Source organism: Meles meles, chromosome X (assembly GCF_922984935.1).
Source record: "Meles meles chromosome X, mMelMel3.1 paternal haplotype, whole genome shotgun sequence".
In the NCBI taxonomy this organism is placed as follows: domain Eukaryota; kingdom Metazoa; phylum Chordata; class Mammalia; order Carnivora; family Mustelidae; genus Meles; species Meles meles.
In genome coordinates, this window is record NC_060087.1 from 66,262,480 (window position 1) to 66,334,568 (window position 72,089).

General features: G+C 37.6%; 1 protein-coding gene across 1 annotated transcript; it reads left to right on the forward strand.

Annotated features, from left to right (window-relative positions):
- The first annotated feature begins 22,922 nt into the window (after positions 1 to 22,922).
- LOC123935491 (V-type proton ATPase subunit e 1-like) lies at positions 22,923 to 23,135 on the forward strand. The gene has a single exon (XM_045996344.1). The coding sequence runs from the start codon at positions 22,923 to 22,925 to the stop codon at positions 23,133 to 23,135; it is 213 nt and encodes a 70-aa protein (XP_045852300.1).
- The last annotated feature ends 48,954 nt before the right edge of the window (positions 23,136 to 72,089 follow it).

Consider the following 72,089-nt stretch of genomic DNA (forward strand, 5'->3'; position numbering starts at 1 on the left):
GCAGAGAGAGTGGAGGAAGCAGGCTCCCTGCAAAGCAGAGAGCCAGATGCGGGGCTCAATCCCAAGACCCTGAAATCATGACCTGGACCAAAGGCAGAGGCTTTAACCCACTGAGTCACCCGGGCACCCTGGACACTACATAATTCTTAAAGGGACTATCCACCAAGATGATGTAACAATTGTAAATAACTCTGCACCCAATATGGGAACAGCCAATTACATAATAAAAATATTAATCAAGATAAAGAGTCATATCAATATGAATACATTAATAGTAGGAGATCTTAACATACCTCTCTCAGTAATAGACAGATCATCGAAGCAGAAAATCAATAAAGAAACAAGAGCATTGAATGATACATTGGACCAGATGGACCTCATAGGTATATACAGAACATTCCATCCTAAAACAACAGAATACTCATTCTTCTCAAGTGCACATGGAAACTTCTCCAGAATAGACCACATATTGGGTCACAAAGTCAGGGCTCAACTGGTGCTAAAAGACTGAACTTATTCCCTGCATATTCTTAGATCACAATGCCTTGAAACTGGAGCTCAATCACAAGGAAAAGTTTGGAAGGAACTCAAACTCCTGGAAGCTAAAGACCACCTTGCTTAAGAATGCTTGGATAAACCAGGAGATCAAAGAAGAACTTAAACAATTCATGGAAACCAATGAGAATGAAGACACTTGGCCCCAAACCTATGGGATACAGCAAAGGTGGTCCTAAGGGGGAAATACATAGCCATCCAAGCCTCCCTCAAAAAAAAAAAATTGAAAAATGCAGAATATACCAGCTGTCTCTACACCTTAAAGAATTGGAGAATCAACAACAAATCAAACCAACTCCAAACACAAGAAAGGAAATCATCAAGTTTAGAGCAGAGATCAGTGAGATAGAAACTAGAGATACAGTAGAACGGATCAATGAAACTAGAAGCTGGTTTTTTTAAAGAATTAATAAGATCGATAAACCATTGGCCACACTAATCCAAAAGAAAAGAGAGAAAGTTTAAATTAATAAAATTATGAATGAAAATGGAGAGATCACAACTAACACCAAGGAAATAGAATCAATCATCAGAAGTTATTATCAACAGTTGTATGCCAATAAGTTAAGCAACCTAGATGAAATGGATGCATTCCTGGAAAACTGTAAACTCCCAAAATTGAACCAGGAAGAAATGGACAACCTGAATAGACTGATATTTAGTAACGAGATTGAAGCAGTAATCAAAAACCTCCCAAAAAACAAGAGCCCAGGACCTGACGGATTCCCTGGAGAGTTCTACCAAATTTTCAAAGAAGAAATAACACCAATTCTCCTGAAGCTGTTTCAAAAAATTGAAGCAAAAGGAAAACTTCCAGACTCTTTTTATGAAGCCAGCATTACCCTGATCCCCAAACCAGGCAAAGACCCTACCAAAAAGGAGAATTTCAGACCAATATCACTGATGAATATGGATGATAAGATTCTCAACAAGATCCTAGCAAACAGGATCCAGCAGCACATTAAAAGTATTATCCACCAGGACCAGGTGGGATTCATCCCTGGGTTACAAGGATGGTTCAACATTCGCAAATCAATCAATGTGATAGAACAAATCAATAAGAGAAGAGAGAAGAACCACATGGTCCTCTCAATTGATGCAGAAAAAGCATTTGATAAAATCCAGCATCCGTTCCTGATGAAAACGCTTCAAAGTATAGGGATAGTGAGAACATTCCCGAACTTCATAAAATCTATCTATGAAAGACCCACAGCAAATATCATCCTCAATGGGAAAAAGCTTGCTGCCTTCCTGTTGAGATCAGGAACACGACAAGGATGCCCACTCTCACCACACTTGTTCACCATAGTATTAGAAGTCCTAGCAGCAGCAATCAGAAAACAAAGAGAAATAAATGTATCCCAATTGGCAATGAAGAAGTCAAACTCTCTCTCTTCGCAGATGACATGATACTTTATGTTGAAAACCCAAAAAACTCCAGCCCCAAACTACTAGAACTCATACAGCAATTCAGTAATGTGGCAGTATACAAAGTCAATGTACAAAAATCAGTGGCTTTCTTATACACACACTAACAATGAAAATACAGAAAGGGAAATTAGAGAATCAATTCCATTTATGATAGCACCAAGAACCATAAGACACATGGGAATAAACCTAACCAAAGCGGTAAACGATCTGTACTTGAGGAACTACAGAACACTCATGAAAGTAATTGAAGAAGACACAAAAAGATGGAAGACCATTCCATGCTCTTGGATTAGAAGAATAAACATTCTTAAAATGTCTATACTGCCTAGAGCAATCTATACTTATAATGCCATTCCGATCAAAATCCCACTGGTATTTTTCAAACAGCTGGATCAAATAATCCTAAAATTTGTATGGAATCAGAAGAGACCCCGAATTGCTAAGGAAATGTTGAAAAAGAAAAACAAACTGGGGGCATCATGTTACCTGATTTCAAGCTTTACTACAAAGCTGTGATCACCAAGACAGCGTGGCACTGGCATAAAAACCAACACATAGACCAGTGGAACAGAGTAGAGAATCCAGATATGGACCCTCACATAGTCTTCAACAAAGCAGGAAAAAATATGCCATGGAAAAAAGAGAGTCTCTTCAGCAAATGGTGCTGGGAAATTTGGACAACTATATGTAGAAGAATGAAACTCGACCATTCTCTTACACCGTACACAAAGATAAACTCGAAATGGATAAAAGACCTCAATGTGAGACAGGAACCCACCATAATCCTAGAGGTGAACACAGGCAGTAACCTCTTCAAGATCAGCCACAGCAACTTCTTTCAAGATATGTCTCCAAAGGCAAAGGAAACAAAAGGGAAAATGAACTTTTGGGACTTCATCAAGATCAAAAGCTTCTGCACAGCAAAGGAAACAGTCAACAAAACAAAGAGGCAACCCATGGAATGGGAGAAAATATTTGCAAATGACAGTAAAGACAAAAGGCTGATATCCTGTATCTTTAAAGATCTCCTCAAACTCAACATATGCAAAAGAGATAATCATGTCAAAAAATGGGCAGAAGACATGAACAGACACTTCTCCAATTAAGACATTCAAATAGCTATCAGACACATGAAAAAAATGTTCATCATCACTAGCCTTCAGGGAAATTCAAATTAAAACCACATTGAGATACCACCTTACACCAGTTAGAAGGGCCAAAATTAGCAAGACAGGAAACAACGTGTGTTGGAGAGGATGTGGAGAAAGGGAACCCTTTTACAGTGTTGGTGGAAGTGCAAGTTGGTACAGCCACTTTGGAAAAGAGTGTGGAGATTCCTTATGAAAGTAAAAATAGAGCTTCTCTGTGACTCTGCAATTGCAATACTTGGCTTTTGCCCCAAGGTTAGAGATGTAGTGAAAAGAAGGGCCATCTGTACCCCAATGTTTATAGCAGCAATGGCCATGGTCGCCAAAGTGAGGAAAGAACCAAGATGCCCTTCAATGGACGAATGGATAAGGAAGATGTGCTCTATATACACTATGGAGTATTATGCCTCCACCAGAAAGGATGAATACCCAACTTTTGTATCAACATGGACAGGACTGGAAGAGATTATGCTGAGTGAAGTAAGTCAAGCCGAGAGAGTCAATTATATGGTTTCACTTATTTGTGGAGCATAACAAATAACATGGAAGACATGGGGAGATGGAGACGAGAAGGGAGTTGAGGGAAATTGGAAGGGGAGATGAACCATGAGAGACTATGGACTCTGAAGAACAATCTTAAGGTTTTTAAGTGGCCGGGGTTGGGAGGTTGGTGGAGCCATGTGGTGGGTATTATGGAGGGCACGTATTGCATGGAGCAGTGGGTGTGGTGCATAAACAATGAACTCTGTTATGGTGAAAAGAAATTAAAAAAATATTTTCTCTTCTTAAAAATATTTTCTTTGACATACTGGTTGTTCAGTATCACGTTGTTTAATCTCCACTCATTTGTGCAGTTGTCAGTTTTCTTCATGTAACTTTTTTATTTCATATAATTTTGGTCATACATGATGCTTGATATAATCTCAATATTCTTAACTTTAATAATACTAAAATAGGATCTATTCTGAAGAATGTTCCTTATGCACATGAAAAGAATGTCTATATACTTGCTTTTGAATGACATGTTCTCTATACTTTATTGAGTCCATCTGCTCCAATGTGATTTATGGTCAATGTTTCCCTATTGATTTTCTGTCTGTATGATACATCTATTGATGAAAGTGTAGCATTATGTTCCTTGTTATTATTGTATTGTGGTCTATTTCTCCCTTTACTTCGGTTAATATTTGATTTCTGTATAGATGTTTTTCTATGTTGATAGCATTATATTTACAAAGGTTATATATACTTGTTGTATCAACCCCTTTATCATTATGTAATGATTTTGCCTCATCCCTACCTTTTTCTTAAAGTCCATTTTGTTTAATATAAATATAGTTATCTAGCTTTCTTTTGGCTTCTATCTACATAGAATATCTTTTCTTCCATATTTTCTACTTGACTCTGTGTGAGTCCTTTCTTTTGAAGTGAGTCATTTCTAGATAGTATATAGTTGGTATATAGATCTTGATTTTAATCCATTCAGCACTCAGTATATTTTGGTCAGAGAATTTAGTCCATTTATGTTTATAGTAATTATTGCTATGCCTGTCTGTATTGTTTTTTTTTTTTTTTTCATTTTTTCTGGCTTATTTATAATTCCTTTGTTCCTTTCTTCTTCTCTTTCTCTTTCTTCTCATTTATGGTTTCTTTCTTTCTGATCTGATGATTTTCTGAAGTTGTATGCTCAAATTCATTTCTCTTTTTATGTTTCTATTTGTGTGTATTTACCATTAAGCTAACATCAAACAAGAGATAAATGTCAATCTAATTTAAGTTGATAATTTGAATTTGATTATATTACAAAGCTCTATATTTTTACTCTCCACTATAATTTATGTTTTTGATGTCACCATTTACATCTTATCTTTTGTATCCCTTAAGAAATTACTGCATATACTGTTATTTTTACTACTTTTTTCTTTAGTCTTCATCTAGATTTATAAATTATTATCTCATTACCTTTTTGACAGTATACTTTCTGAATTTTACTATATGTTTACCTTTCCCACTGAGATTTATACTTTTATTTCTTTTCCTGTTATTATAAGCTACTTTCACATAATGACTGGATGCCTTAATCTGTCATCTCTCTGCTGTGCCTCTATGCCGTGGGTAGCAGTTGGTTAAAGAACTTTATCTCTGTTACAGTCTTATGGAAACTGCAAACATAAACACAATGGCCCCTACAGCCAGGTGATCTAGGGGTGTCCTCTGGTTGTCAGCCACAATAATTGGGGTTCCTGACCATTATACTATCTAATCTCCAGAGGATACTAATGACCTGGAATAAGGAAGAAGAAGAGTGAAAATATGCTACTTGCTGGCCTCTGTCCTTTCAGAATATTTTAGTAGACCCATAGATGTGTGTTAAATTATATTCCTACCTCATAGAAAATGCTTTAAAATATGTTAATTAATGTATTTCTTAGAAATTTTGGAGCTGTTCAGTCAGCTGCCTCTGCATTGAACCCTGGGGTGGATGGATCTACAAGCATTGGCCCTTTAAAAATAATTTCTCAGCCTTTTGAGTCTTGTGGAAGCAAAACCCACTGACTTTCAAAGATAGATATATTTTTGTAGGCTCACCTCTCAGGTGTAGGACTTAAAATTTGGAGTGCCAGATGTGGAATTCAAGCTTTTTGTACCTCAGGGAGAAGCTTGAGAATTTGAGTTTACTACCAATTTTTGGTCACTGCTCTGTGGGTGGGGTTAATGATCAGATTGTGTCTCAACCTTTCCTACTTGTTTAGGTGTTTTTTTTCCTCATTCTCATTCACCAACTGTGTAGGAATCATTCAAGTAATTTCATTTTTTAAAGAGGAAGTTGTACTGTCTATAGTTGTAGATGGAGTATGTCTATGGAAAGAAATGAATTCAGGATTCTCCTACATCACCTTCTTGAACTGGAATCTCCAAATCAATTTTTCTAACCCATCAAAGAGCTGAGGTTACAAGTCAACAAATGAGCAAAGTGGGGGGGGGGGGTTGGGAATAGAGAGAAGGCCAAACCAAGAAACAGACTCTTAACTATAGAGAACAAACTGATAGTTACCAGATGCAAGATGAGTGGGGGGATGATTCCTTAATCATCCTTAATGGGGATTAAGGAGTGCGCTTGTGATGAACACCAGTGAGTATGGAATTGTTGAATCACTATACTGTACACAGTGAAACTAATATTATATTGTGTGTTAAGTAATGGGAATTTAAATAAAAATTTAAAAAAACTAAAAAAAAGTTAAAAAGGACCTGAATGCCAAATGATTTCAAGCCCCTTCAAGGAGAGATAAGAAACATGAATTTTTCCATCTTTGATAAAGTATAAAGAGGGGAAGAAAAGGTAAGTATCATAAAAGTGGGAAAGAACTGATCAGTTAAAATTTTAATTCCTAAAGGCCTCATATGAGTTTGTGTGTCAATTTAGAATAAATGGGAGCCCCCGATACAAAGCAAGCCTAAAATATCTCACAAACTTTTCCCTGGGGGTATGAATAAAATAATCATGTAAAAGTTTGGGGACTGGGAAAGAGGAGAGAAAGAGAAAGAGGTAAAGAAGGTGATTGGCAGTCACTAGTAATAAAAAATCACCTTTTTTTTTTTTGACCCTTCTATACAAAGTATAAACCTTAAGCTGCTTGAGGGGGTATAGACATTGACTTCTGAAAGAGTAACTGGAAATCTTTTTCCCACCCCCAGGAATTAAGCAAAGATCCACTGTGCTAGGGGGAAGGGTAGAATCAAAAGCCATCCTGAGCCTGGAGGTAAGACAGGAAAACATCTCAATCTCAGAATACTCTACCACTGCTATCATGTGAAGATTAAGAAAATTCTTTTCTACCAAATGCCTACTGTTGATACAAGGCATAATAGATGATCATGGGAAGATAAGCTGGGATTCTGAGAAATCATCACCCTGAAATTCAAGAACACAACCCCGCCCAAGACTTAGACTAGGTCAGGAGATTAAGTAACCCCTATTGAGTCCACCAAGAACAGAGTTCCAAATAACAAGCACCAAAAGTCTGCTACTTATAGAGGATCAAGACCATGGAGAGAGACTCCCTCCATAGCATAGGCATGCAGGTAGTAATGAAAGCTGGAGAGAACAGGAGCAACAAGAAAACCTTCTTGAGTCACAGATAGACACTAAGCACAAAGTTATGACAGCCCATTGTTGGAGTAATTTGAAACCTATGGTGCACTGAAGATAATGGCAGTAGTCACAAAACCCAAATACAGATTAACTACTGACTCGATTGTCTCAAACTCTAAATGCAATGACCTAAGAGAAGCGGGCCCATTTCTTTGTGCAAATCGTATTTACTTCAATCTCTACTATTCTTATATACCTTTTAACCAGAAGTCTATTAAAAACTATAATACAGAGGAAGAAGCAAAAACAGTTAAACAAACAAACCCATAATTAAGAGACAAATCCATAGAACAAGAATCAGAGATGATCCAGATGATGGGACTATAAGTTGAGCACTATAAAATAGATTTTAATTTAGTGATATGGTGGTATAAGAACTTCCAAAATTTTTCTCCTCCATAGAGCAATGAGATGAAAGATGAAATATGTCAGAATTAATATTTTTAGATTTATGGAAATTAATTTTTTCCAGAAACCTGAGTACTCTGTAAATAAAATAATAAAATATTTTTAGATTTATTTATTTGACAGAGAAAGAGAGATCACAAGTAGGCAGAGAGGCAGGCAGAGAGAGAGAGGGAAGCAGGCTCCCTGCTGAACAGAGAGCCCAATGCAGGGCTTGATCACAGGATCCTGAGATCATGACCTGAGCTGAAGGCAGAGCCTTAACCCATCGAGCCACACAGGTGCCCCAATAAATCTTTATAACAACAGAGAATTCTGTAGAATTTTAACTTAAACTACTCCCATCTTCTCTCCCAGTCTTCTCAGTAGCCTTGAAACACTACTACCTGTAGTTGGGGTGAAAACAAGCACCTTGGCAGCGACTTTAGGAAACAGATTAGGTTTGGATATCCTGTAGTCTCATTCCAAGTGAACCATTATTTGACTGGTGTTTCCCTGGAATTTCTACTTATATAGCTTGTCTTTATTTGGCCTGACTAGGAGTTTGCTTAACGCTAAGAGATTTTTCCATGGGGTCATTTGGTGAAAAACAAAAGATGGCCACAGTTTTTTTTTTTTTTTTTTAACCACAGCAAGAGAGAAGCAACTTGTTATGTACATATAATTCTCAATATGATTATCAGTAATTCTCAATACAAGTAACATCAGAAATCATGGAGATCCAGAAATATTGGGATAACATATTAAGAGCTGAAAAAAAATAGAAAAAAAACTATGAACTGAAACTTCTTTTATTTTAAAGATTTTATTTATTTGTGAATGAGCATGACTGGGGGAAGGAGAAGAAGGGGAGAGAGAGGGACAGTCAGACTCTGCACTGAGTGGCAGAGTCTGACATGGGGCTCGATTCCAAAAGTCAGACATATAACTGTCTCAGCCACCCAGGCATCCCTGAACTGAAAAATTCTATATCTGGCAAAACTATTCTTCAAAAATGAAGGAGAAATTGACGAGCATGACTGGGGGAAGGAGAAGAAGGGGAGAGAGAGGGACAGTCAGACTCTGCACTGAGTGGCAGAGTCTGACATGGGGCTCAATTCCAAAAGTCAGACATATAACTGTCTCAGCCACCCAGGCATCCCTGAACTGAAAAATTCTATATCTGGCAAAACTATTCTTCAAAAATGAAGGAGAAATTGACATTTCCAGGTTAACAAAAACTGAGAAATTTTGTCACTATTAGAACTGCTCTACAAAAAATGCTAAAGAAATGTGTCAGAAATGAAAGGACACCAAACAGTAACTCAAATTCACACACACAAACAAAAAATACTAGTAAAAGTACCTGCACAGGCAAATATAAGTCTGTTTAAATTTTTTCACTATTTTTCCTAAATGATTTAAAAATAATTGCATAAAATAAAAATTATTACCCAATGTTGATAGAACACAGTGTATAAAAATGTAATTTGTGACAATACTAACATTAAAGTTGGGGGAATAGAGAAACAAAATTTTTGTATACTATTGAAACCAAGTTTGTTGTTATTGATATAAACCAGATAGCTATAAATTTACATGTTAATTATAATTCTTAGGGAAAATATATTATAAATATAACAAGTATATAGTAGAGAAATAAAAAAGGATTCAAAATGGTAGCCTAGAAAATATCTATGAAACAAAAAAGAGAGCAGTAATGGATGACTAGTTCAACAAAAAATACATCAAACATATAAAAACATCAAATTGACAAATGAAAATTCGACATTATCACTAATTACATTAAAAGTAAATTTATTAGACCTCCAGGTAAAATGGTGGAAATAGGAAGATCCTAAGCATACAAATAGAGAATCACCCACAATAGTGTAAATCATCCAGAAAATGACCAGAGACAGGCAGAACAGACTCTCCACAGGTAATTTAGAGAAGAGGCCACATCAAAAACAGTAGGAAGGACAGAGATACAGTCAGGAACTAAAATGAGACTATCCATGGGATGGAGGGATACCACAAGTAAAGAATAAAGAGAGGAGCAGACTCCAACATAGGCACCATAGTCATGATGGGTCTGCAAGCACTGGGATGATAATTCCCTATAACATTTGACTTTGAAAATAAGAGAAACTTAACTTCATGAGATCTTTCAATCAATGAGGCTTAACACCTGGAACTTTAAATATCAGCAGGCTCAGCCCGGGAGAGCTGGAGAGCAATATCAAACTGTGCCCCCATCCTTAAAAGTAAGCGTAACAAAAATCCTTTGAGATACAGCATAAAAACAGCAGCTTGAAAATGCCTCAGGTATATGGGAAGGAGATTTATTTTCTGGTCTCAGAACATATGTCAGAGGGGATTCAATCCTTAGGAGAATTCTCTAAGAACAAAAGAGTTGGCAGGCACCATTTGTGCCCCCAACAGAGACGCCAGATACCTGCAGGGACAAGCACAAACACTTCCACTTATCTAGCTAACAGTGTGCCCCACTCCCACGTTCTCCTGCAGATCTATCCCCATGAAACCATCCTTTGAAAGAGTTCTCCAAAGCATTTCACAAACACTGTATTGTGCAAGCAAAGCCAACTGTGACCAACACTCCAAAGCAACTCCTGCCCTGGGGAGAAGAGGAGATAACCACACACATATGAGTTTGATATCAGCCCTAGCAGTGGGGTGGGGGCAGACATCTGGTCTGACTGCAAACCCTCCTTACGAGTGGAAGCCTTTCAGGGAAAACCACAGGGAAAGCACATTGCAAGACAGTGGTATGCAGTTCTGGAAAACACCTGGTCTGAGGCAACTCAAATCCAAAGCAGTCCCAGGCTGGCTCATTAACAACAAAGGGACCAAACCCTGCCCACCACAACAGGCAAAGGAAACCATTGAAGATGACTGAATATGCAGCTCAGCCATAACAGTATTGTGCATGCAAACCACATGGGAGACACCCCTCAAGTGCCAGGTTCTGTGAACAGAGAATATTGCACTGAAAGACAATACAGGACCTGTCCTTCATAAGGCCACTATTTTCAAGAGCAGGAGACATACTGATTTTTCCCAACACCTAGAAATGGATAACTCTTTAATCAGAGTTAAAGAAAATGAAGAGTCAGAAAGATAAGTTCCAGAATAAAGAACAAGACAAAATCACAACAGGAGAGCTAAATGAAATAAAGATAAATAATATGCCTGATAAAGAATTTAAAGTAATGTTGATAAAAATACTGTACTTAAGAAAAGAGTGAAGGATCTCAGTGAAACCTTCAACAGGAGATATAAATCATTAAAAAAGAATGAATCAAAGATGAAGAACTCAATAACTGACATTAAAAATACACTAGAGGGATTAAACAGTAGACTAGAGGAAACAGAAGAAATAATCAGCCACCTGGCAGATGGAGTAAGGGAAAGCAATCAAGTTGAAAAGAAGAAAGGAAAAATATAATAAAAAATGAAAATAGAGAACTCAACGACTCCATCAGGCATAAACATTTCACATTATAGGGATCCCAGAAGGAAAAGAAAGACAAAGGGGGAGGAAGAAATATATTTGAAGAAATAATAGTGGAAAAATTCCTAATCTAGGGAAAGAAAAAGAAATCCAGATCCAAGAAACCCAGAGATTCTCCCACAAAAGGAACCCAAAGAGGAAACAAAGACATGTAGTAATTAAGATGGCAAGAAATAATAATAAAGAAAAATTTTAAAGAGCAGCAAATGAAAAGATAACAGACATACTAGAGAAATGCTAGAAGGCAATCAGCTGATTTTTTAGCAGAAATTTAATAGGACAAAAGAGAGTGGCATGATATATTCAATGTGCTGATAGGAAAAACAATCTGCAACCCAGAATACTCTATCCATCAAAGTGATCATTCAGAATAGAAGTATACATAAAGTTTCCCAGAAAAACGAAAGTTAAAAGAATTTATCACTGGGGTGCCTGGGTGGCTCAGTGAGTTAAGCCTCTGCCTTCAGCTCAGGTCATGATCTCAGGGTCCTGGGATCGAGCCCCGCATCAGGGTCTCTGCTCAGCAGGGAGCCTGCTTCCCTCTCTCTCCGCCTGCCTCTCTGCCTACTTGTGATTTCTCTCTCTATCAAATAAATAAATAAAATCTTAAAAAAAAGAATTTATCACCAATAAATCAGCCTTAAAAGAAAAGCTAAGGGGAATTTTTTGAATGGAAAGGAAAGACCAAGAAAAGTAAGAAATACAAAAGCTGTAAAATTAAGCATATTGATTAAACTCAGTCAGGCAAATACAAAATAAAAGGATGTAAAGTATGATACTACATAACTAAAACATGGTGGTACAGGGGAGGAGTAAATATTACTGCTTTCAGGATGGGTTCAATCTTAAGTAAACATCTGCTTAATATAGACTGTTATAGACATAAGATGTTATACATAAGCCTAATGGTAAACAAAAATCACATTCCACTAATAGATATACAAAATATCAAGAGAAAGGAATACAAGTGTATCACTAAAGAAACGCAGAAATTTGGGGTGCCTGAGTGGCTCAGGGGGGTAAGCCTCTGCCTTTGGCTCAGGTCATGATCCCAGGGTACTGGGATCAAGCCCTGCATCAGGCTGTCTGCTCAGCAGGGAACCTGCTACTTGAGATCTCTGTCTGTCAAATAAATAAATAAATAAATAAATAAACAAATAAATAATAAAAAAAGAAGGACAGCAATTGATGAGAGAAGAGAGTAATAGAAAAGTGAAACAGAGAAGAACTACAAAAACAACCATAAAACAAGTGATTAAATGGCACTTAGGTACACACCTATCAATAATTATTATGAATATAAAGGAACTAAATGCTCTAATCACAAAGAAATGGGGTGATATAATTGATAAAAAAAAGAAGACCATTAATATGCTGCATATAAGAGACTCATTTCAGATCTAGATACATGTGGATTGAAAGTGAAAGTCTGGAAAACATTAGTCATGCAAGTGGAAATGCCAAGAAAGCTGGGGTAGCAGAACCCATTTCAGACAAAAGAGATTTTAAAATAAGGACTGTAACAAGAGACCTAAAAAGGACAATATATATCATAAAGGGAACAACTGAACATGAAAATATAACAATTTTAAATATTTATTCATCCAAATGGTAGCACCCAAAGACATAAAACAGCTATTAACAAACATAAAGGAAGGAATCAACAGTAATACAATAATAATGGGAAACTTCAACACCTCACTTACATAAATGGATAGATCATTCCAACAGAAAACTAATAAGGAAACAGTGGTTTTGAATGACATATCAGACCAGATGGACTTAATAGATATATTCAGAACATTCCATCCTAAAACAACAGAACATACATTGTTTAAAGGGCCCATGAAACATTCTTCAGAAGAGATCACATATTAGGGTACAAAACAAAACTCAACAAATTCTAAAAGACTAAAAAATCATATCACACATCTTTTCTGACCATGTTATCAAACTGGAAATCAACCACAATAAAAAATCTGGAAAGAACACATATACATGGATGTTAAACAACATGCAACTAAACAATGAATGGGTCAACCAATAAATAAAAAAGGAAATAAAAAAATACTTGAACACTAGCCAATAGGATTCAACAGTACATTAAAAGGATTATTCACCACGACCAAGTGGGATTTATTCCAGGGCTGCAAGGTTGGTTCAACATCTGCAAATCAATCAATGTGATACAACACATTAATAAAAGAAAGAACAAGAACCATATGATACTCTAAATAGAGGCTGAAAAAGCATTTGACAAAGTACAGCATCCCTTCCTGATCAAAACTCTTCAAAGTGTAGGGATCGAGGGCACATACCTCAATATTATCAAAGCCACCTATGAAAAACCCACCACAAATATCATTCTCAATGGAGAAAAACTGAAAGCTTTTCCATTAAGGTCAGGAACATGGCAGGGATGTCCATTATCACCACTGCTATTCAACATAGTACTAGAAGTCCTAGCCTCAGCAATCAGACAACAAAAAGAAATTAAAGGCATCCAAATCAGCAAAGAAGAAGTCAAACTATCACTCTTTGCAGATGACATGATACTATATGTGGAAAACCCAAAAGACTCCACTCCAAAACTACTAGAACTTGTACAGAAATTCAGTAAAGTGTCAGGATATAAAATCAATGAACATAAATCAGTTGCATTTCTGTACACCAACCACAAGACAGAAGAAAGAGAAATTAAGAAGTCAATCCCATTTACAATTGTACCCAAAACTATAAGATACCTAGGAATAAACTAACCAAAGAGGCTAAGATTCTATACACAGAAACTTATAAAGTACTCATGAAAGAAATTGAGGAAGACACAAAGAAATGGAAAAATGTTCCGTGCTCCTGGATTGGAAGAATAAATATTGTGAAAATGTCCATGCTACCTAAATCAATCTACACATTTAATGCAATCCCTATCAAAATCCCATCCATTTTTTTCAAAGAAATGGAACAAATAATCCTAAAATTTATATGGAACCAGAAAAGACCTCGAATAGCCAAAGGAATATTGAAAAAGAAAGCCAAAGTTGGTGGCATCACAATTCCGGACTTTAAGCTCTATTACAAAGCTGTCATCATCAAGACAGCATGGTGCTGGCACAAAAACAGGCATATAGATAAATGGAACAGAATAGAGAGTCCAGAAATCGACCCTCAACTCTATGGTCAACTAATCTTTGACAAAGCAGGAAAGAATGTCCAATGGAAGAAAGACAGCCTCTTCAATAAATGGTGTTGGACAAATTGGACAGCCACATGCAGAAAAATGAAATCGGACCACTTCCTTACACCACACACAAAAATAAACTCAAAATGGATGAAGGACCTCAATGTGAGAAAGGAATCCATCAAAATCCTGGAGTGGAACACAGGCAGCAACCTCTTCGACCTCAGCCACAGCAACATATTCCTAGGAACATCGGCAAAGGCAAGGGAAGCAAGGGCAAAAATGAACTATTGGGATTTCATCAAGATCAAAAGCTTTTGTACAGCAAAGGAAACAGTTAACAAAACCAAAAGACAACTGACAGAATGGGAGAAGATATTTGCAAACGACATATCAGATAAATGGCTAGTATCCAAAATCTATAAGGAACTTAGTAAATTCAACACACAATGAACATAAATACAATAAGGAAATAAAAATACAAAATTCCAAAATCTTTGGGATGCAGCAAAATCTGTTCTGAGAGGGAAATTGATGACAATATGGGCCTACTTCAAGAAGCAAGAAAAAACTCAAATAAACAACCTAACCTTACATCTAGAGAAGCCAGAAAAAGAGCAAAAATCCCCCAAACTAGTAGAAGAAGGAAATAAGAATGATTAGAGCAGAAACAAAATAAAAGACTAAAACCAAACCAAAACAAACAACAACAACAAAAAAAAAAAAACCCCAAAAACAAAACCAAAGAACACATCAACAAAACTAGAAGCTGATTGTTTAAATAGATTAAAAAAATGTAAAACAAGAAACGTCAGCCAGACTCATCAAAGGAGAAAGGGATGGAGGGAGGGAGGCGACTCAAAAATCAGAAATGAAAGACAGGAAATAACAACCAACATCACCAAATACAAAAGATTATAAGACAATATTATGAAAAATTATATGCCAACAAATGGGACTATCTAGAATAAACAAATAAATTCCTAGAAACATATAATCTCCCAAAACTGAGTCAAAAGGCAATACAGAATTTGAACAGATTGATTACCAGCAATTAAATCAGTAATAGAAATCTCCCAACAAACTAAGTCCAGGACTGGATTCTTGTTTTACAGATGAATTGTACCAAACATTTAAAGAAGAGATAATACCTATTCTAATATACTATTCCAAAATATAAAAAGGAAATAAAACATCCAGATTCATTCTATAAGATCAGCATTATCCTGATACCAAAACCAGATAAAGACACCACTAACAAAGAGAACTATAGGGTTGCCAGGGTGGCTCAGTCAGTTAAGTGTCTGCCTTTGGCTCAGGTTATGACCTCGGAGCCTGTGAATTGAGCCCTGCATCAGGCTCCCTGCTCTGCAGGGAGTCTGCTTCTCTCTTTCCCCCTCACCCTGCTCATGCTCTCTCTCAAATAAATAAATAAAATCTTAAAAAAATAAAAATAAAATAAGAGAACTAGAGGCAAATATCCCTGATGAACATAGATGTAATAATCCTCCATAAATTACAAGCTAACAGAATCCAAAAATACATTAAAAAAATCATTCATGATGATTGAGTAGGAATTATTTCTGGGTTGCAAGGTTTGGTTCAATATTTACAAATCAATCAACATGATACATCACATCAATAAGAGAAAGTATAAGAACTATATGATCCTTTCATTAGACACAAAGAAAGCATTTGACAAAGTACAACATTAGTTCATGATAAAAGCCCTCAACAAAATTAGGCTTAAAAGGAACATATCTCAATATAATAAAGGCCATATATGGAAAAACCCACACTGAATATCATACTTAATGGGGGAAAAATAAGAGGTTTACTTCTAAGATCATGAACAAGATAAGGATGCCCAATCTGACTGCTTATATTGAAGATAGTACTGGAGGTTCTTGCCACAGCAATTAGACAACAAAAATGCATAAAATGTCATTAATAGATATTGGTCTATTCAGGTTGTCAATTTCTTCCTGGTTCAATTTTGGGAGTTTATAGTTTTCCAGGAATGAATCCATTTCATCTAGGTTGCTTAGTTTATTAGCATATAAATGTTGAAAATAACTTGTGATGATTGTTTCTACTTCCTTGGTGCTAGTTGTGATCTCTCCCTTTTCATTCATAATTTTATTAATTTGGGCTTTCTCTTTTTTCTTTTGGATTAGTGTGGCCAATGGTTTATCAATCTTATTGATTCTTTCAAAAAACCAGCTTCTAGTTTCACTGATATGTCCTACTGGTTCTAGTTTCACTGATACGTCCTATCTCTGGTTTCTACCTCATTGATCTCTGCTCTAATCTTGATTATGTCCCTTCTTGTGTGTGGAGTTGGTTTGATTTGTTGTTAGTTTTCCAGCTCTGTAAGGTGTAGAGACAGCTGGTGTAATCTGGATTTTTCAATTTTTTTGAGGGAGGCTTGGATGGCTATATATTTCCCCTTTAGGACTGCCTTTGCTGTATCCCCTAGGTTTTGGACAGAAGTGTCTTCATTCTCGTTGGTTTCCATGAATTGTTTAAGTTCTTCTTTGATCTCCTGGTTGATCCAGGCATTCTTAAGCAAGGTGGTCTTTAGCTTCCAGGTGTTTGAGTTCCTTCCGAACTTTTCCTTATATTGAACTCCAGTTTCAAAGCATTGTGATCTGAGAATATGCAGGGAGATTGAAGGAGTGAACAAAAACCTCCCAAAAAACAAGAGCCCAGGACCTGATGGATTCCCTGGGAATTTACCAAACTTTCAAAGAAGAAATAACACCTATTCTCCTGAAGCTGTGTCAAAAAATTGAAGCAGAAGGAAAACTTGCAGACTCTTTTTATGAAGACAGCATTACCCTGATCCACAAACCAGGCAAAGACCCTACCAAAAAGAATTTCAGACGAATATCACTGATGAATATGGATGCTAAGATTCTCAACAAGATCCTAGCAAACAGGATCCAACAGTACATTAAAAAGATTATCTACCTTGACCAGGTGGGATTCATCCCTGGGTTACAAGGATGGTTCAACATTCGCAAATCAATCAATGTGATAGAACAAATCAAGAAGAGAAGAGAGAAGAACCACATGGTCCTCTCAATGGATGCAGAAAGAGCATTTGACAAAATCCAGCATCCGTTCCTGATGAAAACGCTTCAAAGTATAGGGATAGAGGGAACATTCCTGAACTTCATAAAATCTATGAAAGACCCACAGCAAATATCATCCTCAATGGGAGAAAGCACACAGCCTTCCTGTTGAGATCAGGAACACAACAAGGATGCCCACTCTCACCACTCTTGTTCAACGTAGTATTAGAAGTCCTAGCAACAGCAATCAGACAACAAAGAGAAATAAAAGGTATCCCAATTGGCAATGAAGAAGTCAAACTCTCTCTCTTCCCAGATGACATGATTCTTTATATGGAAAACACCAAAGACTCCACCCCCAAACTACTAGAACTCATACAGCAATTCAGTAACATGGCAGGTTACAAAGTCAATGTACAGAAATCAGTGGCTTTCTTATACACTAACAATGAAAATACAGAAAGGGAAATTAGAGAATTGATCCCATTTACTATAGCACCAGGAACCATAAGATACCAGGGAATAAACCTAATCAAAGAGGTAAAGGATCTGTACCCGAGGAACTACAGAACACTCATGAAAGAAATTGAAGAAGACACAAAAAGATGGAAGACCATCCCATGCTCTTGGATCAGAAGAATAAACATTGTTAAAATGTCTATACTGCCTAGGGCAATCTATACTTTTAATGCCATTCCAATCAGAATTCCACCGGTATTTTTCAATAAGCTGGAGCAAATAATCCTAAAATTGGTATGGAATCAAAAGAGACCCTGAATTGCTAAGGAAATGTCCAAAAACAAAAATAAAACTGGCGGTATCACGTTACCTGATTTCAAGCTTTACTGCAAAGCTGTGATCACCAAGACAGCATGGTACTGGCATCAAAACAGACACATAGACCAGAGTAACAGAGTAGAGAGCCCAGATATGGACACGAAACTCTATGGTCAAATAATCTTTGACAAAACAGGAAAAAATATACAGTGGAAAAAAGACAGTCTCTTCAATAAATGGTGCTGGGAAAACTGGACAGCTATATGTAGAAGAATGAAACTCGACCATTCTCTTACACCATACACAAAGATATACTCAAAATGGATAAAAGACCTCAATGTGAGGCATGAATCGACTGAAATCCTAGAGGGAACATAGGTAATAACCTTGTCAATATCAGCTGCAGCAACTTCTTTGAAGACATATCTCCAAAGGCAAAGAAAACAAAAGCGGAAATGAACTTTTGGGACTTCATCAAGATCAAAAGCTTCTGCACAGCAAAGGAAACAGTCAACAAAACAAAGAGGCAACCCACGGAATGGGAGAAGATATTTGCAAATGACAGTACAGACAAAAGGTTGATATCCAGGATCTATAAAGAACTCCTCAAATTCAACACACACAAAACAGATAATCATGACAAAAAAGTGGGCAGAAGATATGAAGAGACACTTCTCCAATGAAGACATACAAATGGCTATCAGACGCATGAAAAAATGTTCATCATCACTAGCCATCAGAGAGATTCAAATTAAAACCACATTGAGGTATCACCTTACACCAGTTAGAATGGCCAAAATTAGCAAGACAGGAAACAAAGTGTGTTGGCGAGGATGTGGAGAAAGGGGAACACTCTTCCATTGTTGGTGGGAATACAAGTTGGTGCAGCCACTTTGGAGAACAGTGTGGAGATTCCTCAAGAAATTAAAAATAGAGCTTCCCTAGGACCCTGCAATTGCACTACTGGGTATTTACCTCAAAGATACTCAAATATGTAGTGAAAAGAAGGGCCATCTGTACCCCAATGTTTATAGCAGCAATGGCCATGGTGGTCAAAGTGTGGAAAGAACCAAGATGCCCTTCAATGGACGAATGGATAAGGAAGATGTGGTCCATATCCACTATGGATTATTATGCCTCCATCAGAAAGGATGAATACCCAACTTTTGTATCAATATGGATGGGGCTGGAAGAGATTATGCTGAGAGTAATAAGTCAATAACAGAGAGCCAATTATCATATGGTTTCACTTATTTGTGGAGCATAACAAATAACATGGAGGACATGCGGAGATGGAGAGGAGAAGGCAGTTGAGGGAAATTGGAAGGGGAGATGAACCATGAGAGCCTATGGACTCTGAAAAATAACCTGAGGGTCTTTGAGGGGTGGGGGTTGGGTAGTTTGGGGAACAAGGTGGTGGGTATTAGGGAGGGCACACATTGCATGGAGCACTGGGTATGGTGCAAAAACAATGAATACTGTTAAGCTGAAAAGAAAGAAAAAAATGCATAAAATGCATCCAAATTGGTAAGGAAGAAATAATCTGTTCTTTTGAAGATGACATGATCTTATATACATAAAACCCTAAACACTGCATCCAAAAAATACTAGAACTGAGTAATGAATTCAGTGAAGTCACATCATACAAAATCAATGTACAGAAATCTATTATATTTCTGCACACCAATAGTGAAGCAGCAGAAAGTGAGTTAAGAAAACACTCTGGAAAACAAACCGAGGGTTACAGAAGGGAGGGAGTTGAAGGTCGGGGTGATGGGATAATTGGGTGATGGGTCTAAAGGAGGGCACGTTATGTGATGAGCACTTGGTATTATATGCAACTAATGAATCATTGAATACTACATCAGAAACTAAAGATGTACTATATGTTGGCTAATTGAACATAATAAACAAAGAAAACAATCCCATTTAAAATTGCACAAAATAGTAAAATACTTAGAAATAAACTTCATCAAGGAAGTAAAAGACCTGTACTCTGAAATTTATAAAACACTGATGAAGGAAACTGAACATGACACAAACAAGTGGAAAGATGTTTCCTGCTCATGGACTGCAAGAACAAATATTGCTAAAATACCCATACTAGCCCAAACAATCTACCAATATAATGCAATCCCTATCAAAATTCTAACAGCATTCTTCCCTAAACCAGAACAAACAATTTTAAAATTTGTATGGAACCAGAGAATACCTTAAATAGTCAAAGCAATCTTGAAATAGAAGAATACAACTGGAGGTATTTCAATATCAGATTTCAAGATTAAGTACAAATCTGTAGTAATCAAAACAATATGGTACTGGCACAATTACAGAAACATATATCAATGGAACAGAATAGAGACCCCAGAAAATAAATCCATGAATTTATTGGTCAGTTAATCTATGACAAAAGTGGCAAGGATATGCAATAAGAAAAAGACAATCGCTTTAATTCATGTGTGAAAAACTGGACAGTCACATGAGAAAGAATGAAACTGGACTACTTTCTATACTATATACAAAAGTAAACTCAAAATGATTAAAGACCTAATCGTGAGATCTGAAGCCAGAGAAATCCTAGAAGAAAGTAAAGGCAGTAATTTGAATGACGTTAGTAAAAGCAACTTTTTTCTAGATATGTGTCCTAAAGTAAGGGAAACCAAAGCAAAAATAAACTTCTGGGACTACATCAAAATAAAAAAACCTTCTCCACAGTAAAGGAAACAATCAACAAGACTGAAAGACATCTTACTGAATGGAAGAAGATATTTCAAATAATATATCTGATAAGGGTTATACTCAAATTATATAAAGAAATTATACAATTCAACACCCCAAACACAAATAATCTAGTTGAAAAATGTGCAGCACCTATGAACAGATATTTCTCCAAAGAAGACATACAAATGGCCAACAGGCACACAGAAAGATGCTCAACATCACTAATTATCAGGGAAAAGCAAATCAAAACCATAAGAAATCTCTTCACACCGGCGTGAATGCCTAGTATAAAAAACTTGAGGCACAACAAGTGGTGATGAGGATGTGGAAAAGGGACCTTACCATTTTCTGACTATGCTGCGACGCTGATCTTGGACTCTCAGTCTTCAGAACTGTGAACAATAAATTTTTGCTGCTTCTATGCCACACAATCTATGGTATTTTGTTATAATAGTGTACAAAGACTAAGATAATGGCACAAACCATAACCAAAAGAGAATAGTAGTAGTTATACTAATAAAAGACAAAATATAATCTAAAAACAACTATTCTATATGGAAAAAGGACATTTTATATTGGTAAAAAGATCAATCCATAAAGATTATATAACAATTATGAACATAATTGCCGCAAACAAAAAACTCTGAAACACATGAAGCAAGAACTGAAAAATTAAAGGGAGAAATAGACAATTCAATGATACTAGTTGGAGACTTCAATACCATACTTTCAGCAAAGGATAGAACAACTTGACAAAGGGTAGACAAGGTAATAGACTTGAACAATACCATAAGTCAGCTAGACCTAACAGACACTCCACCGATCAAGAGAAGAACACTTTTGTTTCCCGAGTGCATATAAAAAATATGTTTCAGATAGATAGTTTATATGTTTCTAGGAATTTTTCCATTTTATCATGGTTATCTAATTTAAGCCACATGGAATACAAAGTTGGTTCAACATATAAAAATCAAAGGAATTCACCATACTAATAGAATAAATGGCAAACTGTATTATCATGTCAATAGATAAAGCAAAAGCAGTTGACAAAATACAATTCCTTTTTAAGATTAAAACTTTAAACTCTAAAACAGAGTTTTGGAAAGGGAAACTCCTTAATGTGATAAAGAGCAGCTATAAAAAATCCATAGGTAACAGGATACAAAATGGTGAAAGACTGAAAGTTTTTCTTCTAAGATCAGGAAAAGCACAAGAATGTCTTCTTTTATTGGTCCTACTCAACATTGTAGTAGAAGTTTTAGCAAGAGAAATTAGGCAAGAGATATAAATAGAAGTCATCCAAATACAAAAATAAGAAATAAAACATTTTTTAATAACTTAATATTATATATTGAAAAGTTCAATCTTCAACCCTCACATACACCCAACACTGTTAGAGACAATTAAAAAATTAGAATGCTGTAGGATATGATAGCAATATACATATGTTTTATTTTTATACACTAAAAATGAACAGCTTAAATGTGAAGCTAAAAAACAATTTAACTTGCAATAGCGTCAAAAAGAATAAAATACTTAAAAATAAAGAGAGCAAAAAGTGCAGGATGTGTACATGGAAACCATAAAACATCACTGAAGGAAATTAAGGAGGATAAATTTCATTTTCATGGATCAAAAGAGTTAATATTTCTAGGACGGCAATACTCTCCAAAATGATCTATAAATTCTCTGCTAACTTTATAAAAATTCCTCATGACTTTTATGCAGAAATTGACAAGCCAATTCTAAAATTCATATAAAAATGCAAGGAGGCTAAAGAATATTTTAAAAAATAATTAAAAATTAAAAATAAAGAAATAATAAAAAATTAAAATGAAAAAATTAAATGAAAATAAAAATAAATAGAAAAAATTATTTAAGAAAATGCTAGGTGCTGGACACTTCCGGGTGGAACCAAAGTGAGGCATCTGGGCAGGGGCTGATAGCTCCTGCGGCAACCATGGCGTATAATAGCCTCATGGTGCCTCTCATCTTGATAAATGTGTTCTGGGGCTTCCTCAGTTTCTGTGTGCCCTGGTTTATCCCTAAGGGTCCCAACCGGGGAATTATTATTACCACGCTGGTAACCTGTTCAGTTTGCTGCTATCTCTTTTGGCCGATTGCAGTTCCAGCCCAACTCAACCCTCTCTCTGGACCACAGTTGAAAAAATGAAACCATCTAGTACCTCAGGTATCATTGGCCTTAAGGAGGAAGACCTGCTTTCCAGTACTCCATCACTGAGGTCACGAAGAGAATTCCTGTAGATGCATAGTCAACTCCAAACCCAGACCACCTTCTTTGATTCCCATCTTTCGTCCATCAGCTGCCTTAAATATTCTCACCACATTTGAATATCTTACTCTATAATACAGTATTTTTCCCTGTCACCTTTTTTTTTTTACATTTCGACGAATTATGTGCCTACTTAAACCTAAACTGTGCTGACTCTGTACAACGTTCATGCACTTTTCTGGGCTAGAAGTTGCTATTCTTCTGGGAAATACATAACTCTCTCCTGGGAACCTGAATTGGAAGATGACTCCTGCCTAGTCACAGCAAGGGACTCAGTGAAGTGTTTAACTGTCAGAGTACAGAATCCAGTGGGGGCAGTCAGTAGGAGAGCATGTTCTGAGGCAATATCTATCCCAACAGAATTACACCAAAGTATATTTTCAGGATGACTTTCTTATTTCTGCCATCTACAAGAATAAAATATTTTTTCTGCCTTCTGTGGAAAAACAAAAATGCAAGGTGCTAATATAGCCAAAGCAAACTCAAAAAAGAAGGACAAAGTTGGAAGACTGATATTTCTTGACTTCAAATCTTACTATAAAGCTGCAGTAATCAAGATTGTGTTGTATTAACATAAAGATATCCATGTAGATTAATGGATTGGAATTGAGTGTCTAGAATATATATATATATATATATATATATATATATAGTTCCATTGATTTTTTAAAATTAACATATAATGTATTTTGTTTCAAGGGTAAAGATCTGTGAATCATCAGTCTTACATAATTCACAGCACTCACCATAGCGCATACACTCCTCAGTGTCCATCAACCAGCCACCCCATCCCTTCACTCACCTCCAGCAGCCCTCAGTTTGTTTCCTGATATTAAGGGTCTCTTATGGTTTGTCTCTCTCCCTGGTCCCATCTTGTTCCATTTTTCCCTCCCTTCCCCCCACAAACCTTTGCCCTGACTTTCAAATTCCTCATATCATAGAGATTGTATAACTGTCTTTCTCTGATTGACTTATTTCACTTAGTGTAATATCCTCTAGTTCCATTCACATCATTGCAAATGGCAAGATTTCATTTTTGATGGCTGCATAGTATTCCATTGTATACATATACCACTTCTTCTTTACCCATTCATCTGTTGATGGGCCTCTATGTTCTTTCCATAGTTTAACTATTGTGAACATTACTGCCATAAATATTTGGGTGTACCTGCCCCTTCATATCACTACATTTATATCCTTAGGGTAAATACCCAGTAGTGTGATTACTGGGTCATACAGTAGCTCTATTTTCAACTTTTAAAAAAAGATTTTATTTATTTATTTGACACAGGAGAACAAGGGAGAGAGACAGAGAGCAAGCATAAGCAGGGGGAATAGCAGGTTTCCTGTAGAGAAGGAAGCCCCATGAGGGGCTCGATCCCAGGACCCTGGGATCATGACCTGTGCAGCCACTTAATCGACTGAGCCACCCAGATGCACCTATTTTCAACTTTTTGAGGAACCTCCATACTTTTTTCCAGAATACCAAGGAACACAGAGAATAGGGCAGTGAATAGTGTTGACATTTAATAAATGGACAGAGGGGAAACAAAAAACCAAAAATCTAGAGGATGTAATCTGGTGGAATAGGAGGACCCTAGGCTTCCCTTGTCACACAAATACTATTGGATAGCTATCAAATCATCCTAAATACTCCAGAAACTGACCTGAAGTAAGGCAGAACAAACTCCATAACTAAGGGTAGAAAAGGTAGAGAAAATGATACTTTGAAGAAGGTATAAAATATGAAGACTGTTTGGGAGCTGTTGTAGTAGGGAGGGAGCTGTGGTAATGAAAAAGGATGAGAGACAGACTACCACTCAGAGGAGCACATGGGGAAAATTAATCCGCATAGCCATTGGCTTGGAAAGAAGAGGGGACAAATTTGTGACTTCTGGGAAACAGCTGGGCTGAAAACTTGGAGGTATAAAGGTCGGTGGGCTTGGCTCTGTGGGATCATGGAGAGTATTGGGACTGTTTTTGGAAAGAAAGCAGGGTGGACATTCCATAAACATGTTGTAGAGACTCTGGAATCCGGGAAATAAATTAAGCGTTACAGAAGGGAGGGGGTGGGGGATGGGGTAACCAGGTGATGGATATTAAGGAAGGCATGTGTTGTGATGAGCACTGGGTATTATATGCAACTGATGAATCTCTGAACACTACATTAAAAACTACTGATGTAGTATATATTGGCTAACTGAACATAAAAATATTAAAAAGTCATACAGCTTGGAAAGAGCAATCTGAAGTGCCTGGGTAGTTATTTGTTCAACTCAGAGTGCATCCCACAGAGGCAGAGTTCATGGAGAGAACCATCCAGGAACAAAGGAACAAGCAAGTTCCACTTCCTTTCTCTGCCCTTCAGCATAAGCAGAGGGTCACCTGCAGAAACCAGCACAGCTCTAACACTTGCTACCTAACTTGCTTAGACAAAGCTTTCTCTGCCTGGACTGTGATGGAACTGCCCTTCCCTGTTTTACTTGTGTTAGTCTCAGCATGTGGGCACCTCAGCTGGAAAACCTGCCCAAACCCCTGTTCACAATGTGTCTGCTGACTAGGGAGTTTTGTGGTGGCTCATTTCCAGCAGTGGTGGTGACAGGTCTCATTTCACAAGCAGAGTAAAGTACACCTAGTCAAAATACACCACAGCTAGGCCAAGGACCACTACTGCCCACAACAGGCAAAGACAGCCTCTACAGACAACTATCCTAAAGGATAAAATGGCCAGGACAAAACAGCAGGGCACAAGGAGCATACATAGGAGACAGTCCCAAAAGTGCCAGTCCCTGGAAATCAGGGTACATTACATCATAGGGCACTATAGAAAATCTTCTTCATAAGATTATCCCTAAGAACAGGAGATATATCTGACATTCCTAACAGACAGAAACAGGTACAAAGACTTAGACAAAATAAGAAGACAGAGAAATTTAGTCCAAATGAAAGAACAAGACAAGGCCACAGCCAGAGATCAAAGTGAAACAAATATAAGAAACATAACGATGGAATATTAAAGCAGTGACCAAAATAATACCCACTGGATTTGAGAGAAGAGGGGAAGACATCAGTGAGACCCTTAATACAGAGATAAGGAATAACAGCATAAATAAAGCTTCAAAAAATGAAATGAGAAATACACTTGATGGAAGGAACAGCAAGCAGGTTGTAAAAGCAGGGAAACAGATTAATGATCTAGAAGATAGAATAATGGAAAGCAATCAGGCTGAACAAAAGAGAGAAAAAATAATTACTCAAAATAAGAACAGACAAACAGCAGAGCTTAAAACCTGGAATATTAAAGGTCATCAGGGTTGACTGGGATAGAGCCCTGAGGGTACAGCCCTGTTCCCATAGAGAAGGCGGGTAAACAACCTGGAGGCAGACAGTGTGGAAACCACAATCTGAAGAGCACCTGGGACAGAGTGGGGAGATTATACATTCTTCTCAGAGCATGTCCCTGAGAGGCAGGTTTCATGGAGACACCTCTACAGGAACAAAACAGCTGGCCTGGTCAATTTCCCTACACTATCCCTCAGTATAAAGACAGAGCTACCTGTGGTGCCCACACTGCCTGACTACCTTGCATACACCAAAACTCAACCCCCTATACTCTGTTGGAACTTCTTTTCTTTCTTTTTTTTAAGATTTTATTTATTTATTTGACAGAGAGAGATCACAAGCAGGCAGAGAAGCAGGCAGAGAGAGAGAGAGAGGTGGAAGAGGGCTCCATGCTGGGCAGAGAGCCCGATGGAGGGCTCGATCCCAGAACCCTGGGATCATGACCTGACCCAAAGGCAGAGGCTTTAACCCACTGGGCCACCCAGGTGCCCCCTTTTCTTTTTTTTTTAAGACTTTATTTCTTTGACAGACAGAGATCACAAGCAGGCAGAGAGGCAGGCAGAGAGAGAGAAGGGGAAGCAGGCTCCCCATTGAGCATCGACCCCAAAGTGGGGCTCAATCCCAGGACCCCTGGATCATGACCTGAGCTGAAGGCAGGGGCTTTAACCCACTGATCCACCCAGGTTGAACTTCTTTTCTAGTCACACTTGCTTTAGTCACAGTGTGGCAGGCCACTGTCTCAGAAGACAAGCACAAATCTGTGCCCACACCAAGTCTCCTTAAAGGAGATTTTAGCAGGGCTTTAGTTCTAGTGAACATGGTAACAGGTCTCATTTCACAAGGAGACCAGAGCTGTCTTAGTAAAAACTCATCACATTCAGTCCAGGGGCCAAATATTGCTCATGGTAGGCAAAGAGAACTGCTGCAGATGATTGTCTTGAAGCGCAGAGCAGCCAAAACAGAACAGCAGAGCATGAATAGCACACAGCAGAGAGATTTCCTGAAGTACCAGGGCCTTGGCACTACATGACCTCCAATATATAAGCCATTATTGTCAGGAGCAGGAGAAATAACTGGCTCTTCTAACAAATGGAAGGAGGCAAAGACTTAGACAGAATAAGAAGACAGAGGAATTTGTCCCAAATGAAAGAATAAGATAAGGATTGGGCAGAGATATACACAAAACAAATATAAATAACATGCCTGATGGAGAATTAAGAGCAATAATCATAAGCATTATTACTGGGCTTTAGAAAGAATAGACGACATCAGTGAGACCATTACCACAGAGATAAATGAGTTATAAAAGTATCAGAGAAGAAGAGTACAAAAAACAAGATGAGAAACATGCTCACTACAATGAACCAGAGGTATGAAAAAAAAGGACCTAGAAGACAAAGTAATGGAAAGAAATGAGGCTGAATAAAAGAAAGAAACAAGATTTATGCAACAGGAGGCTAGAGATAGGGAACTCAGTGACTCCATCAAATGAAATAATACTCCTCTTACAGAAATTCCATAAGAAGAAGAGAAAGAAAAGGGGGCAGATAATTTATATGAAGAAATCATAGTTGAAAACTTCCCTAGTCTGGGGAAGAAAACAGACATCCAGATCCAGGAGACACAGAATACTCCCATCACAATCTGAAAGCAGGCTAACATCAAGATATATTGTAGTTAAATTTGCAGAATATAGTGATAAAGAAAAAAATTTGAAAAGGAGCAGGACAAGAGAAGTCCCTGGAAAGAACACCCATAATGCTAGCTAGAGATTTTTGAACAGAAACTTGACAAGCCAAAAGGCAGTGGCATGATATGGTCAACATGAATGGGAAAAAAAATACCCAACCAAAAATACTCTATCCAGCAAATCTATCATTCAGAACAGAAGGAAAGATGAAGAGTTTCACAAAAAAAAAAAAAAAAAAGAAAAGAAACGAAACAAAAAAACCCCACAAAAACCAAAGGAGTTTGTGACCATTAAACCAGCTCTGCAAGAAATATTAAAAGGGACTCTAGGTGGCAAGCAAAGACCAAAAGTGACAAAATCATGAAAAGAAGAGAGAGAGTCTCCAGAAACAATGAAAAAAACAAGTGACAAAATGGCACCACATACATGTATCAGTAATTACTCTGAAAGTAAATGCACTAAACACCCTCACCCACAAGGCACAGGGTGTCAGAATGGATAGAAAAACAAGAGTCATCTATATGCTGTCTACAAGAAACTCATTTGAGCAAAAGATACCTGCAGATTGAAAGTAAGGTGTTCAGGAAAGATTTACCGCCCAAATGGATGTCAAAAAAGAAAAAAAGCCAGAGTAGTAATACTTATACCAGATGAATTAGACTTTATTTATTTATTATTTTTTTTTTTATGAATTAGACTTTAAACCAAAGAGTGTAACAAGAGATGAAGAAGGGCACTATATCATAATAAAGGAAACTATCCAACAAGAATATCTAACAACTCTAAATATTTATGCCCCCAACATTGGAGCACCCAAATATACAAAACAATAACAAACATGAAGAAAATCATTGATAATAATACAAACGTGGTAGGGAATTTTAACACTTCACTTACATCAGTTGGGAGATCATCTAAGCAGAAAATCAACAAGGAAACAATGGGTTGGAATGACACACTAGACCAGAAGGACTTAATAGCTATATTCAGAACAATCTATCCTGGAGCAGAAGAATACACATTCTTTTCAAGTGCACATGGGGCATTCTCCAGAAAAGATCAAATACTACATTGCAAATTAGGCCTCAGCAAGTACAGAAAGATTGAGATCATACCACGCATCCCTTCTGACCAAAATGCTATGAAACTTCAACCACAAGAACAAAATTTTGGAGAGACCACAAATACATAGAGGTTAAACAACATGTTACTAAACAATGAAGGGGACAATCAGGAAACCAAAGAAGAAATTTAAAAATACATGGAAACAAATGAAAATGAAAACACAGCGGTAAAACTCCTTTGGACTGCAGCAAAAGCATTTCCAAGAGGGAAGTATACAGCAATACAGGCCTACCTCAAGAACCAAGAAAAATCTCAAATATACAACTTAACCTTACACCTAAAGGAGCTAGAAAAGGAACAAGAGATGAAGCCTAAAGCTAGCAGAAGTCAGGAAATAATTAATATTAGAGCAGGAATTAATGATATAGAAACAAACAAACAAAAACCCAGTAGAACAGATCAATGAAATCAGGAGATTCTTGTTTGGAAAAAAAAATAAAATTGATAAATTTCTAGGAAGATCTATCAAAAAGAAAAAAAAGGAAGGACCCAAATAAATAAATTTTCAAATGGGAGAGAAATAATAACCAATACTACAGAAATACAGTTACAAGACAATATTACGAAAAACTAAATGGCAGCAAACTGGACAAATTGGAAGAAATCCATAAATTCCTAGAAATATATAAACCACCAAAACTAAAACAAGAAGAAACAGAAAACTTTAGCATACTTATAATGAGTGAAGAAATTGAATCAGCAATCAAAAACTTCCCAATAAGCAAAATTCTAGGGTCAGATGACTTCACAGGCAGATTTACCCAATGTTTACAGAAGAGTTAATATCTTTTCTTCTCAAATTATTCCAACAATTAGAAAATAGAGAAAACCTTCCAAATTTAATCTATCAGGCCAGCATTATCCTAATATCAAAACCAGATAAAGACTCCCGGGAAAAAGAGAAATACAGGCCAATATCCCTGATCGAACATGGATGCAAAAATTCTCAATGAAATACTAGCAAACAAAGACAGACAATACATTTAAAGAATCATTCATGACAATCAAGTGGAATTTATTCTTGGACTGCAAAGGTGGTTCACTATTCACCAATTAGTGTAATATACCACATTAATAAAAGAAAGGATAAGAACTATATGATCCTCTCAATAAATGCAGAAAAAGAGTCTGACATAGTACAACATCCATTCGTGAAAAAATCCTCAACAAAGTAGGATTAGAAGGAACCTCACTCAACAAAATAAAGGCTATATATGATAAATCCACAGCTAATATCATCCTCATTGGGGAAAACCTGAAAGCTTTTCCTTTATGGTCAGGAATAAGACAGGGATGTCCACTCTAACCACTATTAGTTAACATAGTACTAGAAGTCCTAGCCACAGGAATCAGAAAACATGAAGAAATAAAAGGCATCCAAAATGGAAAGAAAGAAGTAAAATTTTCATTATTTGCAGATAAGATACTCTATATAGAAAACCCAAAAGTCTCTACCAAAAGTTGTTAGAACTGATAATGAATTCAGTAATGTCTCAGGAAATAAAATCAACATGAAGAAATATCTTGCATTTCTATACACCAACTATGAAGCAGCAGGAAGAACAATCAAAGAATCAATCCCATTTACTCTTGCACCAAAAAAGGTAAGATACCTAGGAATAAACCTAACCAAAGAGGTAAAAGATCTCTACTCTGAAAACTATAAAGCACTGATGAAAGAAATTAATGATGATACAAATATACAAATAAATAGAAGAATATCATGGTTATGTCTTGGAAGAACAAATATTCTTAAAATGTCTGTATTATTAATGCAATCCTTATCAAAATACCAAGAGCATTTTTCACTGAGCTGGAACAAACAATTCTAAACTTTGTATGAAACCACAAAAGACCCTGAACTGCTAAAGCAATTCAAAAAAGAAAACCAATGTTTGATTTATCACAATCCCAGGTTTACACTCCAAATCTGTAGGCATCAAAACAGTATGGGACTAGCACAAGTATAAACACATCGATCAAAAGAACAGAATAGAAAACCGAGAAATGAACCCATAGCTATTTGGTCAATTAATCTTTGACAAAGCAGGAAAGAATACCCAATGAGAAAAAGTCTCTTCAGGAATTGATGTTGGGGTATCTGGTAAGCAACAGCAAAAGAATGAAACTGAAACACTTTCTAACACCATGCAAAAAAATAACTCTGGACCCTGACAGACTATATTTGAAACCCATCTTTCCACTTACTGGCAGTGCAATCTTGAACAAGTTTTCTGACCTCTCTGTACCTTCATTTTCCCATCTGGGAACTAACGGTAATAGTAGTGAATTACATTATAAACTAGTTATGAGATTTAAATGAGTTTAGGTTATGTAAATTACTTTAAAAGGTGTGTGGCATATTTTAAGTACTCTGCTTTTTTATGGCTTGTTAACATTATATTATAGAAAAAAAAGGTTAATGGCTACAGAAAGTTGAATGTGTTTATAGGCCACATGGTAGGATACAGGAAAAGATGAAAGACTGTGAGGAGAGGATAAATGAGAAATACTGATAAAGTAAGGTCCAATTTCTGGTGGAGGATTTAAGGGGAATAAGTTAATAGCACAACTGAAGATTAACTGTGAATAGAAAGAGAGCTGGTTATTTTGGATTGGGGAAAGGAGGTGAGGTAGTTGTAGTCATAGATAAGCAAGTGTGTATATAGTAGTTCTTTCATGGTAGCTTTATTTTTCTCTGTGAAATATGAGGTGACATTGTCTGCAGAAAGCAGGGACTTTGGGGCTTTGGGAGGTATTTGTTGGTTCCCATTGTGAAGTAAAGTGAGAACTGACAGGAGACAATGAAGGAAAATCCATCTAGCATGAGGGTCTGAAAGACCCGCGGATCCCCTTACCCAAGAATTCAACACTGCCACAGGATGCAAACAGCAAGAGGTTCTTTATTGCAGCGCGGGCTCCTGCGGGTGGTCAGCAGCTCCTGCTAGCTGAGCACCCCAGGCTGGAGTGGTGCAGGGTTTTTATAGACAGGTACAAACAAGTTTTGGATGAGACGGAGCTGATTGGCTGACAATTTGAACATTTGAAAAAGGCATACTTGGTGTTTACGGATTGGCTTTGGGAGACCCGCGCGCGCAAAGAAAAAGGCGGGAAAGGGAAACAAAGAGGGGAAGTTAGGCCTTGTGATTCAGCAGAAAAGTATCCTGTCTACGTGACTATGCAGCCCCCTGCCTACGTGACTAACATGCGGCCCCCTGCCTATGTGGTCAGGTATTAGGCCATATCTTACGAGAAAGCTGTTTGCAGGGAGTGCCCTATCTTGCTAAGAAACAGCTATTATGAAGTTACCAACTAACATTGTATTGAGGGAGCCAAGCGGTTACAGAAAAGCAAAAGAGCAGTTAGTTAGTTACATCCTAAAAGCCAGGCAGTTACAGAAAGGCAAAAGAGCAGTTACATTGAATTCAACCCTGGGGGAAGCAGTTACATTGAATTCAACCCTGGGGGAAGGGTCTTTGCAGGCAGGGGTACTCTTTACACAACAAAGGAGCAGTTAATTAGTTGGCGACGGGGGGTCTTTCAGGTCCAGGTTAAATTGAAGACTTCACATTTTTTAAAAGCAAACATTTGTATTCTAGGTGATTTTCTCCAGGTTTAGGAGATGTTTTAGGTAGTTCCAATGTAGGTGCTGAAAAGAGATGGTGGAGCAGATGTTAAGGGGATGAAAGATTAGAGGGTGTTGGCAACAAAGGGGATTGGGCAGGGTGGGGAAGGAAATGAAACCCTGAAGATGGACTGGGAGAGAGGAAGGGGCTAAGAGACTGGAGAGAATGGGGTGGTTGAAGAGCATGGATGAATGACTGACTAGGCTCTGACACTATCTTGTGACTTTGGACAGGTCACCTCCTTAACGGGACTCCAGGTTCTTTTGTTAAAATGAAAATGCTGAAAGATGGGATTACAGTCCTTTTCGCATTCTGGTCTACTTTTTTTCTTCTCCTGCCATTGCACTGCCATCTAGTGTATGTGAAGGATATAGAAGGGAGGCTATAAAGAAGAAATATAAAACAATCAGTTTAAGAAAATAAAAATTGCAAGCACATGCATTTATGAATAGTAACTACAGAGCTGGATAGTTTATATCTCAGATTTCCAGCCATGCTTGCCTTTCTCCCTCAGGGATATTTTCATTCTCATGAATCTTGTGTCCCATTTTCCCCAGGCATCAGTACTACTCAGAGAGCCCCATTTAATTTCTGCCTATGAAAGGAAAATAACTTCAGATATTCCCTATTTCAGAGTTTCCAAGAAAATAAAAACTTTCTGAGGTTCAAAACAATGAATGTCTAATGTTGAGTTTGGATGACATTAAAATTGGTGACAAATATATTTTTGATCCATGAAACCCCTTCAAATCATCTTCTTCCCTAATGGGTAGCATTTATTCTAACTTTGCTGGAAATTGGGGAGGTGTGAGTCAGTTAGAGAAATTGGGAGAAGTAGTGAAATGAGAACATGACATCAAAAAAGGCATTTTTAATAAAAATAAATTTAAAATATTCATTAATTAACACCATGTTAACAATATTGTGCAGTAAAAAACTCACAGACTGGATTTTCTCATATTTGGTTTTTGTGTTATAAGAAAGAAGTGACTTCATTTAACTGGTGTGTTGGAGGATTGGTGAGGGGTTTTCAGTTTAGGGATGATTTCTTTCAGGGTAAACCAGGATTTTGAAGTAAATCATACCTGTTCAAAATGGGAAGCCAAAATCTGCTTTGGTTTGTTTTTAGCTTTACACTGAATTCTTTAAGTTATTTTTTTACTGTGTTATGTTAGTCACCATACAATACATCATTAATTTTTGATGTAGTGTTCCAGGATTCATTGTTTATGTATAATACCCAGTGCTCCATTCAATCTGTTCCCTCCTTAAAACCCACCACCAGGGTCACCCAACCCCCACTCCCTTCCTGTTTAAAACCCTCAGTTTGTTTCTCAGAGTCCACAATCTCTCATGGTTCATCTCCCACTCCGTTTCCCCCCTTCATTTTTCCTTTACTTCTCCTAATGTCCTCCATGCTATTCTTTGTTTCACAAATAAGTGAAACCATATGATAATTGATTTTCTCTGATTGACTTATTTCACTCAGCATAATCTCCAGTCCCATCCATGTTGATGCTAAACTTTGGTATTCATCCTTTCTGATGGCTGAGTAATACTCCATTGTATATATTGACCATATCTTATTTATTCTTTTATCTGTTGAAGGGCATCTTGGCTCCTTCCAGTTTGGCAATTGTGGACATTGCTGCTATGAACATTGGGGTACATTATTTGAAAGTAAGTGATATTACCTCACCATTCTAAATGACTTTGTTCCCCTATTTTCCTTCTTTCAGTGCACACAAATCTTTTATTTACAAGAATAAACAGTTGCATGAATCTGTTTCTTATTCTTGTTAACGTGCTTTTCCTCCATCACTGTTCAGATAGCAAAATCTATAGCTATTGATTTCATTTCTTCCCCACACATACTATTCTTAAACCCCATGTCATTTTTGCCCTAATCACATCCTTGAAGTTTTCCTCCATGTCTGGCTTTTATGCTAAATCTAATTATTTTTCTTCTTCACACTCTGACTTTTGGGTTTAATTTTATAGAGCTGATTACCCTTGTCTTCATGAAATCTCCTTTCTTATATTTCTTATAAATTATACATTCTTTTAAAATTTTTAAATTTATTTTTAAATTTCATTAATATTTTTATTTATTTGTTTGACAGAGAGAGACAGAGCAAGAGAGGCAACACAAGTAGAAGGAGAGTGAGAGGGAGAAGCAGGGCTTGATCCCAGGACCCTGGGATCATGACCTGAGCTGAAGGCAGATGCTTAACAACTGAGCCACCCAGGCACTCCCAAATTATACACTCTTATTTCTCCTCTTTTTCTACGACCATAACTTCTTATTTTTCTTTCCTAACTTGTCATCCTCCTCTTACTATATTTAGATCTTATGCTGATGCTGCTTTTTCACTATTCTTCCTCAGATGCCTTTATTCTCTTGAATTCTCAATAATCCAATAAATGAAATAATTCTATAAATAAATGAATAATTCAATAAATAAAATGGCTTCAAATAATCCATCTTTACTGATAACTTCAAAATTTCCATATCTAGTCTTAATCATTAGTCTGTTTACAACAGCCTATATATACTTTACCATTTCTACTTGAATAAATCATAATCACATTTACAACTGAAGTTCTTAGGTTTTTTTCTTAAATTAGATTCTCTTCTTGAATTTATCATAAATTTCACAGTCTTTAGGTTAAAATTCTTGGGATTGTCTTCTTTTTAAAGATTATCCTTGACTCTTTACTGTCTTGTATGTTCGTGCAATCTATTCACTACATGTAGTTCCTCACAGACACTTTGTGTGTTTTCATTTTGCTATTGCTGGTGCCATTTCCTTTTTGAAGTTCCTGTTGTCTTCTGTGGTTGAGTCTGTCTCAAATTGCATCTGTTTTGGGAAACCTTCCCAATGAGTCTAACTAGAAGTGCTCCCTCTACTACAGATATCTATAATGCCTGTATGGCATATATATACATCAGTCCATTAATACTGCTTGAGCATGTGTCTTATTTTTCAAACTAATTATGGATACCTGGGGAGCAGTGGCATTGTCTTATTTGTAACTCCCACTTAGTATAGAATTTCAAAAATATACATAAATATTTGGTTGATAAATGTACTAACCCACCACCATATGATGTTGGAGGGAAGCTCTCTTCTGATTAAGAAAATCATGGAGACAAAGAATATGAAGTTTTGTGGGAATAAAAATTGCCATATTTATAGCTGGGTATAACAATTTGAACCCTTTCATATTTTGTTTTTGAAGATTGCACATCAGAGAATTGTCTTGAGTTTTTCCTTCTGAAAAGCAGTGATCCATTTTAGAAGAGGAATATAAATTAAGCCATCATAGTCATGTGCCCTTATTCAAATATAAGAAGGATATATTTAGCCTTAAAATATTTTTACAATTATAGAAGGGTTCACGTTTGGTATATAAGTCAAAATAATACAGAAAGGTGATCAGAAAAAAAATTGCAAAAATCACCCAAAATGCTATGACATTTTGGTGATTCTCCTGAAATCTCTTTATGTATGCACATACCTACATGTATATATATATAAATATATATATATTTTTTATACACACACATATATAAATATATATACATATATACATTTATAGAATATGTATATGTGTATACATACAAATATATATGTGCATATATATGTATATATACACACATATACATACATATATACACATACACATATATACGTATATATACGTATATATATACACACATATACACACATATATACACACATATATATACATATATATACACACGTATATACGTATATATATGTGTGTATATATGTATATATACGTATATACGTGTGTATATATATATACACATATACATGTTCTATAAATGGTACTATATAATTCATAAATATTTCCAAGTATTTTTTAATCCATACTCTCCTTTGATTAACAGAAAAACTTGCACCCTTCTGGGGCATTTGTGAAATTTCACAGTAAATTAACTAACATGACCTAAATAAATTTTATTTTTGTTTTATTATTATTATTATATTAATTATTTTTTTTTAGAGAGAGAGAGCATGTGTGGGCTGGGGTGGGGGAGGAAAGGGTCAGAAAGAGAGGGAGAGGAGTCTTAAGCAGCTTCATGCCTAGCACAGAGCCTGATGTAGGGCTCCACCTCATGACCCCAAGTTCATGATCTGAGCCAAAATCTAGAGTCAGACACTTGACCAACTGAGTCCTCGAGGTGCCCTGATCTAACTCGATTTTAGACAGAAATAATTAAGAAAGGTGAAACATTTTGATTTGATCTTAAAAGTTACAATTATTTCTTTAATCTTCAGGTTGACACTGGTTTGCTTTCCGTGAATTTATTTATCCTGGGTAATATGGAACATAAGGTATAGCATAGGTATTTAAAAATAACTTGATAAACACTTTGTCAGAGGAGAAGCTGAGAGCTGTGTAAAAGAAAAAGGATTGTTGATGGTAGCTTGCCTTTCCTCTGTGGCCTCAAATTGTTCACCTCTTGGTAGCAAATCTGCGTATTCCTCTCAACAAAATAAAAATCTTATAATTAACTGGCCCCATTCCCCTTTCTTGAGAAAATTTATATAATATCCATTTTAATTTGGGTATTCTGCTTTCTTTTGAGAGTTTTATTGTTCCAATTCCAAACTAAATAAATGATCTTTCTGACAACACAAAGCACTACCTCTAAAGGGAGTTTGGTAAATACATTTTTCTTCTATCTTTTCAAGGTGTTTAATAGTGCATATAGATTAAGTAGCTCACCTGTTAATTTGGTTCTGTTTCCATATAAGATATGAATGACATAAAAAAAAGATATGAATGACATATCAAATACCACACTCTTCATTTTCTTTCTCTATTTCCTTCCTGTTATCTCTCCTACCTCAGATTTCCAAATTTCATAAATCTATTTGTTTCCTTCGTCCATGCTGCTACTCTAGTTCAACTGTCCACTGTGTTTCCTGTCCAAAGTGGTTTCCGACTGGTCTCCCTGTTTCCATCTTACAATTGTTTTTCAAAGAACCAACTCCTGGTATCATTGCTTTGTTCTATTGTTTACTGTTGTTGTTGTTTCTAAATCATTTATTTCTACACCAAACTTTATGATTTGCCTTTTTCTTCTGGCTTTAGGCTTAGTGTGTTTTTCTTCTAGCCCCTTTAGGTGTAAGGTTAGGTTGCTTGCTTTTTTTTTCTTGCCTTTTCAGTTACGCCTTCATTGGTATATACTTCTCTCTTAGGATGGATTTTGTTGCATCCCAGAGGTTTTGTACCACTGTGTTTTCATTTTTAATTATTTCTGTTTATTTCTATTTTTCTCCTTCGATTTTGTGGTCAAAGTGTTTATTGTTTAGTAGCATGTTCTTTAACCTCCCTGTTAATTTTTTTCTTGTGATTGACTTCAAGTTTCATTTCACTGTGATCAGAAAATATGCATGGTATGATCTTAGTGTTTTTTTTAGTAATTGAGACCTGTTTTGTGGCTTAATAATATGTGATCTATTCTGGTGAATGTCCCATGTGCACTTGGAAATAATGTGTATTCTGATATTTTAGGATGGAATGATCTGAATATATCTGTTAAGACCATATAGTGTGTCATTCAAAGCAAGTGTTTCCTTGTTGATTTTCTCCTTAGATGATGGGGTCATAGATGTGAGTGGGATGTTAATGTTCCCTACTCTTATTGTATTAGTATATATGATTTCTTTATATTTGCTATTAAATGTTTCATATATTTGGGTGCTCTCATATTGGGTGCATAAATATTTACAATTTTTAGATTCATGTTTCATTGTTCTCTTTATGATTATGTAATTGCATTCTTTATGTCTTTGTTTTAAAGTCTAGTTTTTCTGACATATGTATTGTTACTCAAGCATTCTTTTGATATCCATTTGGATGATAAATGTTTCCCCATACCCTCACTCTCAATATGCAGGTATCTTTAGTTCTAAATTGGGTGTCTTACAGGCAGCATACAGATTTTTTAATCCATTCTGACACCTACATCTTTTTTTTTATTTCTTATTTTTTTTATAAACATATAATGTATTTTTATCCCCAGGGGTACAGGTCTGTGAATCGCCAGGTTTAAACACTTCACAGCACTCACCATAGCACACACCCTCCCCAATGTCCATAACCCCACTCCCCCTCTCCCAACCTCCCCTCCCCCCAGCAACCCACAGTTTGTTTTGTGAGATTAAGAGTCACTTATGGTTTGTCTCCCTCTCCCTCACAATCCCTTCTTCTCCTATCCCCCTAACCCCCCATGTTGCATCTCCACGTCCTCAGATCAAGGAGATCATATGATAGTTGTCTTTCTCCGATTGACTTATTTCACTAAGCATGATACCCTCTAGTTCCATCCACATTGTCACAAATGGCAAGATTTCATTTCTTTTGATGGCTGCATAGTATTCCATTTTGCATATATACCACTTTTTCTTTATCCATTCATCTGTTGATGGACATCTAGGTTCTTTCCATAGTTTGGCTATGGTAGACATTGCTGCTATAAACATTCGGGTGCACATGCCCCTATGGATCACTATGTTTGTGTCTTTAGGGTAAATACCCAGTAGTGCAATTGCTAGGTCATAGGGTAGTTCTATTTTCAACATTTTGAGGAACCTCCATGCTGTTTTCCAGAGTGGTTGCACCAGCTTGCATTCCCACCAACAGTGGAGGAGGGTTCCCCTTTCTCCGCATCCTCGCCAGCATCTGTCATTTCCTGACTTGTTAATTTTAGCCATTCTGACTGGTGTGAGGTGATAAATCATTGTGGTTTTGATTTGTATTTCCCTGATGCCGAGTGATGTGGAGCACCTTTTCATGTGTCTGTTGGCCATCTGGATGTCTTCTTTGGAGAAATGTCTGTTCATGTCCTCTGCCCATTCTTGATTGGATTGTTCATTCTTTGGGTGTTGAGTTTGCTAAGTTCCTTATAGATTTTGGATACTAGCCGTTTATCTGATATGTCATTCGCAAATATCTTCTCCCATTCTGTCAGTTGTCTTTTGGTTTTGTTAACTGTTTAACAAAACAGTTAAACAGTTAACAAAAGCTTTTAATGTGCAAAAGCTTTTGATCTTGATGAAATCCCAGTAGTTCATTTTTGCCCTTGCTTCCCTTGCCTTTGCCAATGTTCCTAGGAAGATGTTGCTGCGGCTGAGGTCAAAGAGGTTGCTGCCTGCATTCTCATCAAGGATTTGGAGGGATTCCTTTCTCACATTGAGGTGCTTCATCCATTTTGAGTCTATTTTCATGTGTGGTGTAAGGAAATGGTCCCATTTCATTTTTCTGCATGTGGCTGTCCAATTTTCCCAGCACCATTTATTGAAGAGGCTGTCTTTTTTCCATTGGATATTCTTTCCTGCTTTGTCGAAGATTAGTTGACCATAGAGTTAAGGGTCTATTTCTGGGCTCTCTATTCTGTTCCATTGATCTATGTGTCTGTTTTTGTGCCAGTACCATGCTATCTTGATGATGACAGCTTTGTAATAGAGCTTGAAGTCCGGAATTGTGATGCAACCAACTTTGGCTTTTTTTTTTTCAATATTCCTCTGGCTATTTGAGGTCTTTTCTGGTTCGATATAAATTTTAGGATTATTTGTTCCATTTCTTTGAAAAAAATGGATGGGATTTTGATAGGGATTGCATTAAATGTGTAGATTGCTTTAGGTAGCACAGACATTTTCACAGTATTTATTCTTCCAATCCAGGAGCATGGACCATTTTTCCATTTCTTTGTGTCTTCCTCAATTTCTTTCATGAGTACTTTATAGTTTTCTGCATCTAGATTCTTAGCCTCTTTGGTTAGGTTTATTCCTAGGTATCTTATAGTTTTGTGTGCAATTGTAAATGGGATTGACTCCTTAATTTCTCTTTCTTCTGTCTTGTGGTTGGTGTACAGAAATGAAACTGATTTATGTTCATTGATTTTATATCCTGACACTTTACTGAATTCCTATACAAGTTCTGGCAGTTTTGGAGTGGAGTCTTTTGGGTTTTCCACATATTGTATCATATCATCTGCGAAGAGTGATAGTTTGACTTCTTCTTTGCTCATTTGGATGCCTTTAATTTCTTTTTGTTGTCTGATTGCTGAGGCTAAGACTTCTACTGTTATGTTGAATAGCAGTAGTGATAATGGACATCCCTGCTGTGAAATCTACATCTTTTGATTTGAACGTTTGTTCCATTTACATTAGAAGTAATTACTGATAGGCTTCCAGTGCCATTTTATTTCTGTTTTTTTTGTTGTTGTTGTTGTTGTTTCTAGAGCTTTCCTATATCTTTCTTGTCATTGTCAACTTTTGTCTTTCCTTTCCACTCAAAGAATTCCTTTTATTGTTTCTTGCAGGCTTAGTTAATGGTCATGAACTCCATTAGTTTTTGTTTGTCTGGGAATAATAAAATCTGTTTATATCTTCTTCTGTTGTGAGTCATAGCTTTGCTGGATAGAGCAATTCTCAGCTGTAGGTTTTTCCCACTCAGCACTTTGAATATATCATGCAGCTTTCTTCTGGTTTGCCAAATTTCTGTTGAGAAATCTGCAGCTAACCTTATGCATTTCCTTTGCAAGTTAAGGACTTCTTTTGTCTTGCTGCTTTTAGGATTGTTTATCAGTATATATTACAAATTTAATTTCATCTCTTCTTGAATTTGTTGGGAGTTCTCTGTGCCTCCTACATCTGGATGTCTCTTTCCTTCCCCAGATTAGGGACGTTTTAGCAATTACATCGAATAAATTATTTATCAATTTTTCTCTCTTCTTATTCTGGGAATCCTTATAGTACAAATATTATTACATTTGATGGAGTCACTGAATTTCTTAAGTCTATTCCTGTGTTGCAAAATTCTTTTTCTTTTTTGTTCAGCTTCTTTATTTTCCATAATTTTGTCTTCATTCATTCCCCTACTTCTTCCATCTTTGTGGTCATTACATGCAATCTGTTTTGAATATCAGTTAATGCATTTTTTAATCAATCATTTTTTGTAATTATTGTTTTCTTAACCTTTTATGTCTTTGTTAAGGGCCTCCCTGAAGTCTTCTTTTCTTTTCTAAGGGTCAGTGAGTGTCCTTATGATTGTTGCCTTAAATTATTTAAATCATCTATCATATTACTTATATCTCTTTCCTTTAGATTCTCACTTATCTTGTTCTTTCATTTGGAATGGATACATTTGTTTTCACATTTGTCTAAGTCTCTGCCTTCTTTTTTATGTCAGAATAGCCCATTATATTTCCTGCTTCTGAGGGTAATGGCTTTATGAAGAAGAGGTTATATAATGGGCAAAGCCTGGTGCTTTAGGGAATGTCTCTAATGTTTTCTGATTGTGCTCTACTTTTGTGTTTTGGCTGCTCTTTCAGACCAGTCATGTGCAGTGGCTATCCTTCCCTGGAATAGGCAGTGTTTGGTCCTTGGCCAGATTGTGGCAAATTTTAACTAGGTATGTTATTGTCGGCCTTTTAAATGAGACCTGATGCTTTTAATAGAACTGAAACCCTGCATAACTGTCTGGTCAGGAGACATATTATGGGCAGTGGTTTCTGCTGGTTTTCTGAGGAAGGGGACCACTCCTCTGGACTGATGTAAATTTGACTGAAAAGGGCAGCCCCACCACAGTGCAGGGTTTTGGGGCTTGGTATAAGGAGGTTAGGTATCCAGTGTTGGTGTTGTGGCACTTACCACATATCTCTCTCTGTTTATTCTGCGGGATTGGGGTAGGGAAAAGGCACCAACTATCTCTTTTGTCCCCAGAATGGTATCTCCCTGAATGCTGCCTCCCAGGGAAACATTCTGACAAGAATGAATAATCTCCCCACTATATGACCTGGACATTTTTTAGATCCCTGTTTCCACTGTCCACCTCTGAATTGTTTTCCTGCCTTCTCTTTAGTAACATCACAGTGCTCTGAGGGCTCTGTCTCAGCCACACCTGCTGACTTTTAAAGCTCCAGCTTTAGGGATATGGTGTGGGCAGGTCCTTATGCTGGTCTTCTGGAGGAGGTGCCCCTGCCTGACACCCACTAGGATTGAGGCAAGTTTGATTGACAAGCAGTCCTACCAGAGTGCTGATGTGTGAGTGTTGGTTAAAGAGTTTAGGCAGCCAGTGTTATTGCTGTGTTGCTTCCTGAAGGTGGCTTTATGTTTATGCTGAGGGATGGGGGAGAGAAATGGCACTAGCTGGCTTCTTTGTCCCAGAGAGTAGTCTCTATAAATGTACTCTAAAAGGAGTGAATAATCCTCCTCCCCATGTGTCCCAGGCATTCTTCAGATTGCTGATTACACACTGTCCCCAGGATTTTTGCCTGTCTCCTCTTTAAGTATAGGGCAGTCCCTCAGGACTCTATCCAAGCCAAGTCCACTGACCTTAAAACTCTAGTCTTTTTGGTGGGAACAGAGGGAGAGGGAGAACCTCAAGTGATTTCCACACCAAGTGTGGAGCCCAATGTGGGGCTTGATCTCACAACTCTAAGATCACTACCTGAGCTGAATCCAGGGGTTGGACACTTAACTGACTGAGCCACCCAGGTGCCCCAGAACTCTAGTCTTTAAGCTCTGTTGGTTGAAAGAAATTATAGAGATCAGCCCTCCTCATTTTCCAAAAAAATGGCTTTGGGGAAATGTTCTCCTCATATGCTCTTTGAGTCCTCCTCTCTCTCAGCTTTCTCTATGACCACAGCTTTCTCTGTCTGCAACATCAGCCATGTGTTTCTCCCCTAAACCATATCGATGTACTTTCTACCTTCCTTGATTTGGTTCCTTTAGTTGTGGAATTTATTCTGTTAGTCTTCAGGTTGAGTTTTGGGGTATTTGGAATTATTCAATAGTTATCTAGTTGTGTTTGAATAATGAGACAATCCTAAGGTCCTCCAACTCTGGTGCCATCTTCCACAGTGTCTTTGATTTTTAATATTACTATTATAATTATTTGGAGGCACCAAAACCACACATGAGATGGCAAACAATGCATAAGTGTTGTGTGTGTTCTGACTGCTCCAGTGAACAACTGTTTCCCTGTCTATCTTATCCTTCTTGAATCCCCCTCTCCCCTGATGGATCTGGACAAAGCAAATTGAAAAGCTTATGGGAATCATATACCATTCTACATGACGTTAATAACATTTATGATTCATGGTAAACCAAAATATCAGCATTAAGAGAGGTTTGAAAGAAGTTGATTGCAGACCTCATTGATGATTTTGAGGGGTTCAAGGCTACAATGGAGGAAGTAATGGCAGCTATGGTGGAAATAGAAAGAGAAATAGAATTAAGAGTGACACCTAAAGATGCAACTGAATTTTTGCCATCTCATGATAAAATGTGAATGGAAAAAGTCCTAGTGATGAGTAAAGAAAGTAGTTTCTTGAGATGAAATCTACTCATGTTGCTATGAAGATTGTTGAAATGAAAACAAAGGACTTAGAATATTACAAAAATTTAATTTATAAAACAGCAGCAGTGTTTGATAGGATTGACTCCAATTTTAAAAGAAGTTCTCCTATGAGCAAAATTTTTTCAAACAGGATTACATGCTACAGAGAAATTGTTTGTGAAAGGGAAAGTCAATCAATAGGACAAACCTCATTGTTGTCTTGTTTTTAAAAATTTCCCCAGCTACCGATACATCAGCAACCACCACCCTGATTGATCAGCTGCCAATAACATTGAGGCAAGACTTTCCACCAGCAAAAAGATTATTGCTCATTGAAAGCCCAGATAATGGCTTTTATTGCTTGGCAATAAAATACTTTAATTAAAGGGGGCCACTGAGCATGGGAATTGTGGTTGCTGCTTTCCTCCTTCAGCTTGGGGGTCTCTGCCTGCCTGCCCAGCACATACTCTACTCTCCCTTCCCTAGTTATCCAGTGGTCCTGACACCAAGAGAGAGGTACCCCAGGGACAGGGTGTACTTTGCCTGGATTGTGATTGATATACTCAGTTATACATCCCTTCAAACACCTATCACCAAAATGACTAGGAGGAGGAACATCCAACAGAGAAAAAATTCATAGACAGTGCCCTCTCCATCAGAAATATTGGATATGAACATGAACAGTATGTTGGAAAGGGAATTCAGGGTGACAATTATCCAGGCAATGGACAGCTTGGAGAAGACTATTAGTGGCAACATAGAATCTCTAAGGACAGAAATGAGGGGTGATCTGGTAGTAATAAAAAATGTTATGGGAGGAGGAGTCAAGATGGTGGAGAAGTAGCAGGCTGAGACTAAATCAGGTAGCAGGAGATCAGCTCAATAGCTTATCTAAACATTGCGAACACCTACAAATCCAACGGGAGATCAAAGAGAAGAAGAACAGCAACTCTAGAAACAGAAAATCAACCACTTTCTGAAAGGTAGGACTGGCAGAGAAGTGAATCTAAAACGACGGGAAGATAGACCGCGGGGGGAGGGGCCGGCTCCCGGCAAGTGGTGGAGGAAGGGAGCACAAAATCAGGACTTTTAAAAGTCTGTTCCACTGAGGGGCATTGCTCCAGAGGCTAAACCAGGGTGAAGCCCATGTGGGGTCAGCGTGGCCCCAGGTCCCGCAGGGTCACGGAAGGATCGGGGGTGTCGGAGTGTCACAGAGCTCGCAGGTATTAGAACGGAGAAGCTGGCTGCAGAGACAGAGCCGAGGACTGAACTCTCAGCTCAGGGTTACCTTGAACTGGACGCGGGCTGGGTGAGCTCGGAGCGTGGCTAGAGGCTGGGGATACGGGAGTGATTGGGTGCTGTCCTCTGGGGGCGCACTGAGGAGTGGGGCCCCAGGCTCTCGGCTCCTCCAGGCGAGAGACTAGGAGGCCGCCATTTTCATTCCCATCCTCCGGAACTCTACGGAAAGCATTCAGGGAACAGAAGCTCCCAAAGGCGAACCCGAGCCAATTATGTAGTCTGGCCTCCGGTAAGGGCGGTGCAATCCCGCCTCGGGCAAAGACACTTGAGAGTCACTACAACAGGCCCCTCCCCCAGAAGATCAACAAAATATCCAGCCAGGACAAAGTTCATCTATCAAGGAAAGTAGGTTCAATTCCTAAGACAGTAGCCCAATTCCAGAGGAGGAGAAAGTAAAGCACGGAACTCATGGCTTTCTCCCCATGATTCTTTAGTCTTGTGGCTACTTCAATTTTTTTTTCTCTTTTCAATTTTTTTCTTTTTTCTTTTTTCTTCTGCTAAATTTTTTAAAACTTTTACCCTTTTATTTTTTAACATTTTTTGACTAGTTTATCTAAATATATACATTTTTTCTTTATTTGTTTTATTTTTAAAATTTTTTTCTCTTTTTTTCTGAACTCTTTTTTTCCCCTTTCTCCACCCCCACAATTTGGGGTGTCTTCTCATTTGGCTACAGCACATTTTTCTGGGGTCTTTGCCACCCTTTTAGTATTTTATTTGCTCCTTCATATCCTCTTATCTGGACAAAATGACAAGGCGGAAAAAATCACTACAAACAAAAGAACAAGAGACAGTACCGAAGGCTAGGGACCTAATCAACACAGACATTGGTAATATGTCAGATCAAGAGTTCAGAATGACGATTCTGAAGGTTCTAGCCGGGCTCAAAAAAGGCATGGAAGATATGAGAGAAACCCTCTCTGGAGATATTAAAGCCCTTTCTGGAGAAATTAAAGAACTAAAATCTAACCAAGTTGAAATCAAAAAAGCTATTAATGAGGTGCAATAAAAAATGGAGGCTCTCACTGCTAGGATCAATGAGGCAGAAGAAAGAATTAGTGATATAGAAGACCAAATGACAGAGAATAAAGAAGCTGAGCAAAAGAGGGACAAACAGCTACTGGACCACGAGGGGAGAATTCGAGAGATAAGTGACACCATAAGATGAAACAACATTAGAATAATTGGGATTCCAGAAGAAGAAGAAAGAGAGAGGGGAGCAGAAGGTCTATTGGAGAGAATTATTGGAGAGAATTTCCCTAATATGGCAAAGGGAACAAGCATCAAAATCCAGGAGATGCAGAGAACCCCCCCTCAAAGTCAAGAAGAATAGGTCCACACCCTGTCACTTAATAGTAAAATTTACAAATCTTAGTGACAAAGAGAAAATCCTGAAAGCAGTCCGAGAAAAGAAGTCTGTAACATACAATGGTAAAAATATTAGATCGGCAGCAGAGTTATCCACAGAGACCTGGCAGGCCAGGAAGAGCTGGCATGATATATTCAGAGCACTAAACGAGAAAAACATGCAGCCAAGAATACTCTATCCAGCTAGGATATCATTGAAAATAGAAGGAGAGATAAAAAGCTTCCAGGACAAACAAAAACTGAAGGAATTTGCAAACACCAAACCAGCTCTACAGGAAATATTGAAAGGGGTCCTCTAAGCAAAGAGAGAGCCTAAAAGTAGGAGATCAGAAAGGTACAGAGACAATATACAGTAACAGTCACCTTACAGGCTAATAATGGCACTAAATTCATATCTCTCAATAGTTACCCTGAATGTTAATGGGCTAAATGCCCCAATCAAAAGACACAGGGTATCAGAATGGATAAAAAAAACGAAACCCATCAGTATGTTGCCTACAAGAAACTCATTTTAGACGCGAAGACACCTCCAGATTTAAAGTGAGGGGGTGGAAAACAATTTACCATGCTAATGGCCATCAGAAGAAAGCTGGGGTGGCAATCCTTATATCAGATCAATTAGATTTTAAGCCAAAGACTATAATAAGAGATGAGGAAGGACACTATATCCTACTCAAAGGGTCTGTCCAAAAAGAAGATCTAATAATTTTAAATATCTATGCCCCTAACGTGGGAGCAGCCAACTATATCAACCAATTAATAACAAAATCAAAGAAACACATCAATAATAATACAATAATAGTAGGGGACTTTAACACTCCCCTCACTGAAATGGACAGATCATCCAAGCTAAAGATCAACAAGGAAATAAAGGCCTTAAATGACATACTGGACCAGATGGACATCACAGATCTATTCAGAACATTTCATCCCAAAGCAACAGAATACACATTCTTCTCTAGTGCACATGGAACCTTCTCCAGAATAGATCACATCCTGGGTCACAAATCAGGTCTCAACCGGTATCAAAAGATTAGGATCATTCCCTGCATATTTTCAGACCACAATGCTCTGAAGCTAGAACTCAATCACAAGAGGAAAGCTGGAAAGAACCCAAATACATGGAGACTAAACAGCATCCTTCTAAAGAATGAATGGGTCAACCAGGAAATTAAAGAAGAATTGAAAAAAATCATGGAAACAAATGATAATGAAAACACAACAGTTCAAAATCTGTGGGACACAGCAAAGGCAGTACTGAGAGGAAAATATATAGCGTACAAGCATTTCTCAAGAAACAAGAAAGGTCTCAAGTACACAACCTAACCCTACACGTAAAGGAGCTGGAGAAAGAACATGAAAGAAACCCTAAACCCAGCAGGAGAAGAGAAATCATAAAGATCAGAGCAGAAATCAATGAAATAGAAACCAAAAAAAACAATAGAAATAATCAATGAAGCTAGGAGTGGTCCTTTGAAAGAATCAATAAGATTGATAAACCCCTGGCCAGACTCATCAAAGAGAAAAGAAAAAGGACCCAAATAAATAAAATCATGAATGAAAGAGGAGAGATCGCAACTAACACCAAAGAAATACAGACAATTATAAGAACATACTATGAGCAACTCTACGCCAACAAATTTGACAATCTGGAAGAAATGGATGCATTCCTAGAGACATATAAACTACCACAACTGAACCAGGAAGAAATAGAAAACCTGAACAGGCCCATAACCAGTAAGGAGATTGAAACAGTCATCAAAAATCTCCAAACAAACAAAATCACAGGGCCAGACGGCTTCCCAGGGGAATTCTACCAAACATTTAAAGAAGAACTGATTCCTATTCTCCTGAAACTGTTCCAAAAAATAGAAATGGAAGGAAAACTTCCAAACTCATTTGATAAGGCCAGGATCACCTTGATCCCAAAACCAGACAAGGATCCCACCAAAACAGAGAACTACAGACCAATATCCTTGATGAACACAGACGCAAAAATTCTCGCCAAAATACTAGCCAATAGGATACAACACTACATTAAAAGGATTATTCAACACGATCAAGTGGGATTTATTTCAGGGCTGCAGGGTTGGTTCAACATCCGCAAATCAATCAATGTGATACAACACATTAGTAAAAGAAAGAACAAGAACCATATGATACTCTCCATAGATGCAGAAAAAGCATTTGACAAAGTACAGCATCCCTTCCTGATCAAAACTCTTCAAAGTGTAGGGATAGAGGGCATATACCTCAATATTATCAAAGCCATCTATGAAAAACCCACCGCAAATATCATTCTCAATGGAGAAAAACTGAAAGGTTTTCCACTAGGGTCAGGAACACGGCAGGGATGTCCATTATCACCACTGCTATTCAACATAGTGCTAGAAGACCTAGCCTCAGCAATCAGACAACAAAAAGAAATTAAAGGCGTCCAAATCAGCAAAGACGAAATCAAACTATCACTCTTCGCAGATGATATGATACTATATGTGGAAAACCCAAAAGACTCCACTCCAAAACTGCTAGAACTTGTACAGGAATTCAGTAACATGTCAGGATATAGAATCAATGCACAGAAATCAGTTGCATTTCTGTACACCAACAACAAGACAGAAGAAAGAGAAATTAAGGAGTCAATCCCATTTACAATTGCACCCAAATCTATAAGATACCTAGGAATAAACCTAACCAAAGAGGCTAAGAATCTATAACAGAAAATTATAAAGTACTCATGAAAGAAATTGAGGAAGACACAAAGAAATGGAAAAATGTTCCATGCTCCTGGATTGGAGAATAAATATTGTGAAAATGTCCATGATACCTAAAGCAATCTACACATTTAATGCAATCCCTATCAAAATACCATCCATTTTTTTCAAAGAAATGGAACAAATAATCCTAAAATTTATATGGAACCAGAAAAGACCTCGAATAGCCAAAGGAATATTGAAAAAGAAAGCCAAAGTTGTTGGCATCACAATTCCGGACTTCAAGCTCTATTACAAAGCTGTCATCATCAAGACAGCATGGTACTGGCACAAAAACAGACACATAGATCAGTGGAACAGAATAGAGAGCCCAGAAATTGACCCTCAACTCTATGGTCAACTAATCTTCGACAAAGCAGGAAAGAATGTCCAATGGAAAAAAGACAGCCTCTTCAATAAATGGTGCTGGGAAAATTGGACAGCCACATGCAGAAAAATGAAATTGGACCACTTCCTTACACCACACACGAAAATAGACTCCAAATGGACGAAGGACCTCAGTGTGAGAAAGGAATCCCTCCAAATCCTTGAGGAGAATGCAGGCAGCAACCTCTTCGACCTCAGCCGTAGCAACATCTTCCTAGGAACAACGGCAAAGGCAAGGGAAGCAAGGGCAAAAATGATCTATTGGGATTTCATCAAGATCAAAAGCTTTTGCACAGCAAAGGAAACAGTTAACAAAACCAAAAGACAACTGACAGAATGGGAGAAGATATTTGCAAACGATATATCAGATAAAGGGCTAGAATCCAAAATCTATAAGGAACTTAGCAAACTCAACACCCAAAGAACAAACAATCCAATCAAGAAATGGGCAGAGGACATGAACAGACATTTCTGCAAAGAAGACATCCAGATGGCCAACAGACACATGAAAAAGTGCTCCACGTCACTCGGCATCAGGGAAATACAAATCAAAACCACAATGATGTATCACCTCACACCAGTCAGAATGGCTAAAATTAACAAGTCAGGAAATGACAGATGCTGGCGAGGATGCGGAGAAAGGGGAACCCTCCTCCACTGTTGGTGGGAATGCAAGCTGGTGCAACCACTCTGGAAAACAGCATGGAGGTTCCTCAAAATGTTGAAAATAGAAGTACCCTATGACCCAGCAATTGCACTACTGGGTATTTACCCTAAAGATGCAAACATAGTGATCCGAAGGGGCACGTGTACCCGAATGTTTATAGCAGCAATGTCTACAATAGCCAAACTATGGAAAGAACCTAGATGTCCATCAACAGATGAATGGATAAAGAAAAAGTGGTATATATACACAATGGAATACTATGCAGCCATCAAAAGAAATGAAATCTTGCCATTTGCGACGACGTGGATGGAACTAGAGGGTATCATGCTTAGTGAAATAAGTCAATCAGAGAAAGACAACTATCATATGATCTCCCTGATAGGAGGACATGGAGAAGCAACATGGGGGGTTAGGGGGATAGGAGAAGAATAAATGAAACAAGATGGGATTGGGAGGGAGACAAACTGTAAATGACTCTAAATCTCACAAAACAAACTGGGGGTTGCTGGGGGGAGGTGGGATTGGGAGAGGGGGAGGGGGCTATGGACATTGGGGAGGGTATATGTTATTGTGAGTGCTGTGAAGTGTGTAAACCTGGCGATTCACAGACCTGTACTCCTGGGGATAAAAATACATATTTTTATTAAAAAAAAAATTTGGAAGGGGAGGCGAACCATAAGAGACTATGGACTCTGAAAAACAACCTGAGGGTTTTGAAGGGTAAGGGGTGGGAAATTGGGGGAACAGGTGGTGGGCAATAGAGAGGGCACGTTTTGCATGGAACACTGTGTGTTGTGCAAAAACAATGAATAATGTTACGCTGAAAAAATAAATAAAATGGAAAAAAATGTTATGAATGAGATCCAATCTAATCTAAATACTCTAACGGCTAGAGTAACCTAGGCAGAAGATCAAATTAGTTATCTAGAAGACAAACTGGTAGAAAAGAGGGATCAGGAGGATGCCTGGAACACAGAATTAGGGAAATAAATAATGCTATGAAACATTCCAGCGTCAGAATTATTGGGATCCCTGAGGGCGTGGATAAAGAGAGAGGACTAGAAGATATAGTTGAAAAACTCCTAGATGAAAATTTCCCTAATCTTGGGAATGGAACAAGTGTTCACGTCCTAGAGTTAGAGATAACACCACCCAAGATTAATGAGTCTAGAAAGACCTCCAGACACTTAATTGTGAAATTCGTGAGTCATAATTTTAGACAGGAGTTCTTAAGGGTAGCTAGGGGGAAGAGATTCCTTATGGACAGAGGAAGGACTGTCAGAATGAAATCAAACTTGTTTAAAGAAACCAGGCAAGCCAGAAAGGGCTGGAAAAACATATTCAGGACACTAAATGAGAAGAACATGCAGCCAAGAATACTTTATCCAGCAAGGCTGACATTCAGAATGGATGGAGAGATAAAGAGCTTCCAAGATCAGCAAGTTTTAAAAGAGTATGTGACCATCAAGAGAGCAATACAAGAAATATTAAGGGGGGGTAGTTCTATAAAAGAGGAAAGAACCCTAGAATGACATAGAACAGAAATTTACAGAGAGAATCAATAGACAAGGACTTCACAGGCAACATGATGTCAATAAAAATGTATCTTTCAATAATCACTCTCAATGTGAGCAGCCTAGAAGTTCCCATAAAACAGTACAGGATTGCAGACTGGATAAAATCACAGGTCTTGTCTGTATGTTGTCTACAAGAGACACATTTGGAACATAAAGATACATCCAGACTGAAAGTGAAGAGGTAGAGAAGCATCTTTCATGCCAGTGGGCCTCAAAAGAATGCTGGTATAATGATTCTCATATCAGATAAATTAGGTTTTAAACTAAAGACTGTAGTCAGAGATACAGATGGATACTACATCATTCTTAAAGTATCTATTCACCAAGAAGATCTAACAATTGTAAAATACTTATGCCTCCAAAATGGGAACAGTCATGGGAATCTTCACATGCCACTCTCAGCAAGAGACAGAACATCTCAGCAGAAAATCAAAAAGAAACAAGAACTTCGAATGACACATGTGACCAGTTGGACCTAATAGATATAAACAGAACATTCCACCTAAAACAACAGAATACTCATTCTTCTTAAACGCACATGGAATTTTCTCCAGAATAGACAACATACTGGGTCACAAATCAGGGCTCAATCAATACCAAAAGATTGAGATTATTCCCTGCATATTCTCAGAAGACAGTGCTTTGAAACTGGAACTCAACCACTAGAAAAATTTAGAAGGAATGCAAACACTTGGAAGTGAAGATCATCATGCTCAAGAATGTTTGGACCAACCAGGAAATCAAAGAACAATTTAAACAATTGATAGAAACCAATGAGCACGAAGACACCTCAGTCCAAAACCTATGGGATATGGCAAAGGTGGTCCTAAGGGGGCAATACATAACTATCCAAGCCTCACTCAAAAAAATTGAAAAATTCTGAATACATCAACTCTCTTTACACCTTAAAAAACTGGAAAATCAACAACAAATTAAGCCAACCCACACACAAAAAGGGAAATAATCAAGATTAGAGCAGAGATCAATGAGATAAAAGCTAGAGATATAGTAGAACACATTAATGAAACTAGAAGCTCGTTCCTTGAAAGAATCAATAAAATTGAGAAACCACTGGCCAAACTAATCCAAAAGAAAAGAGAGGACCCAAATTAATAAAATTATGAACGAAAGGGGGGAGATCATGAGTAACACCAGGAAATGGAAATAATCATCAGAAATTATTGCCAACAGTTATATGCAAATAAGTTAAGCAACCTAGAAGAAATGGATGCATTCTTGGAAACCTATAAACTTCCAAGACTGAAACAGGAAGAAATTGACAACCTGAGTAGTCCAATATTTAGTAACGGGATTGAAGCAGTGATCAAAAACTTCCCAAAAAACAAGAGCCCAGGGCCTGATGGATTCTCTGGAGAATTCTACCAAACATTCCAATAAAAAGTAATATTATTCTCCTGATGCTGCTTCAAAAAATATAAACAGAAGGAAAACTTCCAGACTCTTTCTATGAAGCCAGCACTACCCTCATCACCAAGCCAGGCAAAAGTCTCATCAAAAAGGAGAATTTCAGACCAATATCCCTGATGAATATGGACATCAAGATTTTCAACAAGATCCTAGCTAATAGGATCCAAGAGTACATTAAAAAGATTATCCCCCATGACCAGGTTGGATTTATCCCTGGGTTTCAAGGATGGTTCAACATTCACAAATCAATCAATGTGATATAACCCATCCATAAGAGAAGAGAGAAGAACCACATGGTCCTCTCAATTGATGCAGAAAAAGCATAAGATACAGCATCGTTCCTGATTAAAATGACTCAAAGTATAGGTAGAGAGGGAATATTCCTCAACCTCATAAAATTCATGTATGAAAACCTAACAGTGATTATCATTCTCAATGGGGAAAAGCCAACAACCTTCCTTTTGAGATCAGGAACATGACAAGGATGCCCATTCTCACGGCTGTTGTTCAACATCGTACTAGAAGTCCTAGCAACAGCAATCAGAATACGAAAAAAAAAAAGGTATTCAAATTGGCAAAGAAGAAGTCAAACTCTCTCTCTTCCCAGATGACATGATACTTTGTATGGAAAATCCAAAGGACTCCACTCCCAAACCAGTATAACTCATACAGCAATTCAGTAATGTGTCAGGATGCAAAATCAATGCACAGAAATCAGTTGCTTTCTTGTATATCAACAATGAAAATATAGAAAGAAAAATCAGAGAATTGAATCCATTTACTATAGCACCAAGAACCATAAGATACCTTGGAATAAACCAAACCATAGAGGTAAAGGATCTGTACTCAAGGAACTACAGAACACTCATGAAAGAAACTGAAGAAGACACGAAAAGATGGAAGACCATTCCATGCTCTTGGATCGGAAGAATAAGCATTGTTACAATGTCTATACTGCCCTGAGCAATGTACACTTTCAATGCCATCCCAGTCAAAATTCCACCATCATTTTTCAAAAAGCTGGAACAAAAATTCTAAAATTTGTATGGAACCAGAAAAGACTTTGAATTGCTAAGAAAATATTGAAAAAGAAAAACAAAGTCTGGGGCTATCACATTGTCTGACTTCAAGCTTTACTACAAAGCTGTGATCACCAAGACAGCATTGTACTAGCACAAAAACAGATACATAGACCAATGGAACATAGTAGAGAGCCCAGATATGGACCCAGAACTCTATGGTCAACTAATCTTCCACAAAGCAAGAAAAAATATCCTGTGGAAAAAACAGTTTCTTCAATAACTGGTGTTGGGAAAATTGGACAGCTATATATAGAAGAATGAACCTCCAGGGGTGCCTGGGTGGCTCAGTGGGTTAAGCCCGTGCCTTTGGCTTGGGTCATAGTCTCAGGGTCCTGGGATTGAGTCCCACATCAGGCTCTCTGCTCAGCGGGGAGCCTGCTTCCCCCTATCTCTCTGCCTGACTCTCTGCCTCCTTGTGAGCTCTCTTTCTGTCAAATAAATAAAATCTTTAAAAACAAACAAACAAGATGGGATTGGGAGGGAGACAAACCATAAATGACTCTTAATCTCACAAAACAAACTGGGGGTTGCTGGGGGGAGGTGGGATTGGGAGAGGGGGAGGGGGCTATGGACATTGGGGAGGGTATGTGCTATCGTGAGTGCTGTGAAGTGTGTAAACCTGGCGATTCACAGACCTGTACCCCTGGGAATAAAAATACATTATATTTTTATTAAAAAAAATTGGAAGGGGAGGCGAACCATAAGAGACTATGGACTCTGAAAAACAACCTGAGGGTTTTGAAGGGTCAGGGGTGGGAGGCTGGAGGAACAGGTGGTGGGTAATAGGGAGGGCACGTTTTGCATGGAGCACTGGGTGTTGTGCAAAAACAATGAATACTGTTATGCTGAAAAAATAAATAAAATGGAAATAAAACAGAAAACAAACAAACAAACAAACAAACAAACAAAAAAGAAGAAGGAACATCCAACATTCTGTTATACCATATGCAAAGATAACCTTGAAATGTATAAAAGACCTCAATGTGAGGCAGGAATCTATTGAAATCCTAGAGGAGAACATCAGCAATATACTCCTTGACATCGACCACAGCAGCTTCTTTCAAGACATGTCTCCAAAGGCAAAGGAAACAAAAGCCAAAATGAACTTTTGGGACATCATTAAGATAAAAGCCTTCTGCACAGCAAGGGAAACAGTCAACAAAACAAAGAAGCAACCCACGGAATGGGAGAAGATATTCGCAAATGTCACTATACACAAAGGAATGATAGCCAAGATCTAAAACTAACTCCTCAATCTCAACACCCAAAAAACAGATAATCATGTCAAAAAAATGGGCAGAAGACATGAACAGACAACTCTCCAAAGAAGACATACAAATGGCTATCAGACACATGAAAAAGTGTTCATTATCATTAGCCATCAGGGAGATTCAAATCAACACCACATTGAGATACCACCTTACACCAGTTAGAATGGCCAAAATTATCAAGACAGTAAACAACAAGTGCTGGAGAGGATGTGGAGAAAGGGGAACCATCTTACAAGGTTGGTGGGAATGCAATTTGGTACAGCCACTTTGGAAAACAGTGTGGAGATCCCTTAAGAAATTAAAAGTAGACCCTGCAATTGCATTGCTGGGTATTCACCCCAATGATACTGATGTAGTGAAAAGAAGTGCCATGTGTACCCCAATGTTCATAGCAGCAATGGTCACAGTCGCCAAAATGTGGAAAGAACCAAGATGCCTTTCAACAGATGAAGGGATAAAGAAGATATGGTCCACATATACAATGGAGTATTATGCCTCCATCAGAAGGGTTGAATACCCAACTTTTGTATCAACAAGTGTGGGACTGGAAGAGATTATGCTGAGTGAAATACGTCAAGCAGAGAGAGTCAGTTATCATATGGTTTTGTTTATTTGTGGAGCATAAGGAATAACACAGAGGATTTGGGGAGATGGAGAGGAGAAGTGAGTTTGGGGAGATTGGAGAGGGAGATGAACCATGAGAGACTGTGGACTCTGAGACACAAACTGAGGGTTTTGGAGGAGCAGGGGGTGGGAGGTTGGGTGAGCCTGGTGGTGGGTATTATGGAGTGCACATATTACATGGAACACTTGGTGTGGTGCATAAACAATGAATTCTGGAACACTGAAAAGAAATAAAAAAATAAAAATTAAAAAAGTTTCTAGGAGAGTATATTCTAAAAATTCTCATCACAAGGAATTTTTTTTTGTATTTATATGACATAATGTTAACTAACTTTATTGTGGTAATCATTTCACAATATATGTAAGGCATGGTCAAAATATATTTACAATATATACAATATATGTAAGGCATAATGCTGTATGTCAATTATATTTCAATAAAACTGGAAGGAAGGAAAAAGATGCCTCTTGCATAATGGAGGCATATTTTGTGGCAATTTGGTCTATAGGATGGTAACTGTCAATAAAGAACCAGCCAGGATTTCCTATGGGCACTAGTTGTAAGTGTATTCATCTCCTAGATCTGGATAAGGCTAATGTGTGGTAGTTGCCACTACCCCATGAGAACTCAGAACCTTGTTCATGAGGCCATGAGGACAAGAGTGCTATGATTCAATGGTACTTCCTCTGATACTCTGATTTTTACGTGGATCTGAGCCATCCAGTCCTGTTACCCAGAAAACAACTGGTCCCAACTAATTACAAAGCCAAACCAAACACTCTATTTTTCACTTTTCACTTCCTTAGTATCCCGTTATTCTCTTTCTTTCTATTTATTTATTTTTGTAAATGATTTTCTTCCACATTCCCCATTTCCTTTATCATGCATATATATTTCATAAGTTTATGTGCCCTTCTCTACCAGCATAATTTTCTCTACCACATTTTGTAAACAACTTGTCACTGATAATTTATACTCATTTGAACACAAGAGTAAGGAGTCTTTACCTCATAAATGGGGTAAACTCAGTATCTTTCTATGCCAGAATACCAAAATCCAGTGGCAGAGAAGATTTGATAGAATCTTGATGTCTTTATGAACACTTCCTTAGTCCAACAAAGGAAAAAAAAAATTAAAAAGCAAAGGTTACTCAGCAACCTGGTTAATGTAAAATATATGATTTTTTAAAGTTATTTTTAAGAAAAAATACATATAAAACAAATATTCAAAATACAGAGAAAATTTTCTCTTAGAAGGGTGCAAAACACCTAGAACTGTTTCTAATAGAAGAGGCCAAAAATGGTTTCTAGAACAACTAAGACTGTTTTAAAGCACCCAATACCTCTTGTTGTTTATGGTCTATCAAAGCTCAGTCCACTCTGGTGTGATAAGTGGGCAATTTTTTTGGTTGTTTTTAGTTAAAGGGAGTATCCTGAAGCAACAGATGTCATTCCTCATACTTTTCTAAAGACAGTTAAACAGAATCCCCCAGCATGAAAGCAGAGTCCTGCTTATAAACTTACTTTGGATACTGCTGACCCTGCAATACCTTACACTGAGATTCTTTTCTCTGACCCACCTTAGTCCTTGATGGAAGTTTGACCTCCCCACTTCATGTTAGCTTTGGACTGTCTACTGGGCTTTGACCCTTCTGGAGAACTGATTCCACTTACTACTTACTATCACATGTCTGTTATTAGGCAGCCATTACTGTCTGGAGATGCCACCAAGGAAATCCCCCCACACTGGTGGAGCTTAATTTACACTTTGGAAAGCACTTAAAGAGCTCTGGGAGATGATCTTTTTAAAGTTTAGTTTTCACAAATCCTGTGAATGACTTCCCTATTTTCCAGTGAACTCCTTTTACATTTCCCAGCCACTTATTCATATTGGCACAGCATGCTAGATCTTTAGACTCTACTATTTTTCCCAGCCTGGCCTCTGAGACTAGCAGTGCAACTTCTAATGAGTGCCACAAAAAGAGAAAAATGAAATGTTACTAGGCCAAAATGAAAAGATGCAGTAGCTCGAACCATATTTTTTTTTCTCAAGTTGAGTCTCTATGTCTAGTTGGAGTTCATAGTTTTTGTTATTGTTGTTCTTTTGTTTTGTTTGTGATGGGAGGATTTAGAGAAACTAAGATAAATTATTGCCCCATTTAATACAGCCTGCAAACCCTATGAGTCAACTATGTGAGGCTACTATATGCCTATGAATACAGACCTCATCAGCAAGGCTTTGCAGAGGTCATGTGAGGGTCGAGCATCTGGGATGGGAAGCAGGAAATCCTCAGCCAAATTTCATGCAGGATTTGCTCAGGGCCCCTTTTCAATGCTGATGTAACACTAAAATCCTCTGATTTCTTTTCTCCAAGTATCCTGCCCAAATATTACTTCTATTCTCTCTCAAACAAAAAGAGTTCTTGTGCATGCTAATTCATTCATATATAGTGCATGTGTGCATGTGTGTGCGCACACACGTGTGTGTGTGTGTGTGTGTGTGTGTGTGTGAAAGATTGTTCCTATTATTTCTACAGACAGATGAACTTTAAATTTCTGTTTGGGCTTCATATGATCCCTTCCTTAAGAAGTTCATTGTCTAAGGAGCAACATACATATGACCTACAATACAAAGCATACTTAGAGAGGCCCATAATGGATGCATTAACTAGGTTCATCAGGGTTAATTATTCTGAAATATTTGGTATAGCTTCAGAGAGGAGGTAGCCTGTGCTCTGGCTCTTTAGATGTGACATTTAGATAAGATCAAAGTGGAGAAAATGCAAAATAAACAGGGATAAGAGTATTCAGAACTGAAGGGACAAGCATAACCCAAAGATTCAAAATGTCATTCTCCCAAACGTCTTCTCTATACCACAGTCTTACTTACTTGGTAATCAAAACAGTATGATACTGGCACAAAAATAGACACAGAGGTCAGTGGAACATAAAATAAAATCCAGAAATAAATTCACAATTATATGGTTAATTAATATTCCACAAAGAAATATCCACGGGAAAAGTACAGTCTTTTCAACAAATCATGGTGGAAAAACTGTACAGTAACATGCAAAGGAATGAAACTGGACCACTTTCTTACACCATATGCAAAAATAAACTCAAAATTGTTTGAAGAACTAAATGTGAGAGAGGAAAACATAAAAATCCTGGAAGAGAATACAGACAATTCTTTGACATTCGCCATAGCAACTTATTTCTGGATATGTCTCCTGAGGTAAGGTAAACAATAGTCAAGATAAATCATTGTGACTGCATTAAAATGAAAAGTTTCTATACAGTGAAGAAAACAATCAACAAAACTAATTGGCAACATCTGGAATGTGAGAAGATGTTATTCATATATATACATAAATATTATTCAGCCATAAAAGAGGATGGAATTTTACCATTTGCAATGACATGGATAGAGCTAGAGAGTATTATGCTAAGCAAAATAAGTTAGTCAGAGAAAGACAAGTGCCATATGATTTCACTCATAGAATATGTAAGAAACAAAACAAATAAGCAGAGGGGAAAACACAACAGAGACAAATTAAAAGAAAAGACTTTTAAAAAGATTTTTATTTATTTATTTGAGAGAGAGAGCACATGCAGGTGAAGGAGCAGAAGAAGAAACAGGGGGAGGGGGAAAAGAAGACCTCCTACTAAACAGGGAGCCCAACATAGCACTTGATCCCAAGACTTGAGATCCCAAGACTTGAGACCTGAGCCAAAGGGAGACACTCAACTGACTCAATCACCTAGGGCTGCAAGAAAAAGACTCTTAATTATAAAGAACAAATTGTTGGTTACCAGAGGGAAGAGTGGTGGCAGGATAGCTTAAATGGGTGATGGGGATTAAGGAGTGTACTTGTGATGAGCACAGGGTGATATATGGAAGTTTGAATTACTATATTTTACATGTGAAACTAATAGAAGACTGCTTGTTAATTAACTGGGATTAAAGTAAAAACTTTAAAAAACTGCACTGTTTATTAAAAAAAAGAATATGACTGTATGAAGTTTCCATTCTGGAATCTGAGTAGACTGTATATTCAAAAAGGCTGCTTTGGGGTATATTGAATATTTTAGTGTTAACAAACTTATCTCTTGAGTAATGTTTCAGTACCTTAAAATAACTTCCAAATACAACTAATATGAAATGACACAATTCTTGCCTTATCTATGACTTTCAAGTATTCTGAATAAATGTGAAAATCTTTACATTTTGTGATCTCAACCTAATTCTCATCAGGGCAATGAGATAAATCATTCAGTTACTGGAACACACTGTGAACCTGCCAGATACTATTGTAACTTCTTGAATTAGTATTTTTTCCCATGAGAATCTGATATAGGTTACCCCACAGCTGTAAGAGATCTGATAAAAAGAAAGAAAAAAAATCAAAGATGATGCCAGCATACAAATTACTGTCTTCCTGTTTCTGTATATTCTCAAATATCATTGTGCTGAAATGCAAAGACCTAAAGAAAACACTTATAATAAAGCTGGATTCAGGTTTACAAGCCTGACTGATTTTTTTGGGAGGTTAATCATTTTGTAATTGAATTGTTAATTTTTGTTTATTTTTTGGTTTCAAAGATGACTTGTTTAGATCAACTGTTCTGGGATCTAAACATTCTTTTTTAAATATTTTATTTATTTGACAGAAAGAAATCACAACTAGGCAGAGAGGCAGGCAGAGAGGGAGGAGGAAGCAGGCTCCCCGGATGCGGGGCTCAATCCCAGGACCCTGGGATCATGACCTGAGGCGAAGGCAGAGGCTTTAACCCACTGAGCCACTCAGGTGCCCCCTAAACATTCTTTATCAATCAAAAGAGAAAAATACAGTTTTGTATGACTTAATTTGAGTATGGATTTTAATGGGTTATAATGATTAAAGACTTTGAAGATTGGTGAAATGTCTAGCAATAGCTGACTTCAACATCTTGTTCTCTTTCAAAGACATTTTTCACATGTATTCTTGACCTTGATTCTTGCAACAATCCTGAGGCAAGCGAGGGTTACTATCTGCATTTTACAGCAGAACCGGAACTAGAGCCCAGCTCATTTATCTCTTGTACTTTCCCCTAGATAGATAGAGGAAATCTTCGGTGAATGGAATTATGCCAGTTGCTTTAGAAATGTAAAAATAGGCTTACTATATTTTGACTACAAAATAGGCATGCATCATAGGATATTTAGAAAACACTTAGGAACTCAGAACATTTACCTTTTGACTTAAATTAACAACAAAAGTGATCTCTAAGTGTGGAATGATAATACAGTAAAATAGTGAGCATTTACTTTCATGAGTAAAAGTACCCTTACTAGAAACAAAGATTCCTAACATCTGTCTTTACAACTTCTTCCCTGATAATGAAATAAAAATGGAAGATTTTGAGTGTTGTACATATATGGATCCTGACGTTATGACTTCCAGATTCAGTTCAGTAAGTATCTATGATATATATGACAGAAACTTTAAAATCTAGTGGGGGAAAATAGATAATTAAAGATATGTAAAATTAAAATGTCAGAGAAAACATAAATGCCTAAATGTAGTTAAGGTTCAGAGAATAGAAAGATCCCATTCAATAAGGTAAGTGAAAGGGAATTAAGAAGGTGTCATAGAAGTGGTGACATTTGGGCAGAGCCTTGACAGAAAGATGGGTAAAATATTTCAAAAAAAGAAGGGAGGACAAGGGGGCTCCAGGAAAATGTACTGCCTCATACAAAGGCTTGGAGATTAAAAAAAAAAAGTCTAATGTATTTGGGGAATACTAAGAATCCACTTTGTTCAAGATACAATGTACTTTTATGAATATGGGAAGAGAGGAGAATAGAACATCAGAGTGAAGTCATAATGAGAAGACTTTGAAATCCAATTGCTGAAGGTTATTGAGCAAGGAAAAGGACATGATCTGAGATGAACATGAGGTAGATGAGGCTTGTATCTCTATGTAGGATATATGGCAGAACACAGTGTGAACAACTGGGAGACTATAGCCAGTAGCTGAGCTGAGAGATGAAAATGACATGAAAGTAGATACTGGCACAAAACAGATATAAGACACTGCAGAGAAAGAACCTAAATAACTTGACATCTGATTGGATGTCAGTGGCAGAGGTTGGGATTTGCATAAAGGTACATGTGCAAAGAAGACGGCAATATACACAGGCTCAAAGAGTACAAAACCAGTAACAGAAATAGGGAAGTTTGGTAAAATATGTGGTTTTGAGATAAATGTGACCAGTTTGAAGAGAACTTTGAGAATGCTATACTTTACTAGATCTGAGAGAAATTTACTCAAAAGATAGACAAATTTCATTCAAGCAGAGAAATGGGCACTGCAATAGTGGTGACAATACTAGTGCTCTGAATGAAGTCAAAGTCCCTACTTTGGTAACTTATAACTTCTGTGAAGATAAATCTTCTATCTGGGAATACTGGCCTATGGCTATAGAGACAAGATACAAATAGCAGGTCAAAAAGAGTCTAAAAGAATTTGGAGAAGGAAGAGTGATAAAAGAAGAAAGTGTACAAACAGGTGGATAAAGATGCATTCTGAGAAATGAGATTCTCCCCATACTTGGGTCGTTAGGCATTGAATAGTTTTTAATGGAGAGTTTGCTACTTAGTTACTTACACTTTAAATCAGAGGTTAGAAAATTATAACTTGCAGGTCAAATAAAGCTAATTGGAGGAACCTAGGCTTGCCTTATCCCTCAAACACAGCTAAATAACTATCAAATAATTCTGAATACCCAAGGAATCAACCTGAGGACTAACAGAAAAAAACTGTCTTACTATAGGGAGAGAAGACACCACATCAAGGAAGTTAGGACATGCAGAGACATGGTTTGGGAGAGAAATGGATCATGGGTGCTGCAGAGGTGAGGGAACCCTGGTTGTGTAGAAAGGCCAGAGAGAGTGGAACACATAGGACTATGCACAAGGAAAACACCTCCCCAAAGCCATAGGCTGAGGAAACAAGAGGGGGTGAGTTTCATGAGTTTTTGCAACCAGCTAGGTTCTAAGACTAGAGTTTTAGAGGTCTGTGGGCTTGAAAGGATAAGAGACCTGAACTACTCTACTCCTGGAGAGAAGGCAGGCAAACAACTCTAAGGCAGATGCCATGATCTGAGGATTGCCTAAGGCATACAGGAAAATACTTTGTCCCTCTTCCTGCATCTGTCAGAGGTGGTGTTCACAGAAATGCCATTCAGGGGACAGAGGAGTTGGCAGGCACCATTTATCTCCCCTGCACTTCAGCATAGGTGCAGAGACACCTGCTGAGGGTGGCTAACACAGACACTGTTTTTTTTATCTTGCTTTGTTCCACATACTACAAAACTGGGCTCTGGTGTGACTGCCCTTTTCAGTCAAACCTACATCTGTCCTAGCATGGTGAAACACTCCCCTAGAAGACCAGTAAAGGTCTCTGCCACACCAGTTCCCTAAAGTTTTGAGTTTTAAAAGTCAATAGGCTTCTCAGGGGTAGAACCCAAAGTGCACTGCACAAGGAAGAAAAACAACCAGAGATAGACAGCATGAGAACAGTGATCTGAAAAGCACCTGGGATACACGAGGGGAAATTATTTTCTCTTTTGGGAGTGCTTCCCTGAGAACAACAAGCACAGACCTCACCAGAGACAAAAGAAGTGGTCTGGTGTCACTTCCTTCCCCCACCCCTCAGCATAAACCAACTTCAGGAGGCAGCAAATTGCCAATACTGGCTGTCTAGCCTGACTGTACCAAATCCCACTCCCCTGTGCTGGTACTGCTTTTCTTGGTCTGTAAAAGAACCAATGCAGTAGGCTCCTTCCTTAGAACATCAGTAGAAAAACCCATTCAAAATGTGTTTACTTACCATACAGGTATGGCAGCCATCAGTTCTAGTTGGAAGTAGCATCAGGTCTCATTTAACAAGCAGACCAGAGCACGCCTAGTTAAAACTCACCACAATCTGGGCAAAATCCAAAACGGTGTACTGCAAGCAAGGAGAACCTCTACAGATGAATGAGATGAGGGCTAGAGCAGCTGAAACACAGCAACATAATGCTGTACCATACAACAGAGACACTCCTGAAACACCAAGCCCTGGACACTATATGACCTCTTCTTCATAAAGTTATTATCCTCAGAAGGAAGAAGCATAACAGGCTTTTCTAACACAGAGCAGAAAACGGAGACCTAGAAAAAATGCCAAGCTGGAGGAATTCATCCCAAAAGAAAGAGCAAGGAAAGGTCATGGCCAGAGACTTAATTGAACAGGTGTAAGGAATGCCTGATGGAGAATTTAAAGCGACAATGATAATGAAACTAAGTGGGCTTGGAAAAAGCATGGAAAACATCAAGGAGACCCTTACCACAGAGATAAAAGAGTTAAAAAAATCAGGCAAAAATGAAAAATATAATAACTAATATTCAAAACGTGCTATATACAATGACCACAAGGATGGAAGAAGTAGGTGAATGAATGAATGATATAGAAGATATAATAATGGAAATAATGAAGCTGAACAAAAGAGAGGAAGAAGAATTATGGAACATTAGAATAGCGGAAAGCTTTCAGTTTTTCTCCATTGAGAATGATATTTGCGGTGGGTTTTTCATAGATGGCTTTGATAATATTGAGGTATGTGCCCTCTATCCCTACACTTTGAAGAGTTTTGATCAGGAAGGGATGCTGTACTTTGTCAAATGCTTTTTCTGCATCTATTGAGAGTATCATATGGTTCTTGATCTTTCTTTTATTAATGTGTTGTATCACATTGATTGATTTGCGGATGTTGAACCAACCCTGCAGCCCTGGAATAAATCCCACTTGATCGTGGTGAATAATCCTTTTAATGTACTGTTGAATCCTATTGGCTAGTATTTTGGCGAGAATTTTTGCGTCTGTGTTCATCAAGGATATTGGTCTGTAGTTCTCTTTTTTGGTGGGTGCAACCACTCTGGAAAACAGCATGGAGGTTCCTCAAAATGTTGAAAATAGAACTACCCTATGACCCAGCAATTGCACTACTGGGTATTTACCCTAAAGATACAAACATAGTGATCCGAAGGGGCACGTGTACCCGAATGTTTATAGCAGCAATGTCTACAATAGCCAAACTATGGAAAGAACCTAGATGTCCATCAACAGATGAATGGATAAAGAAGAAGTGGTATATATACACAATGGAATACTATGCAGCCATCAAAACAAATGAAATCTTGCCATTTGCGATGACGTGGATGGAACTAGAGGGTATCATGCTTAGTGAAATAAGTCAATCAGAGAAAGACAACTATCATATGATCTCCCTGATATGAGGACATGGAGATGCAACATGGGGGGTTAGGGGGATAGGAGAAGAATAAATGAAACAAGATGGGATTGGGAGGGAGACAAACCATAAATGACTCTTAATCTCACAAAACAAACTGGGGGTTGCTGGGGGGAGGTGGGGTTGGGAGAGGGGGAGGGGGTTATGGACATTGGGGAGGGTATGTGCTATCGTGAGTGCTGTGAAGTGTGTAAACCTGGTGATTCACAGACCTGTACCCCTGGGGATAAAAATACATTATATGTTTATTAAAAAAAAATTGCAAGGGGAGGCGAACCATAAGAGACTATGGACTCTGAAAAACAACCTGAGGGTTTTGAAGGGTTGGGGGTAGGAGGTTGGGGGAACAGGTGGTGCGTAATGGGGAGGGCACGTTTTGCATGGAGCACTGGGTGTTGTGCAAAAACAATGAATACTGTTACGCTGAAAAAATAAATAAAATGAAAAAAAAAAAGAGAATAGATTTAGGATCTTAGTGAAGTCATCAAATGTAATAACATTCATATCTTAGGAGTCCCAGAAGAAGAAGAGCAAAAAGGAGCAGAAGTTTTATTTGAAGAAATAATAGCTGAAAATTTCCCTAATCTGGGGAAGGAAACAGACATCCAAATTCAGAAGGCACAGAAAACTCCCATCAAAATCAATAAAAGCAGGGCAACATAGAGCCTTATTATAGTTAAATTTTCAAAATATAGTGATAAAAATTTCTTAAAAGAAACAAAACAAAAGTTGTCTTAACTTGCAAAGGAAGACCCATAAGGGTAGCTGAAGATCTCTTTACAGAAACCTGGCAGGCCAAAAGAAAGTGGCATGATATAGTCAACATGCTGAAGGGGAAAAATCTGTAAGTGTGGCTAATGTATCCACCAAGGCTATCATTCCGAATAGGAGAGATAGAGTTTTCCATACAAACAAAAACTATAAGAATTCATGACCACTAACCCAGCTCTGCACAAAATATTAAAGGGGACACTTTCAGTGGGAAAGAAAGATTAAAAGCAAAAAAAAAAAAAAAAAGACTAGAAAGGAACAAAGAAAATCTTCAGAAACAATGGAAAAATAAGTAGTAAAATGGCACTAACTGCATATCTATCAATAATCATGCTGAATGTAAATTGACTAAATACTCCAAACAAAAGATATAATGTGTCAGAAGGGATAAAAGAAATCTATATGCTGCCAAGGAGGGACTCATTTTAGATAAAGTCACCTGCAGATTGAAAGTAAGGGGTTGGAGACCATCTATCATACTAATAGATGTCAAAAGAGAACCAGAGAAACCATACTTATATCAGACAAACTAGATTTTATTTATTTAATTTGTTTTATTAAAACAATTCTTTTGGGGCGCCTGGGTGGCTCAGTGGGTTAAGCCGCTGCCTTCGGCTCAGGTCATGATCTCAGGGTCCTGGGATCGAGCCCCACGTTGGGCTCTCTGCTCAGCGGAGAGCCTGCTTCCCTTCCTCTCTCTCTGCCTGCCTCTCTTGTGATTTCTCTCTGGTCAAATAAATAAAATCTTTAAAAAAAAAAAAAAACAATTCTTTTAATTAAATTAATCAGATCCCACAAGTGTCATAGGCATTTGACAAACCAGATTTTTAAAAATTTTAATTTCTTTTTAGTGTAACAGAATTTATTGTTTATGCACCACACCCAGTGCTCCATGCAAAACATGCCCTCCATAATATCCAACATCAGCCTCCCCCAACCTCCAACCCCTGACCCCTTCAAAATCCTCAGATTGTTTTTCAGAGTCCATAGTCTCTCATAGTTCATCTCCCCCTCTAATTTCCCTCAACTCCCTTCTCATCTCCATCTCCCCGTGTCCTCCATGTTATTTCTTATGCTCCACAAATAAGTGAAAACATATGATAATGGACTCTCTCTGCTTGACTTATTTCACTCAACATAATCACTTCCAGTCCCGTCCATGTTGACACAAAAGTTGGGTATTCATCCTTTCTGATGGGGGCATAATACTCCATAGTGTACATGGACCACATCTTCTTTATCCATTTGTCCGTTGAAGGGCATCTGGGTTCTTTCCACAGTTTGGCGACTGTGGCCATTGCTGCTATGAACATTGGGGTACAGATGGCCATTCTTTTTACTACATCTGTATCTTTGGGGTAAATACCCAGCAGTGCAATTGCAGGGTCATAAGGTAGCTCTATTTTAATTTCTTAAGTGGTCTCCACACCGTTCTCCAAATTGACTGCACCAACTTGCATTCCCACCAACAGTGTAAGAGGGTTCCCCTTTCTCCACATCCTCTCCAACACACGTTATTTCTTGTCTTGCTAATTTTGGCCCTTCTAACTGGTATAAGGTGGTATCTCAATGTGGTTTTAATTTGAATTTCCCTGATGGCGAGTGATGATGAACATTTTTTCATGTGTCTGATAGCCATTTGTATGTCTTCATTAGAAAAGTGTCTGTTCATGTCTTCTGCCTATTTTTTGACATGGTTATCTGTCTTGTGTGTGTTGAGTTTGAGGAGTTCTTTATAGATCCTGGATATCAACCTTTTGTCTGTACTGTCATTTTCAAATATCTTCTCCCATTCTGTGGGTTGCCTGTTTGTTTTGTTGACTGTTTCCTTTGCTGTGCAGAAGATTTTGATCTTGATGAAGTCCCAAAAGTTCATTTTCGCTTTTGTTTCCTTTCATTTGGAGACATTTCTTGAAAGAAGTTGCTATGGCTGATATCGAAGAGGTTACTGCCTGTGTTCTCCTCTAGGATTCTGATTGGTTCCTATCTCACATTGAGGTCTTTTATCCATTTCGAGTTTATCTTTGTGTACGGTGTAAGAGAATGTTTGAATTTCATTCATCTACATATAGCAGTCCTGTTTTCCCAGCACCATTTATTGAAGAGGCTGTCTTTTTTCAACTCCATATTTTTTTCCTGCTTTGTTGAAGATTATTTGACCATAGAGTTTTGTGTCCATATCTGGGTTCTCTACTCTGTTCCACTGGTATATGTGTCTGTTTTGATGCCAGTACCATGCTGTCTTGGTAATCACAGCTTTGTAGTAAAGCTTGAAATCAGATAACATGATGCCACCAGTTTTGTTTTCTTTTTCAACATTTCATTAGCAATTCGAGGTTTATTCTGATTCTATACACATTTTAGGATTATTTGCTGCAGCTCTTTGAAAAATACTGGTGAAATTTTGATCAGAATGGCATTAAAAGTATAGATTGCTCTAGGCAGTATAGACACTTTAACAATGTTTATTCTTCCGATCCAAAAGCATGGAATGATCTTCATCTTTTCGTGTCTTCTTCAAATTCTTTCATGAGTGTTCTGTAGTTCCTCAGGTACAGATCCTTTACCTCTTTGGTTAGGTTTATTCCCAGGTATCTTATGGTTCTTGGTGCTATAGTAAATGGAATCAATTCTCTAATTTCCCTTTCTGTATTTTCATTGCTCGTGTATAAGAAAGCCACTGATTTCTGTATATTGACTTTATATCCTGCCACATTACTGAATTGCTGTATGAGTTCTAGTAGGTTGGGGGTGAAATCTTTATTGCTGTTGCTAGGACTTTGAATACTATGTTGAACAAGAGTGGTGAGAGTGGGCATCCTTGTCGTGTTCCTGATCTCAATGGGAAGGCTGCAAGCTTTTTCCCATTGAGGATGATATTTGCTGTGAGTTTTTCATAGATAGATTTTATGAAGTTGAGGAATTTTCCTTCTATCCCTATACTCTGAAGCATTTATTCAGGAACGGATGCTGGATTTTGTCAAATGTTTTTTTTTTTTTTTCTGAATCAATTGAGAGGACCATGTGGTTCTTCTCTCTTCTCTTATTGATGTGTTCTATCACATTGATTGATTTGCGAATGTTGAACCATCCTTGTAACCCAGGGATGAATCCCACCTGGTCCTGATGGATAAACTTTTTAATGTGCTGTTGGATCCTATATGTAGGATCTTGATGAGAATCTTAGCATCCATATTCATCAGTGATATTGGTCTGATAGTCTCCTTTTTGGTGGGGACTTTGCCTGGTTTGGGGATCAGGGTAATGCTGGCTTCATAAAAAGAGTCTGGAAATTTTCCTCCTGCTTCAATTTTTTGAAAAAGCTTCAGGAGAATTGGTGTTATTTCTTCTTTGAAAGTTTGGTAGAATTCCCCAGGGAATCCATCAGGTCCTGGGCTCTTGTTTTTTGGGAGATTTTTGATCACTGCTTCAATCTCGTTACTAGATATCAGTCTACTCATGTTGTCAATTTTTTTCTGGTTCAATTTTGGAAGTTTATGGTTTTCCAGGAATGCATACATTTCATCTAGGTTGCTTAACTTACTGGAATATAACTGTTGACAATAAATTCTGATGATTGATTCTATTTCCTTGGTGTTAGTTGTGATCTCTCCCTTTTCATTCATATTTTTATTAATTTGGTCCTTCTCTCTTTTCTTTTGGGTTAGTGTTGCCAATATTTTATCGATCTTATTGATTCTTTCAAAAAATCAGCTTCTAGTTTCATTGATGCATTCTACTGTATCTCTAGTTTCTATCTTATTGATCTTTGCTCTAATCTTGATTATTTCCTTTCCTGTGTGTGGAGTTGGTTTAATTTGTTGTTGATTCTCCAGTTCTTTAAGGTGCAGAGACAGCTGGTATATTCTGGATTTTTCTATTTTTTTTTTCAGTATTTAAATTTATTTATTTTTTCAGCGTAATAGTATTCATTGTTTTTGCACAACACCCAGTGCTCCATGCAAAACGTGCCCTCCCCATTACCCACCACCTGTTCCCCCAACCTCCCACCCCCGACCCTTCAAAACTCTCAGGTTGTTTTTCAGAGTCCATAGTCTCTTATGGTTCGCCTCCCCTTCCATTTTTTTTTTTTTATAAACATATAATGTATTTTTATCCCCAGGGGTACAGGTCTGTGAATCACCAGGTTTACACACTTCACAGCACTCATGATAGCACATACCCTCCCCAGATTTTTTAATTTTTTTGAAGGAGGCTTGGATGGCTATGTATTTCCCCCTTAGGACTGCCTTTGCTGTATCCCATAGGTTTCGACCGAAGTGTCTTCATTCTCATTGGTTTCCATGAATTGTTTAAGTTCTTCTTTGATCTCCTGGTTGATCCAAGCATTCTTAAGCAAGGTGGTCTTTAGCTTCCAGGAGTTTGAGTTCCTTCCAAACTTTTCCTTGTGATTGAGCTCCAGTTTCAAAGCATTGCGATCTGAGAATATGCAGGGAATTATCTCAGTCTTTTGGTATCAGTTGAGTCCTGATGTGGTCTATTCTGGAGAAGGTTCCATGTGCACTTGAGAAGAATGAGTATTCTGTTGTTTTCGGCTGGAATGTTCTGTATATATCTATGAGGTCCATCTGGTCCAATGTGTCATTCAGTACTCTTGTTTCTTTATTGATTTTCTGCTTGGATGATCTGTCTATTACTGAGAGTGGTGTGATAAGATATCCTACTATGAATGTATTTATGTCAATATGACTTTTTATCTTGATTAACAGTTTTCTTATGTAATTGGCTTCTCCCATATTGGGGGTATAAATATTTATAATTGTCAGATCTTCTTGGTGGATAGTCCCTTTAAGAATTATGTAGTGTCCTTCTGTATCTCTAACTATAGTCTTTAGTTTAAAATCTAATTTATCTGATATGAGAATCACTACCCCGGCCTTCTTTTGAGGCTATTGGCATGAAAGATCCTTCTCCACCCCTTCACTTTCAGTCTGGATGTATCCTTAGGTTAAAAATAGGTCTCTTGTAGACAACAAATGGATGGGTCCTGTCATTTCATCCAATCCCCATCCCTGTGTCATTTTATGGGCACATTTATGCCATTCACATTGAGAGTGATTATTATGAGATACATTTTTATT

Excerpts from the sequence above, each read along its gene's own strand:
- LOC123935491 (XM_045996344.1), top strand. The coding sequence starts at position 22,923 with ATGGCGTATAATAGCCTCATGGTGCCTCTCATCTTGATAAATGTGTTC.